General features: G+C 50.0%; 1 protein-coding gene across 1 annotated transcript; it reads left to right on the top strand.

Moving 5' to 3' along the window:
* The first annotated feature begins 26,419 nt into the window (after positions 1-26,419).
* Positions 26,420-56,312, top strand: RFT1 (RFT1 glycolipid translocator homolog). The gene is made up of 13 exons (XM_079794701.1): positions 26,420-26,520; positions 29,538-29,623; positions 31,352-31,468; positions 33,103-33,292; positions 33,872-33,973; positions 38,447-38,584; positions 43,673-43,751; positions 45,579-45,629; positions 46,578-46,708; positions 48,365-48,509; positions 51,360-51,465; positions 55,008-55,257; positions 55,537-56,312. Exons 1-13 carry the CDS (start codon positions 26,458-26,460, stop codon positions 55,702-55,704), a joined length of 1,626 nt encoding a protein of 541 aa, XP_079650827.1. The 5' UTR covers positions 26,420-26,457; the 3' UTR covers positions 55,705-56,312.
* Positions 56,313-68,446: the final 12,134 nt, after the last annotated feature.

The following is a 68,446-nucleotide window of genomic DNA, read 5'->3' as shown; positions in this document are numbered from 1 at the left end:
TCTCTTCCTGTTGGCTGGAGCGTGGACGAGGCCGGGCTGGGTGCCCGCCGCCGAGCCGGCTGTCTGAGCCCTGCCCCTAGACGAGCTGGGACGACTCCAGGGCGGGAGGTTCTAGCTGGTCCGCCGCCGCCGGTCAGGCGATTCGGAGAGCAGCCCCTACCCGATCCCCCGCTCTTCCACCCTCCTGTCCAGGCTTTCCAGAGCTCTCCATCGCCCCTAGCAGGCGCTAAGCTTCCTTTCCAGACTTGGAACTTGGAAGTCGGGCATAACTCATTCATTCATTCATTCATTCATTCACTCACTGAGTATTCCCTTGACAGAAGTCTGGGGACAAAGTGCGGCCCAGGGCGTCCATTCCTCTCTCCCCAGAGCTCAGAAAGTCAAGACTTGGCTCTATTCTATACTCAGAAGAAATGTCACTTTCCAGAGGCAAAGAAGAGGGTTCCAGGTCCCAGGCCTCCTGCGGGACCACCTGGAGGGGATGAGGAGAGTCTAGACAGCTTTTTAGTTGAAGCCTAAGGGATGCAAATGGGGGCAATCCTGAGGAGGCCTGAGCTGATGGAGGGGGCCATGGCTGAGACAGGCCATGACTAGGACTTTGGTCTTCTCAAGGAGCAGATGGTGGCAGCTGTTACAAAGGAATGGGCTTCTGGGAGGCTGGATGAAGCAAAAGGGCAGGACAAAAGAGGGGCTGGATGGGGGCAGAAGGGCTGTTTAGATGAGAGAACCTGGGTACCTGGTAAGAAGGGTAGGTTACAGGGCTGTGAGGAGGGGTGGTGGTGAGGATGTCCAGTGTGACCCACAGGGATGGAGAACCCTGGCAGAGATGTGGATCCTGAAATTCTGGTGTGTGTGTGTGTGTGTGTGTGTGTGTGTGTGTGTGTGTTGGGGGGACGGGGTGAGAGGGTGGTGGGGAGGTAGTAGTGGTGTCTGGATTTCAAAGAGAAAAACTGCAGTGACTCTTCCCACCAGAGAGAGGGAGGCCCTGGTGCCCTAGCAAGGAGGTATACCTGGGAAGGAGGACCTACTCTGAAAATGGTGAGTGTTCAGATTGCCAGCCCTGATGCCTGTCCCCCACTCCGTTGGGGTAAGCTCTTTTTACCAAGCTGGACCCTTCTAGCCACACTGGACTACCATTTGGGAAATAGGCCTTATACCTTACTTCTCACAACCAGACCTTTGGACATGCTGTTCCCGGAGCTGGGATGCCATTTCCCATTCGCCCCCATATCTCTACCTGTCTGGGTTGTGCTCACTGACATGCCACTCCTCCCTAAGCCCGGCTCTGAAAGCATGGAGGTTCGCTGAGCTAAGGGACCTTATTTTGTATGTATTCATCCTGGTCCCTCCCCAACTCCACCCCATGGCTTCCCTGGGAAGGGTGGGCAAGATGAGCTTCAACTGACCTTTGCCCACCTGACATCACGTTTCCTTTCTGGCTCCTCCCTCCAGCCTCTCCCACAATATCCACAATAAGCTCACCACTGGAGGGAGGGCTGGCTGGTGAGAGCTCCAGGTCCAGCCATCAGACCTTTGCTCCCACACCCTAGGTTCACCTTGGAAAATGAGAATAATGGCTATCAGTGACGGAGCGTCCCCCATGCCAGGCCTGTGCTTGATGCTAAATGTGTGTGATCTGTTTAGTCCTCAAATCCCCTTAAGGTGCGGGCCGCTATTAGTGCCACTTTTGGTGAAGGGCAAATTGACAATCACCAGAGACAGGTAAAGCCACTTGGCAAAGGGTACACAGCTAGTAAGTGGCAGAGGCAGGATTCAAACCAAGGTCTGCCTGGCTCCAAAGCCCACGTTTTACTTCAGGGTTTCTCAGTCGCAGCACTGCTGAACTGTGGACGGGATAATTCTTTGTTCTGGGGGCTGTCCTGTGCATTGTAGGATGTTTAGGAGCATCCCTTACCCCCACCCACTTGATGCCAGTAGCACTTCCCTCCCTCCAGTTGTGATAGATGAAAATGTCTCCAGATACTGCCAAATGTTCCCTGGGGGCCAACATTCACTCCTTGCTGAGAACCACTGCTTTAGAGTGGGGCTGGTATTGCAGGAGCAAGATTCAGTTAGGCTAGAGACACCAGGAAGCACACTCTTGGCCCTCAGGATTACGCAGGCCACATTGTGGCCAGGGCAGAGGAGGATGCAGAGATGGGCTTTCCTCCAGAGACAGATCCTGGGACTAGGGCCCCAGGGAGAACATGCTTTTGTGGGGTCCAGGAAGTCCAGGCCAAGCCCAGAGAGGGCCACTCTGTAGGCTAGAACTGCTCTTGTGTACCACATTGGGTGGATCAGTGCAGGATGCAGATAAGCTTGCCTCTGTGCCCCCATAACCTGCCTGAACCAACCTTAGAAGGGCCTGTTAAGGCCTGGCAGCAAGCCTTGGCTGTGACACAGGCTCATTATATGATCCTGAGCAGGCGATCGCACGGCTCTGATCCTAAATCCTCACTCGTGAAAAGGACTGATGACAGACCCATGCCAAGGGTTGGGTGAGGTTTAGGTGAGATGTGTGTGGAGCCTCAGCCAGCGTGGTGAGGGCTTGGCTCACATTGGTCAGGGATTCAGGTATGGTCACTTTGCTGAGTCACAGGCTGTCAGCCTGGGAAAAACCCTTGATAGCCTCTTGTGACACGGTGCATACATCTCCAAGCAGGGCTGGGCTCATAGCAGCCACCCAAAAGTGGTACTTTCCCTTTCTCCTCCTCCAGGCTTGCAGCCAAAGAAATGGGCCCAACAGGGATAGCACTGAGCAGTGTCCAGACTCCAATCCCTAACACTCGCCCAGGGCTACTCCTCTGCAGACTCCTTGGAGGGTTTGTTCAGAGAAGGACCAACCTGACCCCTGCCACCCCTCCCCCACCCAGGGGCCATGAATTTGGAGGCCCCAGCCCCCTCCATAAGAAGTCCAGGACTCAGCCAGCTAAGCACATAGAAAAGGCCTAGACCTCCCTCTATGCCTGGGACCCACCCAGCTATGGGCAGGATGAGGGTCCCCACGTGATGCCTGTGAAGAGTTGGCCCTTGTCCTGGCCTTTCCCCTCTCACTTCCTTTCTGTTCCTGCTTCTCTGTATCACCATCCCTGTCCCTGAAACCGGCTGCCAGGGCCTTCCCCATCACACCCAAAGGGCTAGCCTGGCCAAGGGAGAAAGGGCTCATGTTTCCACAGGGAGAGGCCCAGGCTAGCAGGCAGGGATGGTGTTCCTGAGCAACTGGAACTGGGGATGGCAGAGCCTTGGAGGGGTCCACTGAGGATAGAGCAGGTAAGAAGGGCACGTGGAACATGCCTGTTGGCCATGAGCAGGGATTTCAGCCTCAGGCACTGGGTAGGGGACAATCAGGGCCGTGGCCTTGGGGGCAGTGCCACATGGTAGGGAAGCGTCATTCCAGCTCTGCCCTGAACCTGTGACTTAACTGTGTCTCAGCTTCTCATCTGTGGAATGGAGATGATAACAGACTATTGGCCTGATGGGTTGTTAAGAGGATGGAAGAGATCAAGCTCATGAAGCCCTGGGCACAAGGCTCCATCTATTTTGGGTTAACAGCCAAAGAGTTGGTGAGGTCTGGCTTATAGTCCCCAAATTCTGTCCTCAGTACATCTGTGTTTGGGTGAAACTTGAGAAATACTTGGGGTACACAAGGGAAAGGTGCTTTCTGGGAGTGCAGGGCACAGGGCTTTCCTGGGGCTCTCACAGGGTATGCAGCCCCTAGACTGCCCCAGTCCTACAGTGACCACCGCACAGCCCCTGCCATGTGAGTCCCCTCTTCAGGGTGCCCTACTCCTCCGCCCCCTTACCCCAAAGGGGTGTGGAGGGGAGTCAGTTTGGGTGTCGGTGTTGTTCGGGTCAGTCACTGAGCGACAGCTATTCCCTCACACAGAGACCTAGAGGAGCCCCCAAGCAACAGCGCCCCCTCTGTTCAGATCTACCAGGTCTCACACTAGGTCTGACCTCTGGGAGCCGAAGGCTCAGTCACCTGCAGGGCTGGGAGGGCTGCGCGCGCCTCTCGGTTTCTCGCCAGCGCGAGCCTCAGTCTCCCTCCAGGGCTGGCAGCTCACCGAGCCCAGGCTGGCCCGTGGGAAACAGGGAGCTGGAGTGGGGCTGTGCTAGAGAGTGGCCCCCAACGGCGGGGAAGGCGGGGGGGAAACCGTAGGCACACCAGCGGCCGCCGTGCTGCGCACACACCCCCGTCCCGCTCCGCTCCGCTCCGCGCCCGGGTACTGGCAGGCCCGTGGCCCCGCCCACCCGCCTCAGCCGGGGGCGGAGGCCCCGCCCAGTCACGTGGTGGAGGCCCGGCTATAAAAGGCCCGGCTCTATTCCCGGTTGGGCAGCCACCTGAAGGCCCAACTTGGCTCCGGCACCTGGGCTAGGGCGCCAGGTGGCACGTTCTCCTTCTCGCCCTTCCCAGCTGCGGGCTCCGTCCAGGAAAGCTAGGGAGACTTACACCCGCCCATTTCACAAATGACGCAACCGAGGTCCTGGGTGTGAGTGTCACCCAAGGCACCGCAGCCTGGCCCCTAGCTGGGAACCTCTGAGATGACAGGGGGCTGCATAGGGGATGAGGATGGGGAGGGAGAGTTACAGAAACCTAGAGGAGTAATGACACACAAAGGCTGTTCTCAGGAAACACACACACACACACACACACACACAGCAAATAAGGAAAACAAAGACAAGTTTACAGAGGAAAGTAAAAATCTGCCATAATTGCACAGATAATTTCATCTCCCAAGACAGACCTCCCCTCCACACTGTCAATGTTGTGTTGGAGGGCACAATCAAGGCAGGCCTTCTGAAGGTAGCAGAGGAGTCTGGGGCTCAAGACCCCGTAATCATTTTGCCCTGGGACCAGAATGAGGGGGATTGTCTTGGTTCCTGACCAAGACCTCACCCAGGGTTTGTCAACAACTCTTGGCAGGGCTGTGAGCAGGGGCTGTGAGCAGTGCCTGGAGAGAAGTGGTTGGGCCAGTTGGACCAGCAGAGCCTGAGCAAGGTGCCCACATAGCCAGCACTCTCCGTCCCAGGTCCTCCAGGGGTATGAGAGGCCCTGGGGCTCTAGGACACCCCTGCCAACCCACCTCCCATCCTCCCCCGCTGCTCATCAAGGTCCCTGCTTCTACTCAGGCTGAGAATGCCTTTCCATCAAGCTCTTAGCCATCTAACAAGGCCCCTCTTCCAGGTCGCCTTCCAAATGCCTGCCCCTAACCAAGGGGGCCCTTTGCTTCCTTTGAGCCCCTCTCCTCAGTGTAACCCCATCCCCACTCACACTGCCCAGGGCCTCTCCTGAGAAACCGACCACTTGGTATAGAGGCTCCAGAGCGGGAAGCACCTCCGCACTAACTGGCTGTGTGACCTTGAGCAAGTGCCAGCCCTCTCTGAGCCTGTTTCCTCATCTGTAAAACCCCCATCCCTTGGGGCTGCTCTGCAGATGGACTGAAATGTTGCGCGCCGTGTGCCCAGCCCTGTGCTCAGCACTAGAAACAGGCAGCTGGGCTGTTCATGTTCATCTCCCGCAATGAGCTCCCTTGGCAGAGACACGCCTCCTCCCCAATGCCCAGCAGCCTGCGGCGGGCAGAGGCAGAGGTTGGTAGGGGAGGAGCCTCCCCAGGGAGCTGAGTCTCACCCTCAGGCTACTGCCCACCCCACCACCTTCACACGCCTGGGCCCTGCCTCTGCCCACAGGCTTCTGCGGTCCGGTCCGAGTCTATGGCCAAGATGGCCACAGTAGCTGGGCAGGCAGCCAGGCTGCTGGGCAGGTCAGGGGAGCAGGAATGGTGAGCCCTTGGGGCCAGAAACACAGCCAGTTCCCAGGCCAGCCCCTCAGGGCCCTGGGGCATGGGCAGTCATCCCAAGGCAGCAGAGGGAGGGGAGGAAGAAGGCTGGGATTTCTGGAATTTCTGGATAGCATTTGGCTCAAGGACTGGGACACACAATCTAAGCCCTCCGTGGGCCCCATGTAAAGGGCCCTTTGCATCCCTACTCTAAGCCAGGCGGGTGAGGACTCGGGCCAGCTGAAGCCAGCGGCACAGGCTTCCCCAGCGTGGGACCCTGGCCTTGGCTTTAGGTACTGTGCCCAGGATCACAGGAGCTGTCAGGTGTGGGGACAATATGGGACTCTGCTTGGGGCCTTGCACAGAAGATGAACTAGACTTTCCACCGGGCCTCGGATTTCACAACCTGGAGCCTGGGATGTTCATGTGATGTCTGCTCTAGTTCCTTCATGTTGCAGCGCAGCCATGGAGGGTAGCTCCTGTGTGGGGGCCACTCCTAGCCCCGAGGGCATCTCTCTGGAGGGAAAGCTGGAAGGTTGAAGAGGGAACTTGGGGGAAGTGTGAGTCGGCTGCAGTGGGAACTTTCTGTGGAACCTGACTTTGGATTCTCATGTGTGCACCCAGGTGCCAGCTGCTGTACATGCATGTGTGTGTGTGTGTGTGGGGGGGGGGGAATGGTGGGAGGGAAGGGGGTGGCAGAAATGCCCAGTCTTCCCCTACTGTTCCTCAAGCCCTTCCTTCTGCACCACCCACATGAAGCCACTGGAATCTAGAGGAGAATGCTCCAAGGAAGCCTCCACTACCCTCTCCCCCCCCCCCCCCGCCTTCGCCCCCCCCCCTCGAGCTTTCAAGAAGGCGGGTGACGGCCCAACCACAGCCACTCTGGGGGTGCTGTGGGGCACAGTCATGGTACAAAGGAAGAAAAAGGAACTTTCTTCCCTCAGGCAGAAGCAATGCCCCAAGGGTGGGGGAAGGATTCCCAGCCCCTGGGCTGGTCCAAGCAGACCTGCCTTCTGCCCTGTCCCCATGTTCAACTTCCCACACCCCACGCAGGCCCTAGGTCACTGTGGAAGCTTGTACAGGTCTTGTCCCCTGAGTGCCTCAGTCGCCCCACTCGGACTTCCCCATTCATTTGTCCCCACCCTGGTCTGGGCCACTGGTGACTCTTGTCTGGCCATCTGCAGTCACCTCTACTCAGGACCCCGCACTTCACCCCTAATAATTCTTTCTCTTCACAGCAGCGACACAATCCTTTTAAAGTGTCAAGGACTGGTCACTCCCAGCCCTGAAGCTGACCATCGGTCTCAGGATAAAGGATAAAGTCAGGCCGAGTGTGGCTTAGCCCCTGCCCCGGCCAGCCCCCCAGCTCCAGGGAGAAGAACTTTTTTGGTTCCTACCAGACCACATCCTGCAATTTCTCACCTCTGGGCCTTTGCCCATGCGTCTCCCTTTGCTTGGGACATCATGCCTTGCTAACTCCTCAGTCTTCAGGGAGCTCCTCACTTAGTTACCACCTCCTCTAGGAATCCTTCCCTCGTCCCTGTACGGGGTTAGGTAGACCTCAGGGCAGAGTGGGTCCTCTGTCCTGGGGAAAAACACCCCCAGGCCCAGGGCTGCCTCCTCACCCGTCCCTGTCCAGCTGCCAAGCCCCAGCACAATGCCCCCCCTCAGGTCTCTGAGGAAGAGAGAACAGGGCGATCTGGAAGCTATGAGGCCTCACCTGGGAGCTGGCACCACCAACTGTCCCTTACATCTGCCTCCCCCGGGGTTTACAGGGCTTAGGTTCCTGGACCCTCAGGGCACCCCTGCCAACCCACCTCCCATCTCCCACGCTGCTCATTTTTTTTTGGAGAAGTTGTCTTGACCATGCCCTTGTCAGAAGTGACTGGCAGGCAGCCAAGCTGACCCCCACCATAGCTGTGGGGTTCCCAGCCCGCAAAGCAGCCCCAGCTCCTCAGCCTGAGCCTCCTGAGAGTCAGGAACAAACCCACTCACACTTCCCCCACTGATCGAAGTCCCCTAGTTGAGCCCCAGCTTGGAGGGAACCCTAGTAGCTAGGGAAGGCCTAGCGTTCTGGGTCTTGTCTGATGGGAGGTAGGCATGCGGTAACCACTGGGCTGGGTGAGGCCTGAGTGCACACAAGTGAGTGAGTTTATGTCAGGGGTGGGGCTGTGGCAGAGTGGAGGCTTACGTGGGTCCCCAGTGGATATGCCGGAGAAGATGTGGGGGCCGCCATGAGGCTGGAGTTTCACCCTGCTATGCCTCTGACTTGCTGCTGGATCCTGGCAGGTCCCTGCCCCTCCAGGCTTCGACAGCTCCAGCTACACAAGGGAGGGACAGGATGGTACATATTAACTTATCACTAGGGTGTTACTGGCTTCTGCTAGGGACAGGCTGAGCCTCCCGTTAATGCTGGGGGCAACCTGCAAAGTAAAGCCAGCCTTAATTTATAAATGAAGAAACTGAGGGTCCGAGAGGCAAGGCCCTACCCCGGCCAGTCCCCCAGCGCCAGGGAGAAGGCCACTCGGCAGGTCAGGTGGCAGAGCCAGGCCCCCAGGTCTGTGTGAGGCCTCAGCTTCCCGGTTTTCAGGAAAAAGACCTGGTGGCTTCAGAGGTAGGGCACCTACTGACTAAGCCTGGGCCCCAGACTGCAGGGTCCCCCTCCCAGCTCAGTCCCACTCGCTGTGTGACCTTATGCAGGTAGCTCAGCTTCTCTGAAACACCATGGAAGGCGTCAGAGACTCAGCTCTCCGTGGTCACAAGGATTAACTGACTGAGTAAGGGTAAGGATTGCTACCTTCCTATCCCATCTCTTCCTCCTTCCCAGGTATACGTGGGGATCTGCTGGGAGCATGACAGGAGTGGGCTGCTCTGAGGGGTGCAGGAGCCAGGTCCTGCATTGATACCTAGACACATTCTTTTCTTTTCTTTTTTTAAAAAAATATTTTTATTGATTTCAGAGAGGATGGGAAAGGAAGAGAGAGAGAGAAACATTAATGATGAGAGAGAATCATTGATCGGCTGCCTCCTGCACACCCCCTACTGGGGATGGAGCCCGCAACCCAGGCATGTGCCCTTGACCAAAATCGAACCCGGGACCCTTGAGTCCGCAGGCCAACGCTCTATCCACTGAGCCAAACCGGCCAGGGCTAGACACATTCTTTTCTTTACTTCTTGGCCAACAGCTTCCCCAGGCACCCTAGAGAGCCCCCTAATTGCTATCTAATTACCTATACCCAGGTAGAGCAGGTATTCTGATCTCACCCCACAGACGAGGAAACAGGCTCAGGTGAATCCCTGAGGCCACATGGGTTGTTGGAGGAGACTGAGGCAGGAGCCCAGAGCCTGGCTTGTTCACATGTCCTGCAGAGGGCCCTGGGCTATTCCCTAGACAAAGGATGGATGCTGTGGTGAGTGTCAGCTTGGCTGCCTGCCAGTCCCTTCTGACAGGGGCATGATCAGGACAACTTCTCCAAAAAATGAAACAGATGTTTTGTAAGCCTGGCTTGGGTCAGGCCCAGATGGCAGCCTGGACTTTGGTTCAGGTACCTACCAGAGGAGGGGATGGAGGCCAGCGTGGTTTGGGAGGCCAGGCACCTGTTTCCCTCCGCTAGGCAGGGATGCTGGGTTGTAGCTTCCCCGCAGCTACATGCCTGGGAGCCTGCCCTCTGGGGTCCCCTCTTCCCATCCCTATGGCTGTGGGGTTCCCAGCCCACAGGGCAGCCCAGCCCCCTAAGCCTAAGTCTCCTGAGAGTCAGGAGCAAGCACTAGCAAAAGGGCCTGTTCCTACAGGTTGTATTGGAGGGCAGTGGCCATCTCAGGAGGCCCTGTCCAGAGGTGAGCAGTCGCCTGGGGCCACTGGGGGCTGGCCTTCTTGCAGGGAGCTCAGCTACTCAGTGTGACCTTGGGCAAGTCACTTTCCATCTCTGGCTTCAACTTCCTTGTCTGTAAATGGGACTATTGATAGCCCCTCAGAGGCTCAGGGAATGTAGACAAGAGGAAGGTCTAGTGCAGTGCGTGGATCAGAGTGAGCTCTCAATTGATTACTGCTATTTGTTATATGAGTTAACTTGGTTATTACCAGGGCATGTTGGGGGATGGAACAAGGAAGCTTACATGGCCTGAAGCCCTCTGCAAAACTGAAGGCTCAAACCATCTCACCTAACTCACCATTATAGAGGTGAGAGACTAAGGCCCCACGAGGCAAAGTGACTTGCCCAGGTTAGCAGCAATAGACTCCACCAGAGCCAGGAATAGAAAGTCATTGTTCTTTCCCTCCTGCAAACATTTAACCAGCACCAACTGTGTGCTAGGCCCTGTACTGGAGCTGAGGAGCCACCTGCAAAGGTGGCTCTGGCCTGCTCCAGGACAGGGAACTCCTTCTTGGGCAGTGGTGGGAAGGCACAGAAGGTACTCCAGGCAGAAGGAACAGCCAGAGCAAAGACTTGGAGCTAATGAACCCATGACGTCCAAGGCCAGTTCTAAGGAACAGCAAGGTAAACCTGTGAGGCTAGAACATGGGGTACACAGGGGACCCCAGGGACCAGTGGGATTCACATTCTCAGTGGATAAGGACGTCATGCTAAGCCCTGGGCCTGCATTTGGGCCTGTGGTGAAGAGAGGAAATGCAGCCTTGGAAAGAGGGTTTTCCAGGCAGAAACTGGAGGGGAAAGATCAGGAGAACAGGCCTTCTGGGCAGAGGAAACAGCAAGAGCAAAGGCCTGAGGCAGGAATAACTACAACAAGCATCGTAAAAGAATGAATAAATGAAGGCATGACCTTTATTATTCATATTAATGCTGCCTGGGTTTCCTAGGGCCAATAGGGCAGGCAGTGCAGGGGTGGAGACGCAGAGCCAGAGATCTTCACCTGCCCACATACCCAGCTTCCTCCCGCAAGGCAGTGCCCGGGGCTGATTACAGCCTGCTCCCTGAGCACAAGGTTTGCCTGCATGAGAGGGTACACATGGGTGTGAGTCCAGGGCAACTTCAATCTTTGCCCTCTGTGAGCCTGGCGCCCCAGCCTTTGATGATGGGCCGCAGGGACTCTGACCAGCAGACTCATGGGTGAGAGTGTAAGTGTGTGTAGGGCGCTCCTGGACCACCTCAAAGACCCTTCCTTTCCCTCACTGTAGATTCTGGAACTTTTGCCTATGGGTCTCCGGGCTCCCTGGTGCCATTGCTCTGGCACGTGTCCTTCTTGGGGCCTGTAGGGTTGAGCCTTAGACCCTGTATGTCTTTGTTCCTTCCCTAGTTGTAGGGTCACCCCCTTAAGGGCCATATTCTCTCCTTCCGATCACTCCTTCTGCCACCACATATATGGCCCCCACCCTGTGATGGCCAGTTATACTGTAAGCATTTAGTAATGACTGGCTTTCCCACGGTGGCACCCCTCTGCCCACTGCATGTGTATTGGCTTCCCCAGCACTCTGGGCCTTCACGTGCCAAAGGCAGAGTAACGCCAGCTCTATCAAGCTCAAGCTCAAGCGGGCTGGGGTTGGCCTGAGCCTCTGGGCTCTCTGCGCTGCGCTGCTGCACCATGGAGCTGGCAGGCCCTGCTCTGCAAGCCCCTCTGGGGTTGCAGAGGCACCTAGCTCTGCCCTGGGGAGTCAGATGCAGTGGGTGGGGATTTGCCCAAAATAATCAGGGGGAGCAGCAGCACATGGTTAAGCAGCTTGGGGCAGACCCACCTGTGGTAATGCCAGAGAAAGTCCATAAGCGCACAGATGCATTCCGGATTCTCTCCCCACCTGGAGGCGGACTCCCAAGTCCCCCCTTTCTTCCTGCTTCAGGATGGGGGAGTTCGGGTAGAAAGTCATCATCACTTCCTTCGTCATCACCCTGGTAGTCCCGGACATGAATGAGGATGCAAGAATGTGTATGTACATGCATTCCTTTGTGTGAGAGGCCTGGAGTGGGGGCAGCAGGTGGGAGAGCATGAGCGTGCAAGGTCACTGGGAGGGCGAGAGGAGGGCCAGGTTCAAGCAAGCAAGGGTGCGTGGCCTCCAGAGATGGCTCAGGCTCAGGGTCTGCCCTTGAGGCACCCTTGCTCCAAGCCACCCCAGTGGAAGTCCTGCCAGCTTCCTCTCACATAAGACCAAAGCCTGGGTGGCTGAGGGGAAAAGGGAAGCGGGCAGAGGGGAGGAAGTCAAGGATGAAGAGCCCACTCTGAGTTTCCTGGGGCCTCCTGCCTGCTTCCCATCCTGGCTCCACACTGTGTCCAAGAGGCTCCGGACTGCTCCCATCAGCTTCCCCAGCTGCCCCAGGCTCCTGAGAGCAGCCTCTGACCCCCGTGCCTGGCAGAGGTGGGTCTGTGGAGACCGTGGGATCCTGAACCCTTGGTCCTTGTACTCAGAGGTCAACCTCCTGGGCAGGGCCTCCTCCCCCCAAAACTCGACCTTCATCCATGTCTGGCAGCGGCTAGCGGTGTGGGGCTGCCCAAGGGCACTGTCTGGGTATCAAAATAAAACCTGACAATTGCTGCCTCCACCCAGTGCCACAGAGCTCCGCCGGAAGGTAATTATAGGTGGCCTGGGATGGCCGACTCTGCCCACAGCCCAGAGCTCGGCAGGCCCAGGATCCGCAGGGCTGCAGAGAGCCCCCATCCTCCCCGTCTTACTCTGCCCCAGGTTCAGAGCATTTCGTCCCCAGCTCCAGGGCGCTCCACCAGCCCACATGCCTAGCAATCTTGGAAGGGGTTCCTTGGGAGTCTGGGTGAAATCTGGACTCTACCGAGGAAGCAGAATGCATGAACTTGGTCTTGGAATCATAATAAGCACAGTAATTCCCACCCCTACATATCAAGCACTCACTGCCTAGCACTCACATGGCAGGACAGTGGCCAAACTGAGCCTCACACCTCAGACTGCTATGAATTCCAGGCCAGAGTTCACTGTCACTAGGTCAAGCTGCCCCTGAAGCCACACGAGCAGGGGTGGGACAGCCGGTAACTGGCCTGGGTGGAGTCAGACAAGTAATGGGGATGAGGCTTCGGCTACTGGCAGGGGAAGGACAGAATTCCCCTTCCGGAGGCTCGTTCCTAACTTCGAGAACTTGTGCAGACCCTGCCTGCATGGACTTCCCAGTTGGATGTCCAAGGGGCAGTGAGAGGCTGGGAGAGACATGACTCTGACTGTCTCCCAGCCCTCTCAGCCCTGCCACCTCCCCATGGCCTTCCCAGATTTCCTCAGCCCAGAGGGAGATCCTGCCTGTCCCTGCCCACTCTGGTCCCCACAAGCTTCTCTGGGGTCTCAGGCCGGAGCTCCACCCAGGACCGCCTGGGCCCTGGGGATGTCTGAGTCGCTGGGCATAGAAGGCTTGAGCCCAGCCTCCTCCAGCACAAGGCGCCACCGCCTGGGCCCTTGCCAACATTTATCTGTGGAATTTGCCTTGGAAAACTCCTGCTTCCTGCTGACTGGGGAGGGCAGAGCTGTGGCTGCCTTTGTCCCTGGGCTTGGGGCTCAGTCCACACTGCCAGGAGGTTCTTATGGGCATCTCTCTTCTCACCTGCTGTCTGTCATTCTCTCCCATTCCCTTCTCCCCATTCCCTTTCTGGCGTTTGCAGATTACCTAGTAAAGAGGCCGTGTGTTCATGTTTCTCATCTCCACAAATAGAAACTCCAAATGACTTCTGCACTGACCTTGTTAGCGATCAACAAAGAACCCACAAACTTTATTTAATCTCTACTCTGTGCTGAGAGCTGGGGAGAGATGAGAGGGTGGCAAATTTGGAGATGGGTTACTTTGCCCACCTCTGTGCTTGAGGCAGGTGTTGCTAACTGATCCCAGCACTTCCTGTGGAGCCTGGAGGGATCCAACTCAGAACCCTTCTCAACAAAGCCCCAGGGAGCCTTGGCAACCAGCTGGAACGGACACATCAGCCAAAACCCCTTTAACCTCCCTTCTGTAGCCCATCTGCAGAGAATCGAGGCCAGGGTCAAGCCAGGCCTTCTTGCGCAAAGCTGTCCTCGTCCTGTCTCACCTCACACTGCCTGTGCCCTGATTTCTTTGTCCTTGTTCTCAGCGCCTGACACAGGATGGGGAGAAGGCAGACAGGATCGTCTGTCTTTGTGTCTCAGATTCCTGTGAGGCTGCGATGGCCTGGTTAGGGACTTGGCCCCAAAGTGACATAGTACCTTTGGACAGAAGGCACCTGGGCTGCTGCATTCAAGCACCTTCCACAGCTGCCTCCACCTGGGACCTGAGACCCTCCCAAAACACAGGTCTTCTCAGAGCTACCCTGGCGCTGGGAATCACAGGTCCCCTCACCCCACCTCCTGCTCCCATTGAAATGAGCTCACTGTGCATACCTTTCTAGGTCAAGGACAAAGTCCTGACCGCTGCCTTGCCTTGCGCAGTCATTCAAACCCACAGATTAGCACTCACTGGGTGCTGGAGCTTGTGGCAGGGATCAAGGGCCTCCCTGAGCAGAAACAGAGGGTCCCTGATTCAAGGAGCTTGAGCAGGGGAAAGAGGCACGTCCTCAGATGGGTTATTGAGAAAGCATTAGACTCAGGACCAGAGAGCCAGAAGGTCAATCCCAGCCCTGCCGTTGGGCCTCGGCTTCTTGTGTGTAAAATGAGGATAATAGTAATAACGCAAGAACGCCTGCCTCGCAGACTTTTTTAAGGATTAAACAAGAGAATTTACCCCATCCTTCAACATTAGCTGTTGAGCACCTACTGTATGCTAAGCTCTGCACTCAACTCCAGGGACATGATTGCTCTCTAGGAGCTGACAGTCAGAGGGGGAGCAGACAGGTCACCAGGAACTGGCTACGTAGAGTGCGCAGAGCCCAGATGGGGGAAGCTCAGGCAATGTGAGAGCCAGACTCTGACCCCATCCAGAAAATCAAAGAAGGCTTCGTGGAGGAAGTGACTCCTCAGGAGGGTGAATTAGCCAGGCTTCGGGGAATAAAGAGGCAGACCCAGACAGCGGGAAAAGGTGTTTCAGGCAGAGGAAGCAGCCTGAGCGAAGGCTAGGCAGCTCAGAGATGGTGCCTGTGAAAGTGCCCAGCTCTGGGCCTCGGCATTTGTTTAAAAAGTACAAGGCAGGAGAGGGGCCCAGACGGTCTGGCCTAGGTGCTGGAAGTGGGACACATGAACTGGATTGGGTCTGTCCAGGGAGCTGCATTATTTACTGACCCAGCTATAAAATATTTACCTGGGCTTCCTGATGATTTATGGTGTTTGCTTCCCTATCTCCGGGCTCCTGGCAGGTAAACCATGTGCCCTGCGGCTCACCCCTGGGAGGAGTCCCGGGGCACTGGCGCCAAGCACCTGAGCCAGGAGGAGGGCTCGGTCTAGCAGGCCAGGCCCTTTGGCAGCTCTGGGCTCTTCTAATGAGGCACGAGCCCCATGGGATGAAGGCCCCACCCCAGAGTCCCTAGGGCAGAGCCAGGAATCCAGGGTGACAGAGGCCCAGGCTGTGGAGAGAGGCAGACCCAGACAGTGGCCCCGTGCTCACTAGCTGTGCGGTCTTAGACGAGGTGCTGAACCCCTCTCATCCTGTCTTCTCCCCTGTAAAATGGGATTAACAGTAGTACAGTGTTGTGAGGAGTAGATTGAAACGAGCTCAGTGACAGTGAGCTTGAAATTCCTACATGTTTCATTAAATGTCTGCAAAATACAATATTAGGGCAGCCTGTCCATGTAGCACACCTCAACTCGTATGAAGTGCTTTAAAAGTGGTCTATGTGGGAAGTGGGTGTGTTTTAAACCTTCTGGGGTTGAGAGCCAAGAGCCTGCAGAAACCTAAGAAGGGCCTGCCTGACCTCAGCTTCCATGGGAAGGAGACCAGTCCTCCCCTCTGCTCAACACCTCTCTTGGAATCTTTCTAGAAATCTTTCTTGTAATCTTTCCAGAAGCTGGCCCAGTTTCCTGCTTGTTTCTGGAAAGGAAGAAAGGAATAGCCTTGAACAAAGGGAGAGAATAGGGTACGGGGCTCAGGTGGACCTCTACCAGGCCAGGTGGTGCCTCCTCAGCCAGGAGCCCTCAACAGCTGGATTCACTCCCCGCCCCGTGGAGTGGGAAGTCTGGGCCCATGACTGATGGGACTCTCAGGCGCTTGAAGATTAGGCTCCTGGGTCCGTGCAGCCTGGGACAGCAGGCTGGAAAGACATCTGATGGGCAGGGATAGTGAGGTCAGCAGGTTCCTGAGAAGAGCTTCTGCAGAATTGTGGCTTATATGGGTGAGAGACCAGCCCACACAACCAGGGTTTTCTTCCGAGGCCTCTGGACCAGCCTGACCAACCTCTCCGTTGAGCAGATGGCCGCACTAAAGCCAGAGGGAGGAGGGCTCAGAAGGCCACACAAGATCAGAACTGGGAGCCCTGGGGGAAAGGTGGAGGGAGAAAAGAGCAAAGACACCTTAGGTGCTATTTCCAGCTGTGGTTGCAACCTCCTCTGTGGCCTCGAATCTCCCTAGACAGGCCCAATGAGGTTCTAGCTTCGTCCGGGTGGCCCAAGTATCCATCAGTTACATTTTAGTGAAAATCAGCTGGTACGTTTCCTTAAGTACTGCATTTCCAGACAGCCCTCCGCAAAGCAGAGGGAAGCCGGCCCAGAGCGAGGGCGAGAAAGGCAGATCTCCAAAGGGAGAGGGGGCTGAGGGAGCAGGGGATGGATGTCACAGGCGAGCCCAAGTGGCCTCACCTCTCTGGACTTCAGAGTTCAACAGGAAAAGAGAAGCCACTCAAGGTATTTCAAACAGAGTGAACTGAATCCAGGGGATCCATGACACAGGTGATAAACAAAAGTGGAGAAGCTATAGAGAAAAGCAGACTAGGCAGGGGTCGGCAAACTGTGGCTGGCGAGCCGGTTTGCTGCTCTGTTGACTAATGAGTTTGCCGACTACTGCTGTAAGGCATTCCCCTTACCCAGAAGTTTTGACTTCAGGTTAAAGACATTAGTACAATATTAAAATGTTTTTTAAGTGTTTTTCCCTAAGGCAGCGGTAGGCAAACTCATTAGTCAACAGAGCGGCAAACCGCGGCTCACAAGCCACATGTGGCTTGCGAGCCGCCGTTTGCGGACCACTGGCCTAGAGTAACACCAGTAGGAAGCCACGCCCCTCCCCAGGCTCAAGGAACGAAGGAGGAGACGGTGATGTCTGTGTGCCACCCCTGGAGATCCCCTTCCCCAGAGCCCAGCAGCCTGGTGGATTTTCCCCACCATGTTTCTCAACTGGGTGTTTGGGGCAGCAACTTCCCCATCGAGCACACACTTCCCTTCCTGGGCGGCAGCTCTGGGACACACAGCTGTCTGGGAAACCTGCTGTTTCCTCTGCTGGGCTTGTTTGTGAACTGGAGAGGCTGAGGCCTGCACACCCCGCCCCCCCCCCCCCCGCCCCCCTCGAGTGCTCAGAGGGAGAGCCAGGCCTGCTGGGCCCAAACACCAGGGACTTGGGAAGAGAGCTAAGGTCTGAGACCCTCTGAGCAAGTCCTTGGAAACCTGGGAAGTTGAAATCGCCACCGTACCATCTAAGCTCCACGCAGCCTGTCAGAGTCAGAGGCCAACATTCAACCAAACAATGGACCCACAAGTCTTTACTAAGGCACCATTAAGTCAACTTGGTTTTACCCGACTCCAAACCTGTGAGGTATTATTATAAAACCCCGTTTTATAGATGGGGAAATTGAGGCTCTGAAGGGTTAAGTCACTTGCCCAGGGCCCCTACACGAAAATGGGGCTACATTATTTTACATTTATTCCCTCACGGCTCTGAGGTATAGACGTGGAGAACCCTTGACATTCACCATTTCAACATTAGGAGTTTCAAGTATTTGAGAGTGACCACAAAGATTGGGGATTTTCTGCCATTTGCAGCATTGCTGAAGCAAGAATTTGAACCCTTCATAGGTCAAGGATGATGGTGAGAGGGAGTCATTGATCTTGCGGCTTAAAAGAAGTGAAGCAGAGTGAAGCAGACTGAGCTCTTCACCAGCACCCTGTGGGAAGGCCTGGGGGCTATCAGGCTCTAGGGTCGGGTTACCCTCCCCGCTCCTACAGCTGCCTGACCTTGAGCCAGTCCTCAGCTGTAAGATGACCTTGAAGGGTTCTTTTGAAGTCTGCGATCACACATGTAAAGTCCAATGTTCCTGGCACACAGTAGGGGCTGTTAGAAGAATGATGTTGATCGTGGCCTTGCAGATGGCATAATTCAGGGCTGCATGGCAGATCACAAGGCCTGAGTCCAAGGAGCTCCAAGAACAGGCTGGGCGATCCCAGGGGACCAGGGCAGCAAGGAGGATCCTCATCAGGGAGATGTGAAGGTCAGGCTGGCAGGAGAGCGGGGGTGTGTGCTCACAAAGACCTGGGTGTAAATGGCAGCTCTGCCCCTTCCTGGTAGTGTGACTTTGTGCAAGTTCCTTCAAAAGGGCCTCCCTTTCCTCACCTATAAACTGGGGGTGACATCAATACCCCTCTCCTAAGCCCTAAGGTATGTTGAAGAGGTTAAATGCAAACGTACACCTGAAGTGCCTGCATACACACATTCACACACACAAGCTCACATGCACTCATATGTGCACTCACACACTATTATACCTTCATGTACACCCTCATGAACACTTGCTCACACGCATACACCACATACCGTAGGTGAACACTTGTGTACATATACTCATGCATTCTCACTCAGACACTCTCACACAGATGCTTACACATTCACACATCCACACTAGGATGAACACAGTCACATATGGTTGCATTCATACATGCTTACACACTCATTTGCACACTGTCGTATATGCACTTACTTGCACTACTCACACATGGACTCACATGATGTTAACATACACACTCACACTCACACATGTTCACATACTTTCACTGATACACAGATACACTACACAGTCTCTAACACACATGCTCACACACTCAATCTACATACACACATACAGGCGTACTAGCACACATTCACACGTACTCACACTCACACCCTCATACTCATGCACATACACTTACTGTCACACATGCTCACTCATGCAGTCATGTACAAACTCATTCAGTCGCACACACTCACACTCACACACACATTCACATACATCCTTCTGTTGCACAAGCCCAACCCCCACCCGTCTGGCAGCTTGTGCCTCCAGAACGGCCCGGGCCTGGCCTCATCTGATGTCTGTTTCTGCTCTGTTTTCCCTCTTGGTTCTATTTATTTTTCTTAGCCACGATGAGCATATTTGGAGAAGGATCTATTTTCACCCTATCTGGAAACACATTTCCCCTCCGCCATGAGCTCGGCAGATCAGTGAGGAGGCTCCTGGCCACTGTCGCATGGGCTGGGAGGGCCGAGACAAAGCCAGGATGGAGACCAGAGAGCCACAAGGCCAGAGGGCTTCCTGAAGTGGTCTGGTGCCTCTGAAACCCTTTTTGGGTAACCCTGAACTCAGGGTGACTGCTCCCCATAAAGGCCGCTATAGTTGAAAGAGTCTCCTCTTTCCATCTGACATGGGGGTGCCCCTGGCTTCTATAATCTCTCTTTTCTATAAGGGTGTTGGGCCTTTATAGATCATCTTGTCCCTCTCAGTTTTCCGATGACAATAAAATAAAATAAATAAATAAAATAAAATAACTGTGTTATATTTAGTGGACATTTCTTCTACTCCCAACCTGTGTAAAGTCCTCTGCATGCATCATTCCATTTCAGCTTCATAATCACCTTAAGAGATTGTCCCAATATTCTCCCATTTCACAGATAAGAGAACTGAGGTTTAGAGAGGTCAAGGGACATGCATAAGACATACCCTAGTGTGACAGCCTGGGAGGCGGAGCAAGGCAAGCCTCAAGCCTCAATCAGAGTCCCTGACTCTGTGTGTCCCTTCCCATCCCCCAGTATGTCAGCACATAGTAGTTGCTCAGTAAGTGTTGGCTAAAATAAAATGAATTTTAAAATGGGCAAAGGATTCGAATAGACACATCTACAAAAAATATATACAAATGGCCAGTAAGCACATGAAAAGCACATCATTAAGCACACAATAGCACATCATTAGTCATTAGGGAAATGCAGATCAAAACCACAATGAGATACCACTTCGTAACCACTAGGATGGCTATTATAAAAAACATGAACCAAGATATGTATTGGTGAGGATGTGGAGAAACTGGAACCCTCCTACCCTGCTGGTAGGAATACAAAATGACACAGCCCCTGGAAAACACTCTGGCAATTTCTCAAATGGTTTAACACAGAATTACCACAAGATCCAGAAATCCTGCTCCTCTGTACATACCCAAGAAAATGGAAAACGTGTCCACACAAAAATCTGTACACAAATATTCATAATAGCATTTTTCATAATCACCAAACCATGAAAACAACCAAAGGTACATCTAGAGCAAGCATGTCAAACTCAAAGGCTAACATGGGCCAAATAAACAAGGCAAGCAGCCCGCGGGCCGCGAGTTTGACATGCTTGGTCTAGAGCAGTGGTCGGCAAACTCATTAGTCAACGGAGCCAAATATCAATAGTACAATGCTTGAAATTTCTTTTGAGAGCCAAAATTTTTAAACTTAAACTTCTTCTAACGCCACTTCTTCAAAATAGACTCGCCCAGACTGTGGTATTTTGTGGAAGAGCCACACTCAAGGGGCCAAAGAGCCGCATGTGGCTCGCAAGCTGCAGTTTGCCGACCATGGGTCTAGGGCAACTCTCCATACAGGACTGCTGTTCCCAAGGGAGGAAGCATCACATGGGCTCAGACTCGGGGCCTCTGTTGGCTCTGGCCCAAATTCTCCGGGATTTTGGATAAAAGAGGAGGCTGCTCCATTTCACCTGTGTGACCTTCCTACATGTGTAGCCCTGGGTCCCGAGAGCCAGGCCCCAGGGATGACAGTGCCTTACGCCCTAGCATGTAAGAAGCCCTGGGTGTCTGTGCCAGGTCCCGGCCAGCCAGCCATGAGTGTACCAGAAACATTCCTCACCAGGAGCTGTTTGAATCAGCTTGTAGGAAATGGTAAAGGGGTCTCTCAGATCTGACAGCCTGGCCTCAATCCCAGCTCTGCTACTTACTGGCTGGGCAAAGTTGAGCTGGTCACTTTACTTTTCTGAGAGTTTCTTCATCAGTTAAATGGGGGTAATAACTCGTAAGATTATTATATAACTATCATAAGGCCACCTCATAAGGTTGATGAGAGGATTAATTGAGGTGATGAATGGAAAGTGGGGGTCTGATAGAATATGAACCATTATTACTCTTATGGAGACCATGGACCCAGAATCAGAAAGCCTGAGGGCTGACCTCCAGAACAGCACACATATCTGTATACTTACATGCATACACACCTTCATACCCCACACAGTCACACATTGCACGCACTGCATGGGATCTGACATTCACACTTTCCCATCCATACTCACATGTAAACTCACGAGCATGTATCCATTCACCTACACACAGACTTTATCTGAAGGCTGGCCCTGGCAAATAGGCCTGCACACACATGCAAATGCACACTCACTTCCCACATGCACATGAACACGTGTTCCTGAATTTGTATTCATCCACATGCATGTTCACATCCATGAACTTGTTCTTTTCAGGGCCACCAGCCTGGCACTGGCCACGGACCAGTGGGTGAGAGAACTTCTTCACTCTAGGGCAGTCAAAGCCAGTCGCTGGGTCCCACAGGGGGGCTCAGCAAGCTCCCTCCTTTGTGTTCCCTCTGTTTGACCCCTCTGCCCTTCAGAAACAGCCCCTGCATGAAAGCTTCCCTAATGCCCACCCCTGAACCCCCTTGCCCATTTTCCCACCTCAGCCTGCCTATATCACTCTCACGTTCTCTCTGAGCGGGACCCTCAGCTCTGGAGGTGCAGTGATAGTGGCTCATCCACTCTCATGCCCCCTCCGATGCCCAGCACAGGGTGGTGGTGCAGGAATAGATGCTGCAGTGAAATGAGCCAGGCTGATGTGTGGGCATTGCAGGTTACTCTCTTGTCTCTGCACAAATCAACACCCAGAGGAGCCAGCAAAGCCAGGGCTCTGTGGCGGCTCACCCCAACCCATGGGCAGACACTGGGACCCAGGAGCCTCACTGTACACTCTTCCTGGCACAGAATTTCCCCAAGCCCTTCACACAGGCACTGCCTCCAGCCCCTGCTGCCCTCAGCGCTGACCCACAGCCTAATCCTAAAAACAAGACCCCTGGCAGCTGGACAGGCCTGGGGCGGATCTCAGGACCTGCTTTGCCTGCTTTAAGCAGACAGACTCCTCCAGCTCAGAGAAGGGGGCAGATTTTCCAAGGTGCCTAAAGATCTGCCCTTAGGCAGTGCTCCTCACAGTCTGGTCCACTGTATCAGAACCACGCAGGGTGTGGGTGAATGCAGATTCCCAGGCACACCCAACCTTCCTGAATCAGAGCGGCTGAGGTGGAGCCAAAGAATCGGATTATCAATAAACACTCTGGTTCATTCCTGGTTAAGGGTCTGAGAGCCACACTGCCCAGTGCAAATGCTGGCACCACCATTTACTAGCCCTTAGGCATATCCTTTAACCTCACTGAGCCTCAGTTTCCTGGTCTTTAAAATGGGGATAATAATGGCTTATGCCTCATGGGCCTGCTCTTTTTACTTTTTAATCCTTACCCGAGGAAATGTTTATTGATTTGAGAAAGAGAGAGAGAGAGAGAGAGAGAGAGAGAGAGAGAGAGAGAGAGAGAGTCATTAACATGAGAGGAAAACACTGATCAGTTGCCGAATTGGGAATCGAACCTACAACCTTTTGGTGTATGGGATGATGCTCCAACCAACTGAGCCACCTGGCCAGGGCTCATGGGCCTGCTCTTGGAGTAAAATGAGATCATGAAGGTGAAGTGCCCAGCACAGTAGCTGTACACACTCAACAAATGTGGGCTATTAGTAGCACAGCCGTGTTCTCATGCCCAGGGACTTCTGAGTGAGGGACAGAGCCTTGAGGTCCTCCACCAGGTGGGCAGCAGAAAGCCTTGGTGGGGCAGGACCCTCACCCAAAATTCCCCACCTCCCGGTGGCTGGTGCATGGGACAATGCCCAGCTCTCCTGCCTCCACCCAGATGAGGTCCAAGGCACCGCTTGCCCTAGCTTTTACCCTGCCTCCTCGCCTGCTGGCAGCCTCCCTGCCTGCCCCACTGCCCTGGGAGCCTAACTGGCTTGGTGCCAGCGCTGGCACTCCCTTCAGCTGGGCAATAAAATAGCCAGCTCGGGTCAGCTTTCCTTGGCAAGGAGGCCCCCTGGCACAGAGGGCAGGAGGGAGGGGCGAGCCTGGGGAAACGGCTCCTTCAGTGAGCACCAATTATGGTCTGGCATTCTCCAAGGATCACTTGCTCCCCAAACCAGGTGACCCCCGGGGCAAAGAACCTTCTTATTTGTCTTTCTTCCTTTCCTAGTCCTTCATTATTCATTTTATCTGTGCATCCAGTCATTCAATATTGAAATGTCTACTGGGTGTCAGGCACTGGGGCTCACCAGGATTGGCAAACTTTTTCTGTAAAAGGCCAGATAGTAAATATTTTCAGTGTTGGGGAGCAAACTACCTGCTGTTGTAGCAGGACAGTCGCTGTAGACAGTGTATACACAAATGGGTGGATGTGGCCATGTGCTAATAAAACTTTATTTGTGGACACGGAAATGTAATTTCATGTGATTTTCATGTGTCATGAAATATTCTTCTTTTGATATTTTTCTCCTAACCCTTTAAAACTGTAAAAACTATTCTTAGCTCACAGGTCATACACAGCAGGCCACAGCTAGTGGGCCATAGCTCACCACACAAAGACCATGGCATGTGCCATGCCCCATTGCTGCCAATACTGTTAACAGAGGCGAGGCCGTTGGAGAGGCTCAGTGCAGCTGAGCCACTGCAGCCTCCCAGGGCCCACCCCCTCGGTGCCACATATGTCCTCTGGGGTTTAGATATGGAGACTCTTAGCCAAGTCTCCTTCAGGACCAGGAGCATTTTGAGGGCAGGAACATCACTCTTTTAGCATTTGGAGTCAGAAAGCACCGCGGTGCAAATGCCAGCTTGACCACTCCCGACCTGAACGGCTTTGGGGGGAGTAACGTAACATCTCCATGCCTCAGTTTCCTCATCTGTAATGTCTACCTCATGGGTTGTTGAGAGAATGATGGGGTCCAGTGCTCAGACAGGTGCTGATGTGGGGCCAGTGGTCCATGCACATGGGCTCTAATCACAATTCCTTCTCCCCCATCAACCCAGCATCCAGCATGGCTCTGGGCACAAAGTTCCTGCTCAGACTCTTCTTTCTAAGTCTTAACATTCAGAAGGAGATAAAAAGATCCCTGACTCCTTGCCCAGGAGCCCCTCGGGGTCTGTACCCTGGACTCCTGGGCGGCTTTACCCTTCAGACTTAGCTTGGAGCATTTCCCTTTGTCCCTCCCAGCCCAGCCCAGCCCACTGAAATGCCCAGGGTTAGGAGTGTGTGGACATGAAGAGCTCATGGCTGGTTCTGCTCCAGTGATGAGCTGTGGAGGAGGCAGCTGCTTGGCTGGGGATAAAGGCAGCAAGAACCTACCTCACCTGCCAGTCCAAGGTCCATGGGATGGGCAGGCTGCCAGGTCAAGGCCTAGGGCATCTCAGCCCTTAGGCTGAATACCTCGACCCTTCAACACTTTGCTCTCCTTTCCAGGTACACTCCTCTCCCCGGAGGGTGCCAGGTTTGCTCTGTCTTCCAGAACATCACCCCTTCCTACACTCCAAGAGCCTCTGTTACCTTCTGTGGTTTTATTCTTTCATAGCACTTATCATTATGTGAAATTTTATTGTTTGTTGTTAGGGTCCCCCCCTCACCCCCCCGCCCAATCTTTTTTTTTTTTTTCCCCGCCCCAATCTTCCTTCCACTACAATTTAAGCTCCTTAAGGGCCACATTTTTGTCTGCTTTAATTCTTATAATTACCCTCACAGGACAGATAATATCCCCTAGTTAATAGTTAAGCACATTGAGGTCACCCAGTTAGTGAGTAGCAGAACGAGGATTTAGGGCTTGACAGTCAAAAGCTCACATTCTGTGCCTCCACCATAAGATAGAGCTAATCTGGCAAGAGGGGGATAGGAGGATACATGGGCCTTGGGCTCCATCATCTGTTTCCAGCAGCAGTAAGAGTTAGGAGCTATTTATGGGAGTCCTAGGAACTTTCTCTGCTATCTTGCAGGGAGAAAAGCCAGGTGGACTTTCACTCGTGCCTTCTTGTTTAGACAGAGGAACGTAGTCTAGTCTCTTCATTGCAAAGCAGGTAGTGCTAAAAGCTACAAAGGGTTACAAAGGGCTTTATAGGTGCTGGCCTAGTCTGCTCAGACACCTGCAACAGAATACCATAGACTGAGTGGCTTAAGCAACGGGAACTTATTTCTTGCAGTTCTGGAGGCTGGGAAGTTCAAGATAAAGTACTGGCTAATTCAGTTTCTGGTGAGAGCCCTCTTCCTGTTTTGAAGCTGGCTGCCTTCTTGCTGTCATCCTCTTCTGATGGAGAGAGAGTTCATCTCTCTTTTGTCTCTTCTTATAAGGGCACTAACCCCATTCCTTGAGGACTCCACCCTCATGACATAATTACCTCCCAAAGGCCCCACCTCCCAAAACCATCAAACTGGGAATTAGGGCTTCAACATATGAGTATGGGGAGCACACACATTCCGTCCACAGCAGGAGCTGACAGTGGTACTCAGAAAAGTCAGGGCAGTGGGGCCTGAGTGGGTGGGTGGGTGGGGGGCACCATCAAGGAAGGCACTTTGGGCAGAGAGGGAAGCAGGTGTCAAGACCAACAAGACAGGGCCTGTTTGAGAAACAGTAAGGGCTCCTAATGGCTAGAGCCTACAGTGTGTTGGGAAAGGGCAGTGATTATATTATGTAAGGTGGTCAAGCCAGTAGGTTGGGGGTCAAATTACAGGAGGCCTAAAAGATATTGGGGAAGACTGGGTTTCCCAGAGTCTGCATAGCAGATAAGAAACCAACAGAAGAACAGCTGATTGTGTGTGTTGGGTGCTTTACATTTTAGAAAGCACTCTCCGTCCATTCTTCTGCTCTGGTAGCATGCGGGCAAGAGAGGCAAGTTTAGGATCCGGAGCCTGGGGTCTGCTCCACCAGGGACAAGACGTGTAGACAGGAACAAGTCACTTCACACCTCCCGGTCTCACTTGTCTCATTGGAAAACAAGGCCCAATTCTCTGCACTTCAGGAAGGATTCCACAAAACCACTCCTGTGAAAACGATGCCTTTAACTTCTGGTCCTCAGTTCTTTCTCTGTTAAGTTGGGTAAACCCTCCCTCTACCCTCTACCCTCTCCCCCTCCCTCCTCCCCCCCAGCATAACGCAAAGGCCAAAAGGCCAGAATCTTATTAATGAAGTTAGGGGACTCTGTTCTGTGGATGGTAAGCGGAGAGCCTCAGAGAAGGGGCTTTAGCTACTCGACAACGTTTCTTCGTACCCGCTATTTAGCTTATTTGGTACAGACAGGGGTAGGCAGAGAAAGCACAAAAGGGAGACTAGTACAAAAGGGAGAGGAGACCGGCGCAGGAACACTGACGCGCCCCACCCCGCCCACTTACAGGGCCGGCACTTCCCGTGCCCCGCCTTCCGTTCCAAAACCACCAATCAGCGGGCGAGCTGCTCCGTGACGCTATCTTCTCGCGACGAAACGGCTGGCGGCGGCGTTTCCTGGTGACAGCCCGGGCGCCAGGCTATGGGCAGCCAGGAGGTGCTGGGCCAGGCGGCCCGGCTGGCCTCCTCGGGTCTCCTCCTGCAGGTACTCTCTGCCCGGCCGCCCCCACGCCGTCCCGCAGCCGGGGTCCGCGGGCGGGCTGACTCAGTCCCGCTGCCGAGGGGCTGGACAGGAGGAGGTGGCGGCGGAGATGGGGCTCCTGGGCCCGGAGTTGGGAGCCAGCGTTCTCCTGGCTGGGCGATTGCAAACAAGCCACTTTCGTTTTGAGAAATGCAGTTCCCGTATAGCTGCCGGAGAAAGATCAGGTGGCAGGGGTGTTTGTGGTGCTGTATAATCTGATGTGTTTTAAGGCCAGGGGTTCATTTTCTCCATGCTCCACCCCTTACCCTCAAACACATTCCTCAAAGCCTCTGACTCGCACCGAGTTCAGAGAGACAATATGGCACCTGGGCTCAGGCAGGCCTGGATTGAAATCCTGGTTCTGCCAAGTTCTTGCTGAATGAGCCAGGACAAGTGACTTCACCTACTAAGCCTCAGCTCCTCATTTGGAAAATGGGGGTTATAATAGTAATAATAATAATAGTACCTAGCCCATAAGGTTGCTGTTAGGCTAAATTGAAGTTATTCAGATAATTGCTCTTAACACAGTACTCTTCGTATGCCCTTAGTAAATGTTGGTGTGTCTTCCTTCTGCCTATGTGACCTTGAACCAATCATTTCCCTTCTTGGGCCTAATATTCATCACCTGTCAGATATCATACGTGCCAGTTGGTCCAAAGGATATCGAAAGATTCGTTAAAACCTAGGAGCTGGTCATTCTAAGTCAAGCGGCTCAATTTCTGTCTGTCTCACTCTTGAGCCATTCAATCCTTTCTCACAAAAGTCCTGAATCCACCTTCCCCCTTATTTTAGAGAGTGTTTCATGTGGAGGCTAGGAGAAAGAACAGGCAGTCTTGGGCTGAAGTTTGGGTCTTGTCACTTGCTAGATGCCCACCCTTGGGAAGTTTGCTTGACTTCTTCAAGCATCAGTTTCCTCATCTTAAATGAGAACAATAATGCAACCTCATACGGTCATTAGGGAGATTAGATGAGATGTCTGTTGTATGCCTGACACATTGTAAGTACTTAATAACTTAATTATTTTTGTTATGGTTTAGAATTCTTTAAATGGACATAGTGACCTTGGGCAAGTCAACTTTGCTCTGAGTCTTACTTGCTTCAGGTGCATTTATTCACCCAGTTGCTTTTAAGGGTCAAATAATTAACAGAGATGAAAGAGCTTTTTTAAAACTGTCAATTCCTTTACAAAGTGAAGACTTACTAATAAGGGCCTCTATGTGGAGCAAATACTGGGTAGCATGAGCAACCTTAGAGCTTCATTAGCTCAAACTTTTGTTCAATTAAGAGAAAGGGAAAAGCCTGAGGCATTAGTTTTCTTAGACAAGGATAACTTTGACTTTGAAGTTAATATAAACATGTGTATGTGTTGTTGTTTTTTAAAAAAAATAGCCATAATCTTTAGATACCTGAGTGTTTTAATTCAGTCTTGTATGTTTTTTCAATTTACAAGACATACACTTGAGGTAGCCTTGCAATTATATTGTAATCTGCAAGAATTTGAGTTTATTCTCTGTCATAACTCTGAGCTGGCCATAGTGAAAGTATCAATGCCTTTTATTTGTATGCATTTTTCAAAAATGCTTTTACCTACACAATCTTGTTTGATCCTTGTTATCAACCCTATGAGATAGGCATCGTCTGACAGAGAAGGAAATTGAGGCTGAATGCTTTTTTCCATTAACAGCTCTCTAAATTGGCTTCAAACCTCTAAAACTGAGTAGGGAATTTGGTGTGTATGTACTTACAGGGGTGGGCAAAAATAGGCTTACAGTTGTACTACAATTAAGTTATACAATAATTAATAATAATACAGGGAAAAACTTCTGTGTACTCACAACTGTAAACCTACTTTTGTCCACCCTGGTATGAAGCTGCATGTTTCTAAGGAGAGCTGCAGAGCTTTCAGCGGACTCACAAAAGGTCACATTTGACTTCACAAATGTTAAGATTGTGATACCGGCTTTGGAGACCTTGCTGCTCTGTGACACTTCGGGGGCAGTGTTAAATGGCACTCTCCTTTTAGGCCTTACCTTTCCCCAGGGATTTCCAGACTTTTGCGGCTCATTGGCGTACTTGGATTTACTAAGATTGCAGCTGTTCATGGGTAACTGGGAGAGTGCTTGACGGAGAAGTGATTTGTCTTTTGGTCTCAAGTGCACTTGAGTTAAACCTGTGGTGCTGCTGGGACGCAGAGGAAGGCAGTGAGTGAGGCCTGCCCCCCAGCCGCATCCCCATTTAGTAACCTCATTTAATTGCAGCCTGTTCTTCTCTGTCTCATGGGAATAATTCTTTACTACGGTGGTTTTCTTGAGTTGATATAGTCCTTCCAAATGGCATTAGCTAGACTCTGTCTCTCCCAACCACCCCTCCCCCTTTTAAATGATCTTATTGCAGTTGTCATTTAAAAGGTATTTTAACTCCTCTCTGGAAGGTGGCAAATAGTAAATAAATACAGCCTTTTCTGTTTTCTAATTGAAAACTGAAGTTCAAAGGGATTAAATGTCATTATCAGCATCCCCAGATACTAGTATAGTAGGCAGGGAAGAAAGAGAAATTAGACACCATGATTACTAGTGAGTCTGCTATACCCTGCAGGCTCCCACTTGCAAAGTGCTTGCTATTTCTATACAGGCTGGAAGGAGGGGCAATGGGAAGACTAACTGAAATTCTCTTTCTGCCTCCTGGAGTGCCCGACTTTGAACCCAAAGAAATTCCCTGAGTCTGTAGGGGCCTCCCTCTTCTCATCAGTAAATTAGGGTTTACAGATGGGTCCTTTGACCACTGCCCAGGCATGCCAAGAGATGCCAAGGAATGACATTTTGGGAAGAAATGCAGACAGGATGAGTGTTTTGGAAAGGGTCTCCATGGCAAGGGGGCTGTGTGTCATTATGTTAGGAAGAGCAGCCCCATTGTTTTCATTTCAGCAAAGTAAACACGCCCAACCTAATTTATTCTTGGGTCTTTTTCTTCTTTTTCTGTAGGTGTTGTTTCGATTGATCACCTTTGCCTTGAATGCATTTATTCTTCGCTTTCTGTCCAAGGAAATCGTTGGCATAGTGAATGTAAGGTAAGAAGGGATGCGCCCTGGCACTGTCCACAACTCACATCCCTCGTCAGGTTTTCCTCTGTGACTGCGTGTCACCCTCAGATTTTAGAAGCAAGGAAGTTTACTGGAGTCGCAGCGTTTTAGCAGCGGCTGAGGAGGAGCATGCTGCCGGGGGAATGAGCGGGGGATGTTGATCTTAATGGACCCATGGAGTGTTTTCCATTAGCAGCCTCCAAATGCACATTTCCCAGCCAGCTTTTTCCTGTTTGCCTGCTCTGAGAACCCAGCATACATAGGAGTGGGAGTAATTCATTGCAAACCCCTTCTCAGGTATAATTCTGTGTTCTTGTCCTGCTGACAGCAAAGGAAGCAGGCATCCTCCAGATCGTGAGGATGTGCTTTGTAATCAAACAGCCACCTTCCTTCCCTCAGTGGTTATTTTCTCTCTCGGTGAATTGTATAATGGAAAATGGTAGCTGGGATAAGGGCTTGAGTCTTGTCATTCATTTCACGGTGGCTCTTAGCTGACTTGCTTCGTCTTTTAGACTCTGTGTTTCTTCCCGTCTCCTCCTTTCTTTCTGTTCGAGGACATCCCACACATATTCTGTATTCACAAATGACACAAAAGTATCTGAAGTGATGTGAGTGTGCAGAATAGCTCAGCTTCTCAGGTGTGTCTTCATGTCCTGATAAACAAGACAGTATGTTCCAGACAGTGTTTCACATCTAATATCTACCAAACGTATGCTCTTGGCTCTGTCCTCGAGGCTTAGTGAAGGTTCTCAAGCAATGACAGGCAAACTAATTACCTGGGAAGCTTTGCACTAGGTAGGGCTGAGGAGGGCCCAGGAATCTGCATTTCAACAAGCTCCTCAGGTGATTTTGGAAGCAGGGACCATGCTTTGAGAAGTACTGTTTTAAAAGCAGGAAGGAAAAGACCAAATCCTCTTAGGTACTCAGACTTGAAAGCAGTTTGGGCCTCTCCCCGTCTATTCTCCTCCAGATTGGCAGGTCCCTGCTTGGATAGCCCTTGTCTGGCCTGCCCCCTGCTTAACGTATGGTTGTCTCCGCCTCCTCATTCGCAGTGTTGGACAGAAGCACTGGGGAGCAGGATGATCCTTGGACAAGCTCAGAAACCGAAACCCTGGGCCATCCCCTCAGGCTTCATCTGGGCCACGGCCTGCTGAGGAAGGGAAACCTCAGCTACTCCTCACTAAGGTGCAGGAGGGTCCACCTTGGTGCTGCCAGCCTAGGAGGTACACAGGCAAGCTTGCTAACCTGGGTTGCAGTGGCCTCTGTCGTGGCTGCCAGCCTCTTTGCCTGTCCTGAGATTCTTGGCCAGAGCCTCCACTCAGTAGAGCCTCAGCTTCTCCCACAAGGGCCGTTGGGTCCCCAGTCTCAGAGTGACCAAGAGGTCCCCTTGCTGGGTGGGGTCATATCTTGTCCTTTTCCTTATGGTCAGAGCCACACCTCTGCTTATAGCCACAAAGCCTGCAGGCTTTGGAGGCCACTGGGGCAGTTTCTATCCCAGGCATAACCTTGCAGGCACACATGCGGGTGTTCGGAATTAGATCCTAACTTGGTTGTTTGAGTGGATTAGACAGTGAGAAGTCCTGTGAAAACTGTCTTCCACATCACCACCGGTGATTTATGACCAAGACTTTTTTCATCCCAGTTGCTGGTAAAGTCTCAGAAATTCTTTCTATAAAAAAACTAGAGACCTTATTAATATCTGCTTTCCCTTTACAGGCTAACGCTGCTTTACTCGACCACCATCTTCCTGGCCAGAGAGGCCTTCCGGAGAGCATGTCTGAGTGGGAGCACCCAGCGAGACTGGGGCCAGACCATCAACCTCCTGTGGCTAACGTGAGTTGTGCTTTGCTTGTCAGGAGACAGTTTCAAAGGCAAAGGTAACAAATATTACAAGTTAAACAGCAATAGTTGAACGGTTAAACAGCCTACAGCCTTGGTTTTGCAGTGGGTTTCTGGGCACTTGGAATCTGCTGTTTTCTTTCTGGTGGCCCGGAGCCAGGAGGAGGCTCCAGGTGGGGGCTTCTGGGCCAGATTTCCAGCCCTGGCTCTGCCCTTTCTGGAGGCCGTTTCTGCTGTTCCTGATCCCCAATCTGGGCCCCCCTGCGCCTGGGCCATCTTTTTTATTCCTAATCTTTTCCCCTTGTGGTATTTTCTGAGCTTTTAACAACCACTTAGTCTTAGTATTTTTTGAAAGCCTTTTAGGAGTTTCATTATATCTTTCTTCAATTTTGTTATGTTGATTCCAGTTCTGAGCCTTTTAGAATATTCTTGGAGATCAAGTACATTAGCTAACAATGGTAATAGCTTTTCTGCAGTTAAATCCCTGCAGGGAGGGCTGGTGGTTGAGGTTGTTTCCCAATGCTGCTCTTGCGTAACTCCTGCTGCCTCATGGAAGTGACTATCATAAGGGCTGGTAGGTTTTCATTTTATTAGCGAATGACCTAACTACCCAGTCAGATGTAAGTGCTCGGTGGTACCCACGGGAAGGGATACTGTGCACTGCACTAGTGGTCGTTTGGGTGTAAGTACCAGCCGTATACTGTCTTTCAGCCACTCTAGGTAGAAACAACAGGCACACACTTCGGGGGAATTTTGCTTTTTGAGTCAGTGTAACACAATGGACAGAATGGACAGGACTGTAGCCTGGCATTAGACAGATCAGAATTGGGCCCTGCTTCTGCCCTTCACTAGCTGTTCATAACTTTGGCCAAATTACCAGTGCCTGTCCACCTTAGTTGTCTCATTATTTAAGAAAGATAATGACAGGCCCTAACCCGTTTGGCTCAGTGGACAGAGCGTCGGCCTGCAGACTGAAGGGTCCCAGGTTCGATTCCGGTCAAGGGCATGTACCTTGGTTGCAGGCACATCCCCAGTAGGGGGTGTGCCGGAGGCAGCTGATCGATGTTTCTCTCTCATCCATCAATGTTTCTAACTCTCTATCCCTCTCCCTTCCTCTCTGTAAAAAAAAAAAAATCAATAAAATATATTTTTTTAAAAAGCGAGAGAAAAAAAAAAAAAAGCGAGAGAGCGATAATGACAGGATCACTGTGAGGTATCAGTGAGACAAAGGGGGTGAATCATAGTACCTGGCATGTAATAAGTGTCTTAATAAGAATTAGCTATTTTTATGCTTATAACTATATTTCTTTTCTGTTCAGTGCTACTGTTTTTGTTTGTTTGTTTGTTAATCCTCACGTGAAGATATTTTTTTCCATTGATAGAGTGGAAGAGGGGGAGGAGAGAGAGAGAAACATCAATTGGTTGCCTCCTTCATGCGCCCTGACGGGTCGGGGATTGAACCTGCAATCCAGGTATGTGCCCTTGACCTGGAATCAAACCTGAGACCCTTTGGTGCTTGGGCCGATGCTCTAACCACTGAGAACACCAACCAGGACAGTATCACTATTGTAAAATATATTTATATTTTTATGCTTAGCATATTAAAAAACATTTCCCCCCATTTTTAGAGTCCCTCTGGGTGTGTTTTGGTCCTTGTTCCTGGGCTGGGTCTGGTTACGGTTGCTTGAAGTGCCTGATCCTAATGTCGTCCCCCACTATGGAACTGGAGTGGTGTTGTTTGGTCTCTCAGCTGTGGTGGAACTTCTGGGAGAGCCCTTCTGGGTCTTGGCACAAGCACATATGTTTGTCAAACTCAAGGTCAGTATGCCTTCTGCTGTGAATGGGAAATGCAAAGAATAAGGGAAAGAATGTTTTTGTTTTTTTTTAAAAATACCTTTATAGTAGAGAATGGTATTTTTCAGACTTGCATCTCAAAAGGTAATATTATAAATTTAGTTCATTCACTTGAAATTTGGCAGGTAGGCTGAGCTAAAGTTTACTTCTACTATGCTATTAAATGAAAAAACAGGTTTATTAATAGGGAAGGTATTAGTTTAGATAAGAATTTAAGAGGACTCTAAAGGTTTTTCAGTTAATTATATTTTTAGTTGTATACTAATATTAACTTTTCTCTTTATCTTTTAAAATGTATAACTTGATATGTACAAAAGAATGTCTATAACATACATGTAAATCTTAAAGCATTGTAACATACTGGAGATCCCTGAACCTGCCACCAATGCAAGTAGGACATTACCAAAATTATGTCCAGCCACATGCCTCAGCCCCACTGCCAGGGCAACCGCTGGCCCAGATTTTCTGTTTGTCATTTCTTTGCGTCTTTTAAAATAGTTTTTAATAATGTATGAAGTAACACTCTTTACCACATGTTTGCAGGTGATTGCTGAGAGCCTGTCGGTAATCCTCAAGAGTGTATTGACAGCTTTTCTCGTGCTGTGGTTGCCTCACTGGGGACTGTACATTTTCTCTTTGGCCCAGGTAATAGTTACAGCCTTTCACTTGTGTATATCTGTTTTTCCATCTGAGTTTTTCTTCTTGTTCCCATTACTACGTGGCTTAATTTGAATATTTATGCATGTGAGGAAGGCTAGAAGCTCTGATGGTCTTGACATTGCTCCTCTGCTGCCATGTTTCTCTGTGCCATGCACTGACCCACGAGGCCTCATTGTCGAACATAAAATCTCCTGTAGACATTCTGTCAGCAAGCCCAAATCAAACTGATCTCTGATTGTCTGTCTGTCTTATGGAGGATAAAAACAGCTGTATGGGGATGAGGTGGGAATCAAATTGCATGCGTGTTACGTTGATTGGATTTCAATCAATTGTTTTTATATTAGGAGGAAACTCTGCCAATCCTGTTTTTTTTTTTGTAGGTTTAACTTTTAAAGAGGGGAGGAAGGCAGGGGAAGGGGGGGGGGAGAGAGAAGGAGAGAGAGAGAGAGAGAGAGAGAGAAGCATCAATGTGAGAGAGATACATGGATTGGAATAAAACCTGCAACCTTCTGGTACACTGGATAACACTCCAACCAACTGAGCCACATTTTGTTTTAAACTTAGATTAAAATCTCCACCCTGGCCATGTGGCTCAGTTGGTTAGAGTGTTGTCCCATGTACCAAAGGGTCACGGGTTTGATTCCCGGTCAGGACACATTACCCAGGTGTGAGGAGGTAGCCAATCGATGTTGATGTTTCTCTCTCATTGATGTTTCTATCTCTCCCTCTCCCTTCCTCTCTCTCTAAAAATAAAAAATAAAAATCAATAAAAACATATTTAAAAAAAACAAACGTAATTCAGAGGGCATGAACCAAGTCTTAGTAGATTCATTTTCAGTTTTGGTAGTTTGGGTTTCATTTCCATTTTATCTTTCCTAGTTCTAGTTTATATTTCTAGTTCTAGTAAAATATAAGAGAGTACAAGTGCCAATTTAAAAAATGAAACCTAAGATCAGATAGTTACCAGAACATCTTATAGTGCAAAGCAGTTTGTAGTATTTTCTTAATGTATAGGAAGGTAAGTTAAAATTTTTAGTAATGATTTATGTAAAAACCTTTTCCATGTTCTAGACAAAAACTACAAATATTTTTGTGCAACATAGAAGAACTAGATTTAAAATTAATAGAATAAGAATGAGAATTGGGGGGGGAGGGAGGGTGGGGGGGAAGTAACAACAAAAAACCTTGTATGCATAGATGTATAACCCATGGGACACAGACAATAGGATGCTGAAGGCCTGGGGTGGGGCAGGAGGGGGGCGGGCTGGAGGGGGTCAATGGGGGGAAAAAGGGGACATATATAATACTTTGAACAATAAAGAATTATAAAATAAAGTAAAATTAAAAAAGAATGAGAATTGCCACCTAAAAGCAGTTTGCAAACAATTGCATATTTTAGACAAGTTATTTGTGATTATTTTTCCCTTATTTTATTAGCTCCAGAACTATAGTCTCAGCATTCATCATACTTTTTTAAAATTTTAATTTATTTTTTTTAAATGTTTTTTATTTTTAGAGAGAGATAGAAACATAGATGAAAGAAAGACCCTCCTTCATGCTCCACCACTGGGGATCGAGCCCATAACCTGGGCATGTGCCCTGACCAGAAATTGAACGGGTGACTTCTTGGTTCATGAGTCGACGCTCAACCACTGAGGTACATCAGCTGGGCCCTCATACTTTTTGATGCACTCTCCCTAATAGGACAGGAGGGCCACACAGACACCCAGTTATTGGTTACCTCTTCTTGGGAAAGGCACTTACGTTGTAACTTTCCGATGATCAGAGCTCCCTCCCAGGATATGTCATATGTAGGCCATAGTCAGCAAGGCCAGTTCTGAATTTATTTGCTTCCTTATCAGAGACTTCCGAGAGTTCTTCACTGGCACATTCTCTGTCAATTTATGTGTCAGAAGTCTTAAGAACCAACAGCTGCTCATATCAGCAGGCAAGCCACACCAACACCCTGGGATTCCGTCCATCCCACTTCCAGGTTCCTCCTCAAATAACCCCTCACCCCATGACATCAAATGTCAAATAATAGGGTTACTTTAGAATATATAAAGAATTCTTATAGCTCAACAACAAATAAACAAACCACCAAAAGTGGTAAAGGACTTGAGTAGACATTTCACCGAAGAAGATAGACAAATAAATGGCCAAAAGCCCATGAGAAAACGTACAACATCATTAGTCATTAGGCAAATGTAAATCAAAACCACAATGAGATATCACTTTATACCCATTATGATGGCTATTATCAAAAGAATACAGAAAATAGCAAGTGTTGGTGAGGATATGAAGAAATTGGAATTCCCATAAGTTGCTGGTGGTAAAGTAAAATGGTGCAGCCGTTGTGTAAAGCAGTTTGGCAATTCCTCAAAAAGTTAAGTGTAGCTTGGCCTGCACGGCTCAGTGATTGAATGTCGACCTATGAACCAGGAGGTCATGGTTTGATTCCTGGTCAGGGCACATGCCCGGGTTGGAGGGGGCTCAATCCCTAGTGTGGGTTATGCAGGAGACAGCTGATCAATGACTCTTTCTCATAATTGATGTTTCTATCTCTCTTACCCTCTCCCTTCTGCTCTGAAATCAATAAAAAATATATTTTTAAAAAGTTAAATGTAGAACTACCAAAAGACCCATCAATTCCACTTCTAGGTTTATACCCCAAAGATTTAAAAACAGGTGTACAAACAATTAGTACATGGATGTTGACAGCAACACTATTCCCAATAGCTGTAAGGTGGAAACACCCAAAATGCCCAACTGATGAATGGGTAAGCAAAATGTGGTGTATCCATACAATAAAATATTGTCCAGCCATAAAAATAAAACACACGATGAACTTTCAAAACATTATCCTAAGCGAAAGAAGCCAGACACAGAAGGCCATTCATATATAATACTCAGAATAGGCAAGTCCAGAGGCAAAGCAGATTAGTGGCTGCCAGGGGCTGGGGGAAATGGAGAGTGACTGCTTAATGGGTACAGAATTTCCTTTTGGAGTTAGATAGTGATGGTGGTTATACAATACTGTGAATGTACTAAAAGCCACTGAATTGTATGCTTTAAAATGGTTAAAACAGTCAGTGTTATGTTACGTGAATTTTCCTCAATAGAAATAAAGGGGAGGGATCATGAGTTAGGATACGCTGCACGAAGACCTGCCACAGGTTGTTATTGTTTCCCCAGCCTTGCTCAGTGGGAAGGTGGAGCGAGGCGGGGAAGGGAGCTGGAAAAAAGGTACTTATCAGAGGATGTTGGCAGCAGGGGGTGTGGCGCACAGCAGTGCTGCTGTGTCTTAGGCTGGCTTGCAGCATGAAAGAAGAAGGATGGGGCAATTGGAGGAAGGTGGTCAAAGGGTACAAACTTCCAGTTATCTGTAATGTCCAACATGGTGACTATAGCTAACACTGCTGTCTGATATATAGGAAAGTTATTAAGAGAGTAAATTCTGAGTTCCCATCACAAGGAGAAATTTTTTTCCTTTTCTTTTTATTGTGTCTATATGAAAAGGTGGATGCTAGCTGGACCTATTGTGGTAATAATTTCACAATATGTGTAAATCAAACCATCATGCTGTAAGACTTAAACTTATACAGTGATGTATGTCCATTATTTCTCAATAAAACTGAAAAAAAGAAAAGAAAAAAAAAAGGTAGTGGATGGTGGGCTGTGTTCTCAGGCATGGATGGGATAGGCGTGGATAGCAGAGGAGGCTGAACCTGCTAACCGAAAACTCCTCTTTGTCCTTGCTCTGTGCTTTTCATACAAGTGTTTCCAGATTGAAAGGGGGCCTGGAGGCCCCATTTTTTCTTGAGCTGTTTTCAGGGGGAAAGAAGGGAGAAGGGAGCTTGCGAAAGGGGCCACTTTGAATATTCCTCCCCAATCTGCAAATAAAACCCCAGGCTGCTGCTCCTGGCCAAAAGCCATCCTTTGTCCCAGGTGTGTGGGCTCTCTTACCATCCCACCTTTCCCTCCCCATCCTCTAGCAGCTCTTGCCCTGCCCATGCACTGGGCAGAGAGGGGGGACCCAGCAGCTCAGTTCTGCCTTGTAACCATAATGTCACAGGGTTCCGGGGTTCTAGATGATGGCAGGTCCCTGGATGTGCCCAGACAGGACACATGGATCCTCACAGTGTGCTGTCAGGCGGGAGAGCCGCTTTTTGGCCAAATGCAAACCCTTCGAGAATTTATCTGACATTAGTGTGGCAGTTGGCACCAGTGGATGTCTGTCTGGAAGTTGTGTTCTGCTTGCCCAGTCAGGTGAAGTGCGTGGAACACTTTCCCCGGTGATGCCGCTGCTGCTGGGTCTCAGCGGGTAGACCAGAAGGTGCAGTTAATTAAGACTGTTCTGTTTCTTGATTGACCTTTGAGGTCAAATTTATAGGCGTATCTTAATTAGGCCTATATTAAACAGTGCGATTTAAACACATTATTTTCTTTTCCCCCCAGCTTTTCTATACTACAGTTCTGGTGCTTTGCTATGTTACTTATTTCAAAAAGTTACTGGGTTTCCCAAAATCAACCAAGCAACAAACTCTTCCTGTCTCCAGAATGACAGATCTGCTACCCAGTATTCTGAGAAGTAGAGTAAGTAACGTATTTTTGTCTCATCATTTTAATCACAGATGCTGGTTATCCTTGAGGGATAGAAACTATAACTTAATTGTTTATTATTGTTAGAATAGTAAAGATAATTTAATAGCTCATATCTTTTGAGTGCTTGCTGTGTGCTCAGCCAGGGATTCTAAATCTTGGCAGTATTGACATTTTGGGCTGGATAATTCTTTGTTTAGGAGCTGTCCTCTGCATTGTGGGATGCTGAACAGCATTCTTGATTTATTTTTAATTTTATTTATTTATTATTTTAATTTTATTTATTCAGAGAGGAAGGGAGAGGGAGAGAGAGATAGAAACATCAATAATGAGAGAGAATCATCAATTGGCTGCCTCCTGCACTCCTCCCCCACCCCCGCCCAACTGGGAATTGAGCCAGCAACCCAGGCATGTGCCCTGACTAGGAATGGAACAGTAACCTCCTGGTTCATAGATTGACACTCAAGCACTGGCCAGGCACATTCTCAGTTTTTACCCACTAGATGCTAGTAGCTACCACCACCCAGTTATAACAACCACAGACACTGCCAGATATTCCCAGACACTGCCAAATGTCCCCTCGGAGACAAAAATTATCCCCAGTTGAGAACCCATATGCTAGGTCCTATGCCGAGTACTCTACATGCCTTTATGTGTAATAACTCTGTGAGGCTGACACTGTTGTTCATATTTTATGGTTGAGGAACTGAGGCTTAGTGACTAAATACCTGCCCAAGGTGAAGGTCAGAGTGAGGACAGTAGCCTGGAGTAGCTTGGATCCCAGCAGACCACAGGCTATAACCACTGTGTTCCACTCTCTGTCCTGCTGTCCCTTGGTTTCCCCCAGAATTGGCCTCTGGCACAGACATTCCGGAGTGCTGACAAAGCAGGGACAACCCTTGCATAGTCCCTCAGCTAGTGTCAGGCCTCTCTCAGGTGATCCACTTTCCCGTGTAATCCTCTGAGGATGCTAATGTGTGGGAGCCAAGCATAATCTTTCCTACTCCTTCTCCTCTTTTGTGATTACTTTATTATTATTTTTTAATATTTTTATTGACTTCAAAGAAGAAGGGGGAGAGAGATAGAAACATCAATGATGAGAGAGAATCATTGATTAGCTGCCTCCTGCAGGATCAGCCCACAACCAGCATATGTGCCCTGACGGGAATCGAACTGTGATCTTTTGGTTCATAGGTCAATGCTCAACCACTGAGCCACACCAGCTGGGCTACTTTAAAAAGCTGTAAAATATTTGGGACTTTAGTCTCAGAACTTACGGAATCTTGCTCTACAACTTTTCAAGAAAAGCCACATTTATGTACCAAAGCCAGATATGTTCTGATTTGCTAGATAAGAGTTCTCCATTCTGATCTTACCTTTAATCTAAATCAACGTGATAATTTGGGAATACCACAGTGCCTCATCTGCAGGCATAGAGCTTAGGACTTGAGATGGCTCCTCTCTGTCTGGAGCTTCTGCCATCTGCCTCAGCAGGACTGAGCATGCAGGAAAGTCCCTCCCTGACGCTCCCGGGGGCCCACCTGTCCCGGCCTGGCCAGCTGAACCACTGGGCCAGCCCCTGCCCCGGCAGTATTTTGGAAAGGAGCACTTGGACCATTAATACAGACAGGAGAGGGTAATGAGAGGAATCTGTCCAGTGTGTAACTAACCCTGTGATGGGCTCAGAACTCCAAGTTTCATTTCCTTAGCTGTCAAATGGCAATAAGAGTCCATCCCTCCTAACGTGGTTGTGGGAGTCGGATGAGATGGGCATGTAAGGTGTTTAACCTGGCCTGGCCCAGCTGGGTGACCAAAGTGACAGCTGATACCATCATCACCATCACACTGCTGTCCTGAGAGCAGAACTAGCTCCACTGAAAGACCTCGCACGGCAAACACGGTGGCACTGGTGTGAGAGCTCAGCGGTGTTATCTGCAGTCTGTTCCTATAGTACCCACGCTCGTACTGCTGGGACAGAGCCTCGGCCACGAGAAGGTTGTGTGTACCTGTCATACACTGTGGCTCTGTTCTTGCTGACAAACAGCACAGCCCCGTGCTGGCTGCTGGCCGGGATGCAGACATAGAGGGAGGTGATTACTGGGCCTCAGAGGCTTCCTGTGCATTTGGGAGGCAGTACCTGCAGAGGTGAAGCCTGCAGGACTCTGCAGACCTCGAGTCCTCATGTTAAAGGTGAGGTTGTTGGGCTGCATGAACTGTGAGGCCCCTCTGAAGACTTAGAGTTCTGTGAAAATATTTGAACTTTGGCAAAGAGCCAGATATAAGTGCCATTGACTGCATGTGCCTGGCACTGTGCTAAGCACTTTACATGGCTGTCTTTAATCCTCATAGTGCCCTATGAAATACATTCTATTGCTTCCATTTTACAGATGAGAAAACAGGTTCAGAGAAGTTAAGTGACTAACCAAAATCACACAGCTGGTTTTGGACCCACTTCTCTCCAACTTCTGTATGTGGACTAACTTTAGTCTGTGTGTTAACTTCTACGCTATGTAGTTTTGCAAAAGAAATGGCTTACTGCCCCAATTAGTTATTTATTTACTTAAAGATTTGGAAGTTCCAGGTAAAAGGATTCAGTATTCAAGTTTTTTTTTTTTCTAAGAGATGAGAAAGAAGATGAATTTTTAATTCAGTGGATGACATTACCACTGGCAATATGCCTAACTTGACTCTCCGGAGCAGCTTTCTCACTTGTGGGCTCCCTCCTATGAAACTGGTCAAACTCAATTTGACCACGTTGGGAAATTTCTTTCCAATTCTTATAGAACTCCATCTTTTTAAAGGTACTTACTAAGACTTAAATTATGATCCTCAAATAATGACTGCCCATATATATCTTTTATATTCTCCACACTTCTGAGTGATTTAATATGGGAGGTCTGCTAATATTTAAGTAAAGCTGAGGAATTTAACACAGCAAGCATGTATCTAGCAGTATTCTGTGTTAATCACTGTACTAGGTGCCCTGAGTAGGGTTCCTGCCTTCAGAACTTGCATTGTGGTGGGGAGTTAAGATGAGTACTCAGCTAACTGCACTGCAAGGCAGACAGTGTGTGTGTGTGTGTGTGTGTGTGTGTGTGTGTGTGTGTGTGTATGTGTGTGTGTTCGTCTGGTGTTAACAAAATAGAGGCCCAGAGAAGAACTGATAAATTCCATCTGGGAGCATTGAGGAAGGCTTCATGGAGAAAGCTGCTTTTGATCTGGGCCTTGACACATGGGTGGGCAGAGGTGAGTGACTCAGATTAAAGCAGAGTGAGCCCCAGAGTTCTGGTCTCAGACCTTCCCTGGAGGTACTGCCCATCACGTTTCACCATCCACGCTTCAGTTTCTCCATCAGTGCAGTGAGGCAGTGGACTGGCTTGTTGGTCTGGAGGCTGCAGGGAAATTCACAGCCTGTAGACCAGCTCAGCAGTACCAACTTACCTCTTGTGAAATAGGCCTCTTTTGACCATCCCACGTGACGAATCCATTCTGAACAGAATGCTAAAAAGCCCAAAGAATGCACTTCTTTTCTATTGCTTAGCAGACACCTCTGAGAAGAAACCTAATCAGATTTCCTGCCTCTTTGTTCTTAATGAGCATTTTGGACATAGTAAGCAGTATAGCCATTCCTTCCAAATCATGGGTTAATTTATTTATTTGTTTTATTTTTTTAATCCTCATCCAAGGACATGTTCTCATTGATTTTTTTTTTTTTTAGAGAGAGAGAGGAAGGAAGAGAGAGGGAGAGAAACATCGATGTGGGAGAAACATCGATTGGTTGCCTCCTGCAAGTACCCTGAACTGAGCCACTCGCTGGGGCATGGGTCTGTTTAAATTGAAGGCATTGGGAGAAAGAAATGCTCAAGTATGAGGTATCATATAGAGAGTCATGGTTTCACTCTCCTAAATAAATTTTTAAAATAACTCAGCCATCTTCCCATTCACAATCTACCAGCAAGTAGGCTTCAGAAGAGCCTCGTGGGCCAGCTGTAACTGTTTGTTTCCTGTAAAGAGCACAGGTAGTGCTGGGGAGAGCCCCCCAGAGGATCACATAGCATGGGGAATGTGAGAGAGGTGTCCTGCCCAAGGCTCCTAGAGCAGGATCAGTGCCCCAAACATGCCGTGGCCCACAGTGCCCCCTGGTGGTGGTAGGGAGTCTGGCGCTCTTTGTTCTGGGGAAAGGAGAGACCCAGTTTCCTTCTCACTGGGGAAGATTTACTCCTGAACTAGAGCTGCCCCTGGCATCTGCTCCAGGTCCAGAGGTGCCATGAAGGAAGTGTAGTTTGGGGAGGGTCAGGCCTGCCCTTTCAGTGCCTGGAAGAAAGGCTGAAACCAAGGGGTGAGGAGATTTGTGGACTGGAAATGACCCCTTTTTCAAGGGGTACTCCAGACTTACCCTGTGCTAAGTGGTAAACACCACCACGTGTGGCTATGGAGCATTTGGAATTGAGGTGAGCTGTAAGTGCAAAATACACACTGGGTTTCAAACTTAGTACAAAAAATAATGTGAAATGCCTCCAATATTTTTTTACATGATGAAATGATGATATTTTGGGTTAAATATATTTAAATTAATTTATTATATATAAAATTAACTTGCTTCTTTTTACTGTTCACTGTGGCTGCTAGAAAATTTAAAATTATGTATGTGGCCTGCATTATATTTCTACTGGGTAGCGTTGCTCTATACAGGTGGGCTTTGGGCCGAGAGGAGGAGCCCATGTGACTGGGACAGGTTCCAAGCTTGCCCTTGCGTTAACTTCTGTAGCTACTAGTAAAGCTAACCTTCTGGAGAGGTGGAGCGGGCCTGGCCTTTGTGCATGAATCCTGGGCAGGCCCCTGACAGGTATGTGGCGGCAGGGGGACTGTTCTACCTAGAGATTTTGTCTTCGTGTGTAGGAATGTAAATTCATTGCCAATATTTGTTGGATGTCTCTGTGTGCTTAGCATTAAATGAAAAAGCAGTGGGGACTATCTAAGTTGGGATTTAGGGACCAAATGAATTTGCCTCTCCTGTAGCATTCATGTACTCTCAGAGTTGCAGTGCCTGGGATATTTTTGTTTGCTTGTTTTCTCTTTTAGGCTTTTGTAAATTGGAAAGAGGCTAAATTGACTTGGAGTTTTTTCAAACAGTCTTTCTTGAAACAGATTTTGACAGAAGGTAAGTAAAAGGTTATCCTGAGCGGTTAGGAAGCCATAGTATAAGCAAGGGGATCCCATCCCAACCACCTGCTGTCCTCCACGCTCTATCCACTGAGCCAAACCGGTTTCGGCTCCCAGATTCTTTTTATCTCAAAACTACAGCTCTGAGAAAGTTGAAATCATTCATTGTAATAGCAAAAATGTGTATGCTCTTACCTTCTGCCCCCACACTTCCTGAACACTGCGTGCCAGGTGCTGAGAATACACAGATGGATGAGGAGCAGGCCACGAGCTCAAGGAGCTCATTCTCTCATCAAAGATGCACATTTGTGTGGTTACTAGTAACTGAGTCAGAGCTGTGAGGATTGTACTTGGAAACGTGAGCTCATTCGCTAGACATCTCTTGAGTGTCCTCTCACTTCCTGGCCCTCTTCTAGGAAGCCAGGGACATGGAGATGACCGAGACATGGCTCCTGCCCTCAGGGAGCTTACAGAGAACAGGAGGGAGAGGCCCGTTGTGGCAGAACACAAGAAATGCCATCCTAGGTGGTGAGAATGCCAAGAGCCAGCCTGAGTCAGAGCAGCTGGAGAGGCTAAAGCCTGAGAAGATGTAGCTGAGGATGATGGTTTGATGGTGGGAGGTAGGGATGAGGTTGGTGAAGGGAGGCCAAAAATATAGCTTGCGGGTAGTTTATAAAAGGCTCCAAATGCAGAATTAAGGAGCCCGGACTTTTTGCAAACATTAAGAGGCCATTTAAAGGTGTGAAAGCAGGGATTGACTGAAGAACTAGATTTGCAAAAGCTGGAACTGTGCTGAGGATGGGTTGGAGTAGTGCAGAGATGTGGATGGGGGTGAATTCAGGCATTGGGCAGTGCCTGGGAGGACCACGGAGGTCCCTGCTCAGGGCAGTGGCTGGGAGATTGTAGGGAGGCAAGGGCCAGAGAGACTTGAGAGACCACTGCTTCTAGTCTCCTAATACTGCCTTTTTTTTTTTTTTAGCAAGTTGCTAGGAGGTGAGAATTTGCTCTGTAGGGCCATGGGCATTCCTCAGTGTTTTATCGCCATAATGGTCAGTGCTTTCCATTCACAGATAATATGAAAATGGGGGAGGGGGGAGTAGAGCTCTTCGCCCATGTCTTCTCCTGGAAGGCATCAGACTTAGATTTGAATCATGAGCGTGGGCTCCAGAGCCTTGCCAGCCTCCATGGAGCCCTCTCCACTTGGAGAGGAAACTTTTAATGAGTCTGTGGACATAACCATGGACCTTTCGTTTTACAGAATTCACACTCACGTTATCTGATCTCCCTTAAAACTTGGGACAATTACTTTCATTATTAATACTAGAGGCCTGATGCCCGAAAGTCGTGCAAGAGTAGGCCTTCCTTCCCCCGGCTGCTGGCACCAGCTTCCTTCTGGCACCTGGGATCCAAGCTTGCTTCCCTCTGGCCGTCTGCAGGCACCTGGGACCTGGGCTTCCCTCGAAGCCCCGGCTTCATCCGGAAGGACGCCCAGTCTAATTAGCACATTACGCTTTTATTATTATAGATTTTAGTAAACTCCCTGTACTTAAAAACAACTTATAAGACTAGTTTTATTGATTTTGTTTTATTTGGTTTTTAACTGGTTTGGAGATTTGCTGTCAATAAATCCCCCAGCACTTTCTAAAATGCTACAATTTTGAGATTATTTGAAATCTACATTAGGACAAGGAATATTTCTTTAATTATCTAATTTTTCTCCTTTCAGATATTTGCCAACATGAAAAGTTGATAGATGATAAGAGAAAAGGAAACAAGGAAATACTGTACAATCGAAATGCTAATTATTTTGCTTTTCTATTTGCAGGGGAACGATATGTGATGACATTTTTGAACGTGTTAAATTTTGGCGATCAGGGTAAGATGAAATTCTGTAGTGTTTTAATTAAAGGGGAATACTGTTAGTAGATACTTCCTAATATTTTTCTCTGCACTTTGATATGATTAATGAAAATGAACCTAGGAATTATATAAAAGGAAGATTATAAAAACATGAGTCCTGAAGATTGAAAATTGTAGGCCTTTATACATACATACAGTGGCAGGCTCTCTGTTGAGATCCCACCTTACCCTGCTTTCCGCAGAGCTCTGATGCTCATTTTGGGGGTGGGGAGAGGCTAAGAGAAGAGAAAAGGCAGCTTATCATCACAGTCACAAAGATACACCCCATGTTTGTGTGGCTACCTAGGGCTCAATAATTTTTTCACATATATTTTTAATATAACCTCGGAGTAGTGGAAATAAAAATAGGAAAAAACCCACGTGGTATTAATGACTTTTATAGAAAAGTGCTGGTGAAGGAAGTATTCTGTATCTTTTGTTGTTGTTAATCCTCACCCGAGGATATTTTTCCATTGATTTTTAGAGAGAGTGGAAGGGAGGGAGAGAAAGAGAGAAAAACATCGATGTGAGATAGACACATCAGTTGGTTGCTTCCTGCACATGCTCTGACCAGGGCTGGAGATTGAGCCTGCAGCCGAGGTACGTGCCCTTGACCAGAATTGAGCCCGGGACCCTTCATTCTGCAGGCTGATGCTCTATCCACTGAGCCAAACTGACTAGGGCTGTATCTTAATTGTCAATGTCAGTGTCCTAGTTGTGACATTGTACTAGAGTTTTGCAAGATGTCACTCTTCAGGGAAACTGGGCAAAGAGTACCTGGATCTATTATTTTTTACAACTACATGTGACTATAGTTATATCAAAAAGTTTTATTTTAAAAATTGAATTAGATAAAAAGTTAATAGTGCTGAGAAAATTCAGAGGAAACCCAGTAGGATTGCTGTTTCTTCTTTTTGTTTTGTAGGTGTATATGATATAGTGAATAATCTTGGCTCCCTTGTGGCCAGATTAATTTTCCAGCCAATAGAGGAGAGTTTTTATATATTCTTTGCGAAGGTGCTGGAGAGGGAGAAGGAGGCCACACTTCAGAAGCAGGTAGTCCTGGTTCTTAGGTCACCATCTCAAATGAACTCTCTCTCTAATTGCAAGATAAATAGACAAAAATGTGGAGCAGCCTGTTTCCCTTCTGTCTGATCTGAAATGTTCTTCTAGATTTCATTTTTCTACACCAAGCCTGTCAAACTCAAAGGCTAACACGGACCAAATCAACAAGGTTTAAGTTGATGTGGGCCGCAAAAAAACAAAAGCTTCAGTTTTCATAGAAAGGTAGGTTTATTTTGATAGAGACATGCTGAATACAAAGGGCTGAAATAAAGGAGTAGTCATTAACATAAAATAATAGAACATTTTAATAAAATTTAATATTTTTTCTTGAACATTAACTTATCAGACACTGAATAACTGCACAAATTAATAAGTGTAATGAAAATAAGCCTATTTTTCTTGTTCTCTGAAAATAAAATATTTCCTATTGTGCACACCAAACAAGTCAGTACAAGACTAATGATGTGGCAGTCGGCTGCTCAAATATTTGTTGCTAGTATTAGTGGAGAGAAATGGTGCGCCTGGGCGTAAGGCGAGTGAGGGAAATGAATGCAACACCATTATAGTAATCTAGTCTCTAGTGAACGTTGTAGTTCGTTATCAATAATTATGTATAACAGGATATTGCCAAAATTAAATTACAAAATTTTTATTAAATATTCGTTGTGGGCCGCGAGTTTGACATGCTTGTTCTCCATTCTGGATGCATGCTGGCAGGACCCTGTGCTCACGTCTTTCACAGCCTCTCCCTTTCTCACTGGCTGGCCCTTTCTTTTCACCTCGTGTCCCTCTTAGTGACCTTATTCTTGACCCATCCCTCTCAGAACTCTTGATGGCTGTCCCCAATGCAGCACAGACCCCCTCCCTGGTCTAGTCTTGGGTGTAAGACCCAGAGGTGAGCCAAGGGACCCAGAGACTGGGGCAAGGCTGACCGAGAACCTGGGGAGGGAAGGACCTGGTCATTTGGTTTCTCTCGCCACACCAGTTGTTTAAGCTTCTTAAGGACTGTGAAGTGCCCAGAGCTACATTCTGACCGTGAGAATCTACCTACTCCAATTGGTAAATACAGAAGAGATTTTAATCCAGAAGTATTTGGTTATATAAACTTCCCCTTTTCTAAAACCATTGAAAATGTCTGGATTATTTTAGAATGAAAAGCACGCTAAGCCGACCTCTTACATGTCTTAGAGGACATTTTGCAAAATATCGTTTAAGCACAGTATCTCACAATGAGCTAATCTGGTTCTCCATTTGATTTATGAATATTTTCCTAAGTACACTGACAGGAACCTCAGGATCTGGAGATGTTTGTCAGGAGAAGAACACTGGCAAAGGCAAAGCTAGCTGGCAATGTAAAACATGGCTATCTCATTTAAGAGTAAATATCAGAGGGGACAGTGTTTCCTAAGAAGCGTGTGACATAATTTATCCTAATGAGTTCGACACGAAGCCGCCCCTGCACTCCCGAAGGAGGCACACATTGTCCTTTCCTTCCTTTGCTGATTGACAGACAAGCCCGGGCTGCAGAAAGCAGTGATGCCCTCACCAACTGAAGGAGTGGCCAGGAAACAGCACAGGGGAGGCCAGATGTGAGGTTTTCCTTCAGCTCATGATTCATCCAACTTCCTTTCCTCTCCCCGGCACCAGGAGGATGTTGCTGTGGCCGCCACGGTTTTGGAGTCCCTGCTCAAGCTGGCCCTGCTGACCGGCCTGACCATCACTGTTTTTGGCTTTGCCTACTCTCAGCTGGCTTTGGATATCTACGGAGGGGCCATGCTTAGCTCAGGATCAGGTATGCACAAGAGTTGCCAGATGTGTTCTAATTTCTGAACAGAAATAAGGGAGTCTTAGGAAATCCAAGAGCTTGTGCACACACATTGAAATCTGTGTCATGACGGGAGAATTGCTGGTGGCGGGGCTGTGGGTGGGACTCTTCTCCTCAGAGGAGGTCAGACCAAGGGGATCTGTCCCCCACCTCACTTGAAGAAGTTGCTACGAATCCTTGGCTTGCCCTGACGGGGGTGGCTTGGTTGGAGCGTGGTCCCATACATCAAGAGGTTTCGGGTTCAATTCCATTCAGGGCACATACCTAGGTTACAGGTTCTATCCCAGGTCGGGGTGTGTACCTGAGGCAATGATCGATGTTTCTCTCCCTCTCTCCCTCTTCCTTCCTTTCTCTAAAAACCAATAAATAAACATATCCTCAGATGAGGATTAATTTTTAGGGGAAAAAAAAAATCCTTGGCTTTCCTCTTAGGCCTAAATTGGGTTTGCCACATGCTTCCTTGTGCACCCTCTAGGGCAGGGGTGGGGAACCTTTCTTTGCCAAGGGCCATTTGGATATGATTCACTTAATATAAATTTATGTTGCTATGAAAAAAGCTCCTAGATTTATTGAGTTTTGAGTCCCGCCTGCGATTGCCTTGGCAGGGCCAGACCAAATGATTTCTCGGGCCTTATACGGTGAGGGTGAAGGAGGAAGGCAGAGAGCAGTACCTCCACTTGGTACTGAACACACTGAAGATCGTCTATACAACATAAATCTCACGGCCTGGTGCATAAAAGCCTTTGAAGGATAACCCAGAGCCACTGCAGAGAATAAAATTGACCTCGGCAAATAAAATTGTACATATAGTCCAGCGACTCGGTGTTTGAAGGGGGAAAGTATTGACTGTGTCGAGCTCTGAAACACCTGGAGCCCGGGCCACCTCGCATCTCGAAGCACTCGCTAGGCCCCAGACGGCACCACTTTCAGAATGCACTGGGCACAGGCTGGCAGTCCATTTGCAGGGTTTCCTCTTGGGTTTAGCAAAGGTGTTTTGCATTCCTCAGGTCACTAGACAAGGACCCTGAAGACTTCTTTCTGCTGTCCCATCTCATTTTATAAGTTCTCAGGCATGTTTTAGTCTCCGCTGTAGCTTTAGTCTCCGCTGTAGCTTTAGTCTCCGTGTAATGAGCCCAGACTTTGGTGTTAGGAAAAGAACAAAGGCCATTAAGTTTGGAGAAACTCCTGCTGTGAAACCAGGGCCAGGCGTGCAGCTCCCTGGGGCTCCTGCTGGGGGAAGTGTGTTTCTATCAGGCAGCTGCAGGGAGGCCTCAGTGGGAAGCCAGTAGTAAGTCTGTGCAGAGACTGGGACTCAGCTGTTTCACAGCAGCTCTGCCCCTGTAGGAAGGTGATCACCTAGGAGCAGCCTTTAATGTAGTAATCCCAGGAGTTGCGGGCCGTCCCATCCATGGAATGTTCACCCGGTGGAGTAATCAATCACAGAAGATACATAAAGAAGCGACTGTGAATGTGTAGTCCTTTTACTCCAGTGAGATGCCGGTGCCAGGTTTGAGCTTTGATAATAACATTTATCCATTTAAAGGGTCAGTGTTAGTTGATTTCTAAGGTAAAAATGCCTCTAATGGTTTATGTCACAGTCATTAATAACTTTAGACTCAAAAAGGTATTCTCAGTATCTCTTCACAGAGAAGAGTCTTGAGAATGGTCTGGTTTCTTAGTCTGTGAAAAGAGCCTGTGGCATGGGGTGCCACCAAGTTCTTCAGGGCCATCGTCATCTTGCCTGGCCAGGCTGCACCAGCGTCATGTCCCAGCAGGGTCTTCTAGCCTTGTCTCTGCATTATGGCTGCCTCTCATTTTGACCAAACTTTAGCCTCTGTGAAGCACATCGTGGCTTCTGGTAGGGTCAGTGTGTCTACCTGGGTGCCTGCTAGCTTTCCTTCCCTCATTTCCCCTCCCCCTCATCTCCACTCCCCTTGTCTTCTTGCCCTGCTCCTGACTTCAGGGTCCTTGTCTAGTGACCTGAGAAATGCAAAACACCTTTGCTAAACCCAAGAGGAAACACTGCAAATGGATGGCTCACAGTTAGTTTATCCTTTCTCCTATTGATGTTGGTTTGGGCTGTTATATGTAAAACTGCTGAGGGCATTTATGTACAAGTGTTTTCGTGAACATGTGATTTTTCTCTTGTGGGAAGTATACCTAGGGGTGGTATTGCTAGCTCATAGATTGGGCATATGTTAAGTTTATTAACAATTGCTTGGCTGTCTCTTGATGATGGCCCTCTTAAAGTGGGGGTCAGTCCCATTTTTAAGGCTTCTGATCTTTCGTTAGCAGATTTTTTCAAAGCTTGTTAGTTAGCTATAGAACTGCATTACTTTGTTATAGAAAAAAATAACACTGTGGGCTCTGATTCTCCCTGCGGATATGTGGGTGTTCTCTCCCTGAAGCTGCCTGCTGCTCCTGTTCTCCCCAAGGTCTTTTCTTCAGGACCTTTCCAACTGAGGTTCTCGTAATGCAGCCCTCGTGCCCTGAGTGCTCCAGCCAGCAGGCCTCTCTGTGCTGGTTTAAAAAGAGAGATTTGCTTGCTGGCCAGATAAGCTTTTAGCTGTTATGCAAGAGATCTATGCATTTATTCATACGTATCCTTTTGTTTTTAGCTGTTTATTTTAGTCAGTGCCATGGAATGCTAGGAGTCCTTCCAGGTCATTAAGACCACAGGCTTGAGCATGCATTTGCCCCTGATGATACCAGCAGGGCTCATGACCCGCTGCTGGTGTTCTCTGACCACCCCGCCAGACTGAGAATGGTGGGCCTCTCTTTTGGCCTGTGGCAGCTCAGTGGGTTGTTTCCTTACAGGTCCTGTTTTGCTGCGAACTTATTGTCTCTACGTTCTCCTGCTTGCCATCAATGGAGTAACCGAGTGTTTCACATTTGCTGCCATGAGCAAGGAACAGGTCGACAGGTAGGTAACCTTAAAGACACATGTCTAATCATGGCCTTTCTTTCTTTTCATTCTGGACCTGCCCTTACAAAAGGCTCTTTTAGAGGTGGCGCCTAGCCACTAGTACATGCCTCCCCCAGGCTCTCCACTGCACACCCACCATTGGTGGAGGAAGGAATCTGGGCCTGAAGGGCTGTTAGTCCAGGTTTGCAGAGACGTGCACAAGACAAGCTCTATTCCTCCACTTCCTTGCTTACTGCTCCACGGGGTTACCAAGGGGCTTCTCCAAGATTCAGAGTCCTGTCCCTGAGAATCTGATTTGTGGGTCTTTAAGAATCTCAGGATCTGTGACATTTCTCTCAGAGAAAGGCTCATGTGAACATACATGTTTTTGCCCATTTTTCTCATCCATTGACAACAGATCAGAACCTCTGCCCTGGAACCTCAAGCAGTGGTTCTTCACACTGGTTGTGAGTCAGAATCCCCCATGGGGCTTGCTAGAAATGCAGAGTCCTGCCCACCTACTTCCAGCACTCTCTCTCCTACCACACCTACAGAATCAGCAGGCTCCTAACTGTGTGTGTGTGTGTGTGTGTGTGTGTGTGTGTGTGTGTGTGTGTGTGTGTGTTTAAAAGCTCCTCAGTGATTTTGACATGAACTGCTCATGAATGAACCCAGGATCTTTCATCTCTTGTGTCCAAATACCAAAAGTAGCAAGCCTATATCTTAAGATATCACTACAGGATGAGGTTGAGGAGAGCGATGAAAGTGATAGGAAGAAGGAGAAAGAGTAGAAGGGGTGGGTGTAGGTAATGGGATGAGGGGCCCTCGTTATCCCTTTGCCCCTGAGGCCTGGTCCCTTCGCGGGGCGGGGGGTCATGCTGCCTCTAAACTGCCTTGAGTGCTGCTGAAAGCCCTCAGAGGCCAGTGGTGGGGGTGGGATGGGAAAGTGTAGTTCAAGGAGTTGGGGAGCCCTTCCTCTCGTTCAGAGCAGCCTCTCTTCCCCTGTTGGACTGTCTCACAAAGAAGCTTGTGACTTTGTTTGCTACACCATAGTTTAGAACTTGAGTCTGGAGCAGCAGTCCCCAGACTGATCAGGTTCCCTTAGGAAGTTCTAGCCACTCCTAGACCAACAGAACTAGAATTGCAGGGGCCTGGGCCAAGGGGTCTTCCATTACACAGCTCCAGGAGATTTCCAGTGACAGCTGGGGCCCGAGGAACTGCTGGCCCAAACCAGCTGTCACAGTAGAAACTACATTGAGCACTGTGACCCGATACATATTCAGGTGGCCATGACTGAAACTTTCTGCGTTCACGGGGCAGTAAGTTTGCTAGTTATGCACAGGACACGCTGATAGTTTTTACTAGTAATTCTATTGTTTCATTTTTATTAGTATTTTTTGTTGTTAATCCTCACCCGAGGATGGAGATATATATATATATATATATATATATATATATATATATATATATATATACACACACACACACACACACACACACACACACACACACGCTGAGTGGCCAGATTATTATGATCTCTTAACGCATAATAATCTGGCCACTCAGTGTATATCTTATATAATAAAAGGCTAATATGCAAATTGTCCCCTCGATTAGGAGTTTGACCAGCAGGCAGGCCGGCCAACCGCCCATGTCCCCTCACCCTGGCCAGGCTGGCCGGACCCCACCCATGCACGAATTCATGCACTGGGCCTCTAATATATATATATTAGAGGCCAGATTATTATGCGTTCAGAGATCATAATAATCTGGCCACTCGGGGTGTGTGTGTGTGTGTGTGTGTGTGTGTGTGTGTGTGTATGTAATCAGGCCCAGATTCCTTCCTCCACCAATGGTGGGTGTGCAGTGGAGAGCCTGGGGAAGGCATGTACTAGTGGCAGGCACCACCTCTAAAAGAGCCTTTTGTAAGGGCAGGTCCAGAATGAAAAGAAAGGAGATGGGCACGTTACTTCACTTTGGCTATTTTAGTGAGAGTGGGAGGGAGGGAGGGAGGGAGGGAGGAGGAGGAGGAGCGAAACATCGATGTGAGAGACACATTGATTGGTTGCCTCCCACGTGAAACGAACCTGCAACCCAGGTATGTGTCCTTGACTGGGAATCGAATCCGAAACCCTTTGGTGAGCAGGCTGACACTCTTAACCATGGAGCAACATTGGCCGGGGCTGTTGTTTTATTTTTAAATTGCCATATCATGACCCACTAAATTGATTTTCCAGCCTGCTTTTAGAACACAACATAACAGTTTTCAAATAATGGTCTTGACATGGTATTTACTTCAGATAGTTAAGTTTAATTTTGAAATACTAAACATATATTTATATGTAACATTTCTATTGATTTCAGAGAGGAAGGGAGAGGGAGAGAGAAATAGAAACTTTAATGATGAGAGAGAATCATTGATTGGCTGCCACCTGCATGCCCCACACTGGGGATTGAGCCCACAACATGGGCATGTGCCCTGACCGGGAATCGGACCCTGACCTCCTGGTTCATAGGTTGAAGCTCAACCACTGAGCCATGCCGGCCTGGCAATGACTTGCTGCTTTAAATCAGAGAAGCAGAAGGAGCAGTACAATCCATCCAGTCATAGACTCCAAAGAGCTCTAGAGATGCAGAGAGAGCAGGAAGGATGTGCAAGAGTCTGGGGAACACTGAAGACGATCCAGGCCTCGCTCCCTGTTTACATTTCAATTTGGAGGCTGATCATTTGCTTTGAATGATGTCCACCAGCCAAGGTTACGGGGCTTCTGCATTTGAAAGGAAGTGTGCAGTGCTAAAGTTTAGGGGCCAGGGGTCAGGGGGAGTGTTGACTCCCTCCCTAGGAGTTACTCAGACTCTGTGAGCCTGGTTTCCTTTTCTGCAAATGAACCTGAACTCCCCGGGGAAGGCTGTGTGTTCATCCACAGCCCCCGTCCCCCCTCCCCCCACTCAAGGTGTCTGACACAGAGTTAGCCTTTGTATATAATTGTTACCCGTGTCATATTCTCCTGCCTCACATTGAAGACTTGGGCTGAAAAAGATTATTTTGTGTTTTGATTACAAAGTGCCCCTTAAACGAACCAATTATTATCCTTAAAAAACCATAACTATCTTGAGTTGCTCATTTTCTTCAATCTTCACCTGAGGACATGCTTTTATTGATTTAGAGAGAGAGGAAGGGAGAGGGAAAGAAACGTCAATGTGAAAGTGAAACATCAATCGGTTGCCTCCCATGCATGCCCTGACCAAGAACCTAGGTATGTGTCCTGACTGGGAATAAACTGGCAACCTTTCGGTGCACGGAATGTCACTCCAACCCACTGAGCCACACCGGTCAGGACATGAGTTGTTCATTTTCTTACTCTTCTATTCAGGGGTAGGGGGGATAGTGACATTTCCATGTTATTTGTAGAACATGAAAATGTTATGAAAACCAGCTGGATTATGGGAACTTGGAGGTGCTTTCCATGACTTCATGTTCACAGCCACTTATTTTTTGCAGGAGTTCTGTCTTAGGGCAAGTTGCCACTGCCCTGCTTTGCTTGTTTTCCTCTCTCCAGGTACAACTTCACAATGCTGGCCCTGTCATCTTCATTCCTGGTGTTATCCTATCTCCTGACCCGTTGGTGTGGCAGTGTGGGCTTCATCTTGGCCAACTGCTTTAACATGGGCATTCGGATCACACAGAGCCTTTGCTTCATCCACCGCTACTACCGTGAGAGCCCCCACAGGCCCCTGGCGGGCCTGCAGCTGTCTCCGGTCCTCCTTGGAGCGTTTGCCCTCAGTGGTGGCATTACTGGTGTTTCAGAGGTGAGAGTCCCTGAAGCAAGCTGTCCCTGCTCCTCCCTCTAGGCTTCCCCTTCCTGCTCTGCCTGAAGCAGCTGGACAAGTATTTCCCACCTCTGTCCCTCCCCCTGAGCCGCTAGGACAGCATCTTAGGACAGCTGTTAGCAGTGGGACAGGGTAGACCATCAGTGCGTAGTTGTCATGCCCTTGATCTGACTCAGAGTTGGAACAATGGGGCCTCTGCTTCCCCCAGCTTGCCCCAGAAGGAGGAGGCCAGGGCGGCGACAGTGTTTCTTTCCACAGGCCTTCCTCTGCTGTGAGCAGGGCTGGCTGTTCCGGCTGGCGCACGTGGCTGTGGGGGCCTTCTGTCTGGGAGCGACTCTCGGGACAGCGTTCCTCACCGAGACCAAGCTGATCCACTTCCTCAGGACTCAGTTAGGTGTGTCCAGACTTGCTGACAAAATGACGTGACCTTAGGGATTCACTGACACCTGTGCACCTGGGCCAGCTGTGGGCAGAGCACGTGTCCTGGGCAGAAGGGCCCTGCAGAGGGGTCTGCGGGGTGAAGCCCACCCAGGCAGGTGCGGCGTTGGAGGGAACCACCCGACCAACGTGGACTGTCCATCCGAAATCTTCCTCAGGAAGCAGGAGTTCTATGTTTAAGGGAAGACCAAAAGCTCTTTTAAAATAAATACAATTATTTTTCCCACCATTTTATTCCAATCAGCATTTTCCTTTTGAGTTGTGTATTCATTCCTTTTGGGTGTGATTGACCTTGGGAGCTACATGCTCCAACAAACTACACCTTGGATGTTTATAGTCAGTCATCTGGTGCAGAGAAAGAGAAGCGCCTTTTACCCCTCACCGGAATGTTTGACTTACTCTCTGAAGGAAGGAAGGAAAGCTGATGCTAGGCACCAAACAAGAGCAAAGGTGACCCTGGAGTGTGGCTTTTTTCGTGTCAGCCCTGTGGTCTGGGTTTTCAGAGAAAGAGAAATGTTGCTCAGTAGAAATCCAAGAAATGAAAACATGAAGTCTTTCACATTTCCCCAAGCTCACTGGGGGATCACATGTCATCCTCACTGTGTTCCTAGGCCAGCACATGCCTTCCCAGAAGAGGGGCAGGCTGGCTCTAGGCCCCTGGCCTGGCCACCTGAAAGACAGGTTTGGAAGGACACTGATCCAATGTGAGCTACCTTGTCCTCGGAAGGAAACCTTGCCTTGCAGCTGCGTGACCTCCCACAGGAGATGGCCCAGAAGACAACCAAAGTTGAATAGATGTATCTTTTTTCTTTATGTGATAAAATAGGGTAAATTCTCTGTGGTAAGTACCACAGGCCCTTCTACTGACCCATTACTTCCAGCACTGGTCAGTACACCTGAATTCCAGCCCCAGGATGGGAGTGGCAGGCCCCCGGGCCTGGTCCTCCAGGATACAGTGGGTGTCCAGGCTCAAGCTCACCTCTCTTTACCTCCTGCCCAACAGGCGAGACCACCGAGCATTGTTCCTAGGCAGCAAAGAATTTTTCTTCTTTCATTAATGTACCAATTTCTTTGCATATGGTTGACCTTTGGAGCTACATACGCGAACCGTACCTTGAATGTTAGCAGTAATTATCCAGCCCCGATGTCCCCACACTTCCTGGGTTTACACTCAGAGCAGGTTGTTCACCTGGGCCAGTCAGGGCAACTAGTACCAGACAGTGATGTGGCTAAAATGCAGGCATTTCGATCAGGGGTGGGGATGCCCGTCCCGTGAAATCATTTGGTCTTGCCCTGCCAAGGCATTAGGGGTGAGTTAATTAAATGTTTGACCAAATGTAGCAGGCTAATTTTTAAGTTGATAATTTTGTGTGACCCACAAATGATGTTATAAATATTCAAATGGCCCTTGGCAGAAAAAAGGTTCTCTGCCCCTGATTTAGATCCACTGGCCCCGAGCCAGAGCCAAGGGCCGAGGGCCGAGGGCCGAGGACCCAGACCCAGCAGCACACCCAGGTTAGGGCCCAGGCACCTGCACACCTTTTTATCTATTCAAAGGGAGAGTGATTTTTTTTTGTTCTAATTGGGGGGAAAGTAGCTAAGTGCAAGGTGTTACTGAGCAACCGGAGGCTTTCTAAAAGCATGGCCTTCGTCGTGCTTTTGTAAGGCAGGGTCAGGCCAGCTCAGAAGAGCTGGTTGTCCCATGGGGCAGGGTAGGCGGCACACACAGAAGGCAGCCCTCCCTCCGGTGCACTTTTTTGTCTCGAGTGTGTGGAAATGGGTCTTTAGCCTTCAGAAGTTCCTTCTCTGCTGCCACTGACCACCCTCATCCTCTAGGACCTTGTCACCCACCCCAGGCCCACTTGACCCAGACTCAACACATGGTTTCTGAACTACCTGCCTCAGGATCCCCTGGATCAGCGGTCGCCAACTGGTGGTCCGCATCACCAACTGTTGGTCCGCAGACCACTGGTGGTCTGTGAGGTCCGTAGGTTGGCGACCGCTGCCCTGGATTGCAGTATAAATGAGGGTTCCCAGGACCTACTCCAGACCTTTGGAATTGCATCTTTGGGGGCAGGTTCTGGGATCAGCTTTTTGGCAAACCGAGGTTGGCACACCATTTGTCCTCGCCGTCTCAGAACCCAGGACCAGTCAGTCGTGCACACGTTCACCGCGTCCGCTCTGCTCCAGGAAGAGGCAGCATGGCCCACTTCCCGGCTCCTCAGGCGCAGAACCACCAAGGCTTCTGTCCGCCTCCAGTGGGACAGCGAGCACCATTCTCTCACCTCTCCGAGCAGCCTGCCTTCTCCCAGGAAGTGTTTTTGGAGGGAATCACACTTTTGTTTTGAAGTGACACTTAAAATACAGCGAGGTTCCTTCTCCATGGAAACAAGCCTCTAAAGCACATCTTTTTAGGAAACGAAGAAGCCTTTGGTGGTGAGAGTAACTATGTGTGTGTGTGTGTATGTGTGTGTGTGTGTGTGTGTGTGTGTGTGTGCGCTGCTCTGGCCACAGATGTGTTGGTAACTTCAGACCTGGCCTGTCAGATCCCTCAGGGAGGGCTGCTGCTGCTGCTTGGTGCTTACTCAGCAGCGACTCCTGGCGGGGGTGGGGGGAAAGGCTGTCTCTGCCCCACTCCCTGCCACTCCCTAGCCTCATTCAAGCAGGGCATGTTCTCCTGTCATTTTCTTTCTTTCTTTTTTTTAATTTAAATTCTTTATTGTTTAAAGTATTACATGTGTCTCTTTTTTCCCCCATTGACCTCTCCCTGTCCACTCCCACCCCCCAGCTGTCATTTTCTTTACTCAAGTATTCATGTTGCTGATTGCATGCCAACTTTCTTTCATACCCCTCCTCTTTCCAAACAGGAAAAATGTTTTTCTTAAATTTCAAAGGGAAAGTAGGTAAATAGCTTTGAGTATGTAAACCATTCTGTTCCTCACCGGATCGTTTCTCCCTGCACTAACCTGACTGGACCGTGATTCCGTCTGACCGTCTGACCGGGTGGTTTCATGGCCTCTGCATCTGGGACTGAAAGGCCTGGCACTTTATTCACTGCTCCTCCCTTCCCGCCCCAAGCTGTGTTCCCATTGTTCATTGCACTATTCTCTCTCCTGTCTTCTGGGTCTGGCCTGGCCCTTGTCTTGGTCATGTTTTTAAATTAAGCGGCCATTCTTTGGTGCGTCAGGACTAATATCAGAAGTAGGGAGGCCAAGTGTGATTTTAGGCAGCGTGATTTTTAGGGAGTTCCCTCCCCACTTATATTTTTCCTTAATCGGTGCTTAACGTTTCTTTCACTGAAATGAAAGGCTATTATTGCATCCCCCAGAGAAGGACCAGTGACTCATCCACACGGAGGTGTACAATAACCCCATCAGGGATTCTTTCCTGAGCAGCACAGGGGCTGAGAGCATCAGCACCTGAAGGAGGAGGGGCTCAGGTGAGAGGCTGTGCAAGTCCCAGAAGGTAGGGGCTCCGAGTGCTGCTGTGTGGCTTCTGGGAGGCATAAACTTCAGTTACGGCGGGGCGGGGGTGGGGAGAGTGAGGAGGGGACCAGGGAGAAAGTGATCCCTGGCACAGTATTGGGGGCCATGACTGAAATGGGGCAGGCCTGGGTGGGGACAAGAGAAGGCAAAGCAGCTGGGAACCCCCTCACACCCTGCCAATTTCATAAATTCCATATTCCATAACACTAGGAGAGGCCAGGCCAGAGGCAGGCGGGGGTGGGGGTGGGGGGCACTGGCATTGCTGGCAAGTGAAGAGAACTCCCACCAGGAGCTCCTTTAGAGAACCTTTGGGAGCTGACCCACGGGCTCGGTGCTGCTTGCTCGAGGTTCTGGTGGCTCTATGGGAGAGTTCTAGAAGACAAACCGGAAGCCAGGAAGCCTGTGGAGCCTGTCAGAAAGGACCCGGTTTGCAAGGAAGGTAAGCTTAGGCATGAATGTCAGGGGTCCCCTAGAAATGTCTCGAAGACAGTAAACACAGAGAACTGGAAAGAGCAACCAAACAAGCATTCTGCTCCGAAACGTCACTATTTGCTGACTATTCCATGAGGCTCCAGGGAGGAACTGAGATTCGGGTATTTAATTTGGAAATGAGACTTCTGAGCCAATCAGGTGCAGATGGAAATGATCTGTTTTACTGTGACTTCCTGCACCTGGGAGAATTAGTCCTTAATGCTTTAAATACTTCATTTGCTAATTAACCTTTAGGGGTAGCAGAAAAGATGTTTTATCTGAAGAACTTAAGAAGGAAGACACATTGTTTTGCATCATCAATCCGACCCCAATTACTGTAGCATAAGGTCTCATTATTTAGTGTCATCCATTTTTAACCAGAATTGCTTGGTATATCAAACCAAAAATGGAAAAATGGGCTCCTACTATAGTCCCTCCTTTAGGGACCTGATGAAGGAAGTCTTGTAAAGCTTCTTAATCACCCTCCCGATGAATTAGAAGTTGCTGGGTGCCTGTAACTTCTCCATCCTTCTTGGGCAGTGTGGCTGAAACGGAAAGAGCTGGAGGTGAGATGGAGGGGGCTAGTTGCCTTCATAAAATAGACCCTCAGCAGGTAAGTGTACCCGAGCTCCGTCCCAGCCGCTGCAGCTCCTGCACACACTTCTGGAGACACTCCCCACAGCTTGTCAAGGCTGTTACCGAGCACCATGTTCCACACCGAACATTTACGTGTACAAGAGTTGTGGTTGGCTAATTAGCACCACGTTACGTTCTATAGACATGTGAACATCAATTTTGAAGCTTCATGTATATTTTTGGAGCCAGGAAGTTTTGTTTTCATCTCAGTCATTTCTTGAAGGGCCCTGGAGGCTGCACCTGTGAGGCCGAATGAACCGAGGGCCTGGGCGTGGGGGAAGGAGGAATGGGGCCTGTGAGGCTCCTCGCTGCGAGGCTGGCAAGTACCTGGGCACCAGGGCAGCTCCTGTACCTTCCTACTCCCGGCTTTCTGCGGGGGGGGTGGGGGGGTGGGGGGCGGGATTCTCACCTCTCTTGGGGCCCAGATGAGTGGTCAGGCTGGTGGGCAGTGAGAGGAAGAGTTCCCAGACCGGCTTTCTTTCCACCACCTTTTCTCTTTGGCCCCCAGTCTCTCCTCTCAGCGTCAAGCTCTGTTCTGAATGCACAGCCCCTGAAGGAGAAATGGAACCGTCTCTGGTCTTATTTACTTACTTATTTCTTTATTATTGGTTTCAGAGAGGGAGAGAGAGATGGAAACATCAATGATAAGAGACTCATTGATCGGCTGCCTCCTGCACACCCCCCTACTGGGGATTAAGATCGCAAACCTAGGCATTTGCCCTGACCAGGATCGAACCGTGACCTCCTGGTTCATGGGTTGACATTCATGGGTTGGGTTGTGGTCATCTTTATAGGACAGCTACTGTGGGGCCATGGGTCATAAGTGAGCCAGTGGACGACAGCCTTTGGGTCAGGTGAGCCTGCTGGTTCAATCAGCTCTCTCTGGGTAGGGGCTGGGCGAGGTGGCCTGGTGCATCCAGGCTTGGCCCTTTAGCCTCAGATGAGCCACATCAGGGCCCATGACATACCGCTGACTTGTGAAGGAAGCTTCTAGATCATCATTTGTTTGTCTCACCTCCCTCGCCCTCTCCCTCCAGTAAATGTGTCCCAAAGTATGACCCGGTTGACGCTACTGTCACAGGGTTGCCCTGGCCTGACAAACGCAGTTGTCAGAGGCCACCCGGGTTCACGGTGCTCGTTGGAAAGGGACCCAAAGAAACTGGCAAATCTCTATCCTTTAACCTTTTGCACTCGGATGTCGAGATTAAAATTACTCTTTGAATGTATCAATAATTTGAAATATAAAAAAATCCAAATAAATAAGTTTGTATGAAAAGAAACTCCAGTTTTTTATTCTACTGCTGCGCTTTGTAAAATCTGGGGTATTTAAAAAAATCAAATCCCGAGTAGAATAAAGGAATCTAGAAAAAAGCAAGCGAGTGCAGAGGGTTAATCTCATCTGCACCGCCTCCCACAAACTGGGGTCTTGGCACGGCGCTGTGACGCTGTCCCGCAGCAGGACACGACGGCATCAGCCCCGTTGGAGGTGACGAGTGAGCAGCATGTTTCTGGTTCGTCTGGGAGATCTGACATACTTTTCAATTATGTGGAACTAATAGCGTGTGGCTTCCCCGCAGCCACGTCGGGTGGGAGGGAAGGGGCACGTCTGAAGTGGAAGCAGATCCACTGTGGGCAGCACTGGCTTTGTTCCCAGCTCACCTGCTCCTCACTCACTCTGCTACATCACGAAGGGTGATACCCGGGCCATTGGGGGCCCCAGAGGGCCTGCCCCTTCAGAAGGCCTTTTACTAGTAGTTCCACCACTGTTCCCAGGAAAATTAGAACTCTCCGAGGGCGCGGGGTGGCACAGGAGCCTCCGGCCTTTCAGGGGGTGGGTGTTGAAAACCCCAGCGTTGATTGGCACACTCCCATCGGGCTGCAGGGAGAACCAGAAAGACCAGGAGAATCAAAACAGGCTGGCCACAAGGAAAACAGAGTGTTCTCCTCCACACATAATCCCAGCCAAACTAGGGAATGTTGCTAAAATAGCTTCCCCTTCTGTTTCCCCGAGGGCCTTAACACAACAAGTTTATGAACTAACCAGATTAGCGCAGTGCACTCAGGGTCCTGAACCGGAGCTGAAGACCGCTTCCTTCCTCCCCGGCTTCTGAACCCCCACGTGGCAGCTCCGACGGCAGGAGCGTGTTCCTGCAGGGGTGCAGGTGTCGGGCTGCGGGGGGCAGTGGGAGGACAGGGCTACCTGCGCTTTTTCTCTCGTAACCAGGAGTGACATCATGTGGCGCTCTGCTCCCCAGCAGATGATGGCATGGTGCCCGGGCACAGCGGCGACTGTCCTCCCTCCCCTCGGCGCTCCTGCCGCAAACCTGCAAACACGGGGCTGAGAGCCAGGCCCCGTTGGAAGGCCCCAGAGGTGTCCCGCCTGCGCGTGTCTTCCATCTGCACCGTCACTGGGAAATCCACCGCATCCATGTCTGCCTTCGGAGGTACATGAGCAGGGCCTGGTTTTCTGAATGGCGCCTGGCGCTGCACTCATGCTGCTGCATGGCCGCCTTCTCTAACTCGCTGGTGACCTCGGTCAAGTCTCCCTCGCGCTACCTATGAGGGAGCACTGAGTTTGGGCCGGGTACTGTGCGATGACACCCAGCACGTGTTGGTTGTTAAATCCTTACAGCAGCCCCTCTGTTGTCTACATGTTACAAGTGAGGAAACAGAAGCACAGAGAAATAGTTTGGTTTGCCCTGGGCCACCCAGCTAGGAAGACAGTGGAACCTGGTCTGCCTGATTCCTGACCGCCCCCGCCCCCACCACCCCCCTTACTCTGGGCTCCTTCCTCCCGATTCAACAAGAGGCTGGATGTGATCTGTGGTGTTAACACGTGAGCCTGGCGGACAGAAGGGCTACCCTGTTCCTGCTCCTGCTCCTGCTCCTGCTCCTGCTGCTGCTCCTGCTGCTGCTGCTGCTCCTCCTCCTGCTCCTCCTCCTGCTCCTCCTCCTGCTCCTGCTGCTGCTCCTCCTCCTGCTCCTCCTCCTGCTCCTGCTCCTGCTGCTGCTCCTGCTCCTCCTCCTGCTCCTGCTCCTGCTGCTGCTCCTGCTCCTGCTCCTCCTCCTGCTCCTGCTCCTGCTGCTGCTCCTGCTCCTCCTCCTGCTCCTGCTCCTGCTGCTGCTCCTGCTCCTCCTCCTGCTCCTGGTCCTGCTCCTCCTCCTGCTCCTGCTCCTCCTCCTGCTCCTGCTCCTGCTCCTGCTCCTCCTCCTGCTCCTGCTCCTGCTCCTCCTCCTGCTCCTGCTCCTGCTCCTCCTCCTGCTCCTGCTGCTGCTGCTGCTGCTGCTGCTGCTCCTGCTCCTGCTCCTGCTCCTACTGGAGCAGCACCATTTTTATCTGTTTTGAAGTCTGGGGGTTAGTTTAGAGTTTGCTTGAAAGAAGGGTTCTTTTTTGTTAATTAAAAAAAAAAAGTTTGAAATTCGCAGGGTTTGACTTTTAAACCTCCTTCCTGACTTTCCAGGACTCATTTTCTCCTACACTTCCTCCTCTGCCTCAGCTTCCTCCCATCTTAAAGAATTTAGGATAATTGTTTTGCACAGGCATTAGCATTGGCAGGAATAAATATCTGGGAGAAATAAATCTGACCAAAAATTATGTTGCAGCCCAAAGAAAAAGTTCTCTGTACTCCGCAGCCCCTGTCTGTCGGTGTCCTTGACCCCAGGTGACACCGCCAAGGAGTGGGAAGGCGGCTGCCTTTGGGCCTCTTAGGCCACTTCCTACGACCTGGCCAGGAGATGTGCCTCCAGCCCACCTCGCATGGCCAGGGATGACGACAGGAGTGCAGAGGTGGGACAGGCAGTTCGGCTCAGAGAACCTTAGAAAAGACAACCACAGAAGAAAAATAAAAACAAAGAAAAAAAAAAGAAAAAAAAAAAAAAAGGAATAAAAAAAAAAAAAGAAAAAAAAAAAAAGAAAAGACAACCCACAGCAAGCTTCCTAAACATCCCGTTTGCCCCTCCCTCCTGCTTTCTCTTCTGCTCCCCATGCCTCCATCAGTCCTTCCCTGACACTCTCCACGGGCCTCCACCCCAGCCCAGGCTCTGCTCTCCCCACCCTCCCCCTACTGACCCAACTCAAAGGCCTGTCAGGGCTGAGCTAGCTAAGGAGAGAAGGCGTTACTAATGTTGCTGATTTAACCACTTTTCCTTTAGCCCTGTCACCCAGAGGGCACTTAACCCAGAACACGGGCATCGTAAACACGGGTCCCCACCCCCTTTCCTCGGCTTCTGCCTGGGCTGGTTCCAAGGGTGCTCCTGGGAGCCCTAGCACCACCTACTGTCCACCTGCAACTCTCACACTTCACCTGTCACACTCAGTTGTCTGTGTTCCTAACCCTCTCCCCAACTCCCCCGCCCCCCAGGCTGCTCTATCCCCATTCTACCCGTCCCTTCTTCCAACAGCCCTATTTGCCTCCTCCCTTGAGAATTAAGAAGGCAGATGTGATGGTTCCAGAAGGGGCTTGGAGGCAGACCCAGCCCCACTTCAAGTTGTGTGAGCTTGAGCAAGGTAGTGAATGCCTCTGAGACTCAGTTTACTCATCTAAAAATGGGCATAGGAGCACTTGCTTCACAGGGTGTGGCAAGGAATACATGAGGTGTAGGTAAAGCACTGAGCAGGGGGTGCCTCGTGCCAGCCCACTGTTTGCTCTTTTTTTTTAAAAAAAAATATATTTTATTGATTTTTCACAGAGAGGAAGAGAGAGGGATAGAGAGTTAGAAACATCGATGATAGAGAAACATCGATCAGCTGCCTCTTGCACAACCCCTACTGGGGATGTGCCCGCAACCAAGGTACATGCCCTTGACCGGAATCGAACCTGGGACCCTTCAGTCCGCAGGCCGACGCTCTATCCACTGAGCCAAACCGGTTTCGGCCCACTGTTTGCTTTTGAGTAGAATTATGTATGTGCCCCCTACCTGCTCCCTCCCCCACCCCGTCCTCCTGCCCATGGAAGCTGGCTGAGAGCCTTTGCTTCCTTCTGCAGAAACATTTCCCCTTTCCTTGAAGGCGAGGCCACAGGTGACGGGGAAATGAAAGCACCCTTTAGCCAGCTTGCCAGGAGGAACTTGAAAGGTGGAGGATGTGGTCCGGAGCCCGGCAGAGGCCTCCTGCACTCGGCACCCGGCCTGAACTTGGGACCAGGCGGCCAGGCCCAAGGAATTGAAGCCCAGCTTCTGGGGAGGCCCCCTGAGCAGCTGGCAAATGCCCTCTTCCAAGCTCAGCCGAGCGCTCCCAGAGCCGGAGGGAATGCTGCAGACGCGCCTTAAATGATTTTCAGCAATTTCAGAAATTGCCTCGGCCGATTGTTTAGGTTTCTCTGCAGCCTTAGATGAAAGCAGAAAGGAAAAAGGCCCCTGGTTAGGAGAGAAGGCAGCGTTGTCTGAAGAAAAGGGAAGGCCTGCGCTAGCCCTGCCAGGCAGTGGGCGGCCGTGGGCCCGGCGGCCGCAGAACCCGTCTGCACGCTGCACAGCCTCCGTCCACTCCTCCGCTGCTCTGGACACTTGAGATCTTCCTCCTCACCCTACAAAAGGACAGCAAGCAGCCACGGCTCCGCAGTCAGCCGCTCAGACTTCACTGCTGCGAACTCTGCTGTTGGTCTTTCCTTCAGCGAAGGATGCCAGGCTCAGATCAAGGCTTTCTCCTTTCAGAAGTGGCTGGAGGAAGACAGAGGTCAGAACTTAGGTGCCCAGAGGGTGCCCTCGTTAGCGGGAGTTTTGCTGAGAAGGGAAGTGTGCTTGCCCACGGTTGGGACTCTCTGGGCCTGATGCCTATCCTTGGGGAAGGCATAGGCTGTTGACATTTGGTGTCTGGGTCATATCTGAGTGGTGGGGGTCTTCCTCGTGCTCCTCTTCTTCCTCCTGCTCCTCCTCCAAGAGCTGTAGCCTGGGTATGCCTGGTTCTGACCCATCCAGCCTGCTGCTCCAGGCCTCCCCCCTCCCATAAGCCTCTGCGGGCCATTCCCCAACCTCTGCCAGGGCTTGGTGGCCTTCATAGCTTGGGAGATGACGTTTTGGTCCAGGAATCAGCCGTTGATCCAGATATCACATTCTAATTCCAGCCCTGCCTTTGTCTCTTCATGAGATCCTGGAAGGTGGCACCCAGGATAGAAGGTGGCCGGTGCATTGTGTGGGACCCCAAAGACCATGGTCCGCTCACCTTAGAGGCTGTACACCAGGGTGTTGGCCTCATGTATTCCTGCAGGGGGAGGACTGACTGCATGGGGGCCCTGCCATCGGCCAGGACCATCCAGGGCAAAGGAAGTAGGGTAGGGCACATCTCCCTTGCTTCAGCCATCAAGAAACAAGGAGTGAGCCCTGGCTTGTGTGGCTCAGTTAGTTGGAGCATTGTCCCGTGCACCAAAAGGTCGTGGGTTTGATTCCTGGTCCGGGCACATACCCAGGTTGCAAGTTCGATCCCTGGTTGAGGTGGGTAGGGAGGCAACTGATCAATGTTTCTCTCTCACATCAATGTTTCTCTCTCCCTCTGTATTCCTCTCTCTTTAAAGTCAATAAAAACATATCCTCGGGTGAAGATTAACAAAATAAAATAATTCTAAAAAAGGAAGGAAGGAAGGAAGGAAGGAAGGAAGGAAGGAAGGAAGGAAGGAAGGAGGGAAGGAAGGAAGGAGGGAAAGAAGAAAGAAAGAAGGAGTGGGCATCAGAGGGAATTGGGAAATGGAAGATACACAGGCAGCCACATGCTTCCTAAACAGACAACTACCAGGATTTAATCTGCAACTCAGATTCAATCTACTAAGTAGAGAAGAAGAAAGTGTGTAGTTGTCATGGCAACACCAAATTGCCCAGGACAAATTGGTCTCTAGGCAGGGAAGGGAGAGGAGCAGAGCCAAGCCTTCTCTCCCTGCCTGTGGGGATGTTCTGGGGCCTGGGGCCTGGGGGGCAGTCTGGACACACCTGCATCTTCCCTCCACACTACCCTAGGCTGAGGGCCTGAGGGCCTGAGCTGTATGGTGCAGTGCAAAGTGGCCTGGCTGGCTCAGGGCTCTCACTTGGGGGCCTGGGGCCCAGGTTACTCGGGCATTTGTGTTCCAGAACCAGTCACTTGCTGAGGGCCAGTTCCCACTGTCTCCCAGGCCCAGTGCCCACCCCACAGCAGCTCAGACTTGAGTCCACTGCTCCTCCTGCCCCTCACAGTCTCACCCAGAGACTGCCAACCCAAGTCACACACAGGAGGACGCAGGGCTGACCCTTCCACTGACGAGCACGCCACACTGCCAGCCTAGCCTCCTCCTCCCACCTGCAATAAAACGGAGCCTATGCCAACGTGGGCCCAGGCCTGGGTGTGGTAGAGCAGATAGCTGCTCAAGTGGAGGAGTTAAGCACCAGGAACCTCCGCTACTTTCAGACCCACTTTGTGACAGTCTGCCTTTGACCATCCAGTTCCCCTAGGTCAGTGGTTGGCAAACTCATTAGTCAACAGAGCCAAATATCAACAGTACAACGTTTGAAATTTATTTTGAGAGCCAATTTTTTTAAACTTAAACTTCTTCTAACGCCACTTCTTCAAAATAGACTCGCCCAGGCCGTGGTATTTTGTGGAAGAGCCACACTCAAGGGGCCAAAGAGCCGCATGTGGCTCGCGAGCCGCAGTTTGCCGACCACGGCCCTCGGTCCTGCTGACCAGCTGCACGTCCATCTCTGTGGTCCTAGGGCCTGGCTATGGGACGGGCTCCACGGAGACCTGATGCATGAATGAATGAGTGAATGAATGAGTGAGTGAATGAATGGGTGTCACAGAGAGTGAGGACTGGGAGCAGAGGAGATGGGAGAGGCCAGGTTGGGGTGAGGAGCAGGTGGGAAGGCCTCAAATACCAGGCTGAGAGGGGGTGTTTGTCAGACTCCCCACCCCCAGCTTCTGCCCTGGCCCTGGGGCAGCTCCCATCTTCCTGAGGGACCCTGGGGTCCCTGGCAGATGTGGCCTTGTCACTCGATCCCCCCTCAGAAGGACAGGGACCCCAGGGCCCATCCCCCAGAGCGTGGCTCACCTGGCTCACCTGGCCCCTGATGGGGTGCTTCCCTGCAGACCAGGCTGCTTTTGCTACACAGTCTGGGTTCTCTCGTGGTCCAATTAGTGCTAATTGGGAGCAGAAGTGTGTGCGCGTGTGGGGTGAGCCTGG

Source organism: Cnephaeus nilssonii, assembly GCF_951640355.1.
Source record: "Cnephaeus nilssonii genome assembly, chromosome: 17".
Taxonomy (NCBI): domain Eukaryota; kingdom Metazoa; phylum Chordata; class Mammalia; order Chiroptera; family Vespertilionidae; genus Cnephaeus; species Cnephaeus nilssonii.
This window is presented reverse-complemented; position numbering and strand designations above follow the sequence as displayed.

Bases quoted from the DNA above. Each gene is read 5' to 3' on its own strand.
- RFT1 (XM_079794701.1), top strand. From the start codon at position 26,458: ATGGGCAGCCAGGAGGTGCTGGGCCAGGCGGCCCGGCTGGCCTCCTCG. The intron at 43,752-45,578 runs GTAAGTAAAAGG...TTCTATTTGCAG, and splicing joins GAAACAGATTTTGACAGAAG to GGGAACGATATGTGATGACA. The intron at 46,709-48,364 runs GTAGTCCTGGTT...CCCCGGCACCAG, and splicing joins AGGCCACACTTCAGAAGCAG to GAGGATGTTGCTGTGGCCGC.